The sequence below is a fragment of the Hibiscus syriacus genome, unplaced genomic scaffold, assembly GCF_006381635.1.
Source record: "Hibiscus syriacus cultivar Baekdansim isolate YM2019G1 unplaced genomic scaffold, ASM638163v2 tig00002237_pilon, whole genome shotgun sequence".
In the NCBI taxonomy this organism is placed as follows: domain Eukaryota; kingdom Viridiplantae; phylum Streptophyta; class Magnoliopsida; order Malvales; family Malvaceae; genus Hibiscus; species Hibiscus syriacus.
In genome coordinates, this window is record NW_024061918.1 from 4,260,579 (window position 1) to 4,332,667 (window position 72,089).

At 33.9% G+C, this 72,089-nt stretch overlaps 3 protein-coding genes, 2 long non-coding RNA genes and 1 pseudogene across 5 annotated transcripts; all 6 read left to right on the forward strand.

The window, feature by feature from the left end:
• The first annotated feature begins 13,709 nt into the window (after nucleotides 1–13,709).
• Nucleotides 13,710–42,968, forward strand: LOC120142295. The gene is made up of 4 exons (XR_005517832.1): nucleotides 13,710–13,720; nucleotides 23,899–23,918; nucleotides 24,900–24,904; nucleotides 42,759–42,968. It is a non-coding gene; the product is annotated as an uncharacterized LOC120142295 (long non-coding RNA).
• Nucleotides 25,821–27,653, forward strand: LOC120142274 (transcription factor TCP4-like). The gene is made up of 2 exons (XM_039157014.1): nucleotides 25,821–27,400; nucleotides 27,475–27,653. Exon 1 carries the CDS (start codon nucleotides 26,291–26,293, stop codon nucleotides 27,392–27,394), a length of 1,104 nt encoding a protein of 367 aa, XP_039012945.1. The 5' UTR covers nucleotides 25,821–26,290; the 3' UTR covers nucleotides 27,395–27,400; nucleotides 27,475–27,653.
• LOC120142303 lies at nucleotides 31,465–33,037 on the forward strand. Its single transcript, XR_005517834.1, has 3 exons — nucleotides 31,465–31,923; nucleotides 32,025–32,672; nucleotides 32,788–33,037. It is a non-coding gene; the product is annotated as an uncharacterized LOC120142303 (long non-coding RNA).
• LOC120142285 (bifunctional adenosine 5'-phosphosulfate phosphorylase/adenylylsulfatase HINT4-like) lies at nucleotides 33,413–35,241 on the forward strand. Its single transcript, XM_039157024.1, has 6 exons — nucleotides 33,413–33,547; nucleotides 33,677–33,723; nucleotides 33,804–33,880; nucleotides 33,980–34,046; nucleotides 34,733–34,810; nucleotides 34,923–35,241. Exons 1-6 carry the CDS (start codon nucleotides 33,488–33,490, stop codon nucleotides 35,002–35,004), a joined length of 411 nt encoding a protein of 136 aa, XP_039012955.1. The 5' UTR covers nucleotides 33,413–33,487; the 3' UTR covers nucleotides 35,005–35,241.
• Nucleotides 42,969–44,997: 2,029 nt separating the features above from the next.
• Nucleotides 44,998–50,819, forward strand: LOC120140137 (annotated as a pseudogene).
• A 918-nt stretch (nucleotides 50,820–51,737) lies between these two features.
• On the forward strand, nucleotides 51,738–53,710 carry LOC120139255 (ras-related protein RABA1f-like). Its single transcript, XM_039154551.1, has 2 exons — nucleotides 51,738–52,087; nucleotides 53,033–53,710. The coding sequence occupies exons 1-2, from the start codon at nucleotides 51,867–51,869 to the stop codon at nucleotides 53,463–53,465; spliced, it is 654 nt and encodes a 217-aa protein (XP_039010482.1). The 5' UTR covers nucleotides 51,738–51,866; the 3' UTR covers nucleotides 53,466–53,710.
• Nucleotides 53,711–72,089: the final 18,379 nt, after the last annotated feature.

Consider the following 72,089-nt stretch of genomic DNA (forward strand, 5'->3'; position numbering starts at 1 on the left):
AACTAGTTCATTTATTAAACTAACTCTTAATTGTTTCATGCATGTTTTCAATTAAAGATTGAATAAAGTTCACATTTGCTTCTAGGTGCATGAGAGAAGTTGAACGATTTCAACAGATGCAAGAATATTAGCCAGAATGTCTTCTAATTCTAGATGTGATACAAACATTTTTTGGTCCGAAAATAATTGGACATTATTCCTCTATCTCTTATCTTTCCAATGCCTTTTGAATCACCTCAATATGATATAGAGAGCTTGAGATATGATCGATTTATACAGTGCATGCTGGAATTTTCATTACGGGAATTTTATACAAGGATGATTTGGTTGAGTTTGAGCCAAGGAAGTGTCCTTTCATCTTCTACCAAGAGACAAGAAATTGATGGCCATATTAATTCACCAATTCAAGGCATTCAAGGTTGATGTTATCACCAATTGAAGGCCATTCATGTTCAAGCAAGGGGACATGCAATAATCATTATTCAAAACTTAGCATTCAAGGCCTTTATCATCTTTTGGAGGCTGATAATATTCTTCAAGGGAACAAGCAATGAAGGCTGATTTTATTTCATTTAATCACCAAATTAAGTGATAAAATAACCAAGGAATTTGAAGATACAAGCTGATTTGGACATGTAGGATGTCCACATTCATCATATGACTTCATTTAACCTCTTTTCTTCCAATTGCAAGTACAACAAGGCAGCCCAAGAGTCACCCCTCCTTTTTGGACAAATTTAAGGCTAGAATTATCTTAAATTGAAGCCTAATTCATCCATTTTCAATCTACATGGCCAGCCATCAAAGGATAAGAAGAATGACAAGTCATTTAATTGAATTCAATTGCATTTAGGTGATTGTTTTATTTTAATTGTAAAAACTCTTCATATGGTGCCTATCAAAACTATAAATAGGTGCCCCCAAGGCATTTGTACTTAGAAATTTTTTCATAATAAACTCTTTGAAAGGATGCTTTCATTTTAGTTCTTGGATTAGAACTCTATCGGTTTCTTGTTAGTCTTGAAGCCTTCCTCCATTTGATTTTATTATAACGTTGATTCCTAGCTCACCTATAGCTAGTGGGTCACATTGCATCCTCTTCTACCTCAATTTCATCGTATTATATTGTTGGTTCTTAGCTATATATAGCTAACGGGTCACAATCCATTTCCTTAGATTCTTCATACTACACACCAACTCCCTACTATCTTCACTAACCTTTTTCGTCCTTTATTTTCCTTAAGCACAAACATCAGTCTTCCTATGCTGCTAATCCATTTCAACATATCTTTCATCATTCCACTTCCATATTTTATTTATCCATTTCTATTTTATGTTGTTTGCGAATTTCAGATTACATTCAAAGTATTGTGGAGTTATTACTAGAATCATGATCGGGCACACTAGTATATGACTCGGAACATGTAATCAAGATCATATAATTTGGTATCAGAACTAGCTGATTCAGTAAGCGTATCGTGTCATTTTTATCTCTCCCGGGTTAGTAAAAAATAAAAAAAAATCATAAAAAATTGAAAAAAAAGAAAAGAATTTTTTTAAAGAAGGCGAGAACAATCTTTTTCATCTTTTAAAAAAACAATTAAGAAGGTTTCCTATTTGTTTCATTATTTCTTTCATTATCTTTACGATTTCATTACCTATTCTCATCTTCGTTCTTTCTTGTAGCCATTTCTTTCTTTACTCACATTATTCTCCAACCAAGCCGCAATTGTTTCAGCCGAAGTCTACGAGACGCCTTGTAAACCTCGAGGGAGTTCCACAAGAACTTTAAAAGAAAACAAGAGCGGTAAAAGGCAAGAGTGAACATCAAGGGTAAAATTCATCCCGAGTGAAACACGAGTGGAGTAACATTAATTTTTTGTTATTTGGATGTATTGGTGAGGTTTTGTGTTGGTGAGGTCTATTTTTGCATTTGTTTTATTACTAATAATGTCTCGTACTTCTAGAGACAATTCTCATATTTCAGGAGGTGACGATCAAAATGATGGTGGTGCACCAAACTTGCAAATGCAATCCATGACAAGAGATATAAGAAGAAGTTTGTTTCAAAAGCATCTCGACCCAATCTCAAAGAAATTGGAGCAAATGATAGAACGACCTTCTTGTTCAAAAACATGTCCAGCGAAGATCAAAACACAACTAAAAAGGAGAAACGAATCTCGATCATTTTCTAGTTCTACACCCAATTGTAGTAGAAGATCTTACAAGAATAACCCCAATTTTCTAACAAGAAGCAATGTCAAAAGTTCAACACGAAGTGAGCCAAGGAATTTTGCATATTTTAATCCAGAAAGTCTAGCTCGTCTTCAAAAGTGTTTTGACAATTTTTTCAAAGAAACACAATTGCAAGAACAACTAGAAAAAGGAAATATTTGTAACAAAGAAAGAGACATAAGAGTTGAAAAAGACATTGAGAGCGGAGAAAAAGAATTTTGTGATAAAGAGGGGAAAGAGGAGATTTTCGAAGAAAAAGAGAAAAATAGTGACATTGAAAAAGAAATTCAAAAAGAAGATAAGAGTGAAAATAATGAGTTTGAAAAATAAATTGTTTATGCAAAAGAGAGTCTATGTCAAATTTCATTTTGCACTAACAACCTTAACCATTCTTCTTCTATTCTTGAATTTTCATTGTTTCAGGATGATGAGAATATCACTTCAAGAGACATTTCAATCACATTGCCAATCCTAAAGATGATCGAACATCGTCCATGCTTTAATCATGTTTCAAAGGAGGATCCAATGAAGTTTTCTATCACCAAGGAACTAGTGCCCAATAAGATCATCAAGCATCCTCCATGGTTTGATTTTTCCATTTCTTTTATTATTGAATTATTTACTTCTAACTTTGATTTACTTTTCAGAGGGATGATTCAAAAACAAGGAACTGATGTTTTGAGTTGCGATGATAAGTTTCTTTGCAATCTTGAGATGAAATTGCCACTCTCCATTTTGCAAACAAATTATTTGAAGCAAAGGCTATCCACCTACCCAAGGGTCATCATATGGAAGGGAATGAATATTAAATTTGGCATGACTTACCTACTTGAAGGAATCCAAGAGAATTGTGCACATTCAAACCTAAACCATTTATTCAATGATGGTTTACATGAGCTTCATGCATTAACCAATTGGCATGATGGTTCCAAGGGAAACCATTAAGAAAGATCGCATGAACCAATGAATATTTCCATGAAGAACCTCAACCATCAACCACTATCACTGAATATTCTTGGGTTTGTTTTCCCTATCTCTTTAAATCTGATTTCCTTTTCTACTAATCTAGTTTTGATTGTAGGAAACGAAATGAGACATCCTTTTGAAAGAGAACAACACTGAAAGATGAGAGGATTTGAAGATAAACTTTATTTAATCAAAAGTCTTAACCTCTCAGGCCAAGGAGTGATTCAAAGGACAAGTTCCTTCATCAATGGAGGTGATATTTTGAATCAAGCCAAGGTTCAAAAGACAACTCTCGTTACCAAAGAATATGATGTTTCCAAAAGAGAGATCCAAAATACATGTCTATATTCGAATGGACCATATAAAAATAAGGTTTACAAGCGTGAAGATCTTGATCCCGGAGAATGGATTTTGTGTAAATCAAAAGTAAAGAAGTTCCCCACCCAAAGGAAATCAAAATTGTTTTCATTCATAGTAAGTGTCGATTTAGGGACAAATCGCTTTAAAGAGAGAGGGAATGATGTGATCCCAATCAACCCTAACTTTTGTTTTGATCTGATTAAATCATTGAAGTTCACTGAGGCTGATTCAAAGGGAGTTCTACCTTACTTCATCTTATACCTGCTCATTTATTCACTATATTTTATCATATGTTTGTATTTACCTCTTAGGATATGCTTATCATATGATATCATTCATTGCATGAATTTATTAGTTGCATGACATTCATTGCATTTAATAAGTTTGATGTTCATTTAAGCACACATTGCATTTAAATCAACTAGTTCATTTAGGGAAGTAGTTCATTTATGCATTTAGATTATTTAGTAAGCTACTTCATTTATGCATCTAGTTCATTTAATAAAGTTAGCTCATTAATTAAACTAGTTCATTCATCAAACTAGTTAATTTATTAAACTAACTCTTAATTGTTTCATTCATCTTTTCAATTAAAGATTGAATAAAGTTCACCTTTGTGTCTAGGTGCATGAGAGAAGTTAAACGGTTTGAACAGATGCAAGAATATCAGTCAGAATGTCTTATATGTGATACAGACGTTTTTGGTCTAGAAATCAATTGGAAATTATTCCTCTATCTCTTATATTTCCAACGCCTTTTGAATCACCTCAATACAATAACGAGAGCTTGAGATATGATCGATTTATTGAAGATAGTGCAGGCTGGAATTTTTATTTCGGGAATTTTATACAAGGATGATTTGGAAGAGTTTGAGCCAAGGAAGAGTCCTTTCACCTTCTACCAAGAGACAAGAAATTTATGGCTATATTAATTCACCAATTCAAGGCATTCAAGGTTAATATTATCACCCATTGAAGGCCATTTATGTTCAAGCAAGGGGACATGCAATAACCATCATTCAAAACTTAGCATTCAAGGCCTTTATCATCTTTTGCAGGCTGATCATATTCTTTAAGGGAACAAGCAATGAAGGGTGATTTTATTTCATTTAATCACCAAATTAAGTGACAAAATAAGCAAGGAATTTGAAGAGACAAGCTAATTTGGACATTTAGGATGTCCACATTCATCCTATGACTTCATTTAACCTCTTTTCTTCCATTTGCAAGTAAAACAAGGCAGCCCAAGAGTCACCCCTCCGTTTTGGATGAATTTAAGGCTAGAATTATCTTAAATTGAAGCTTAATTCATCCATTTTCAATCTACATGGTCAGCCATCAAAGGATAAGAAGAATGACAAGTCATTTAATTGAATTCAATTGCATTTAGGTGATTGTTTTATTTTAATTGTAAAAACTCTTCATATGGTGCCTATCAACACTATAAATAAGCGCCCCCATGGCATTTGTACTTAGAAATTTTTGCATAATAAACTCTTTGAAAGGATGCTTTCATTTTAGTTCTTGGATTAGAACTCTATCGGTTTCTTGTCAGTCTTAAAGCCTTCCTCCATTTAATTTTATTATAACGTTGATTCCTAGCTCACCTATAGCTAGTGGGTCACGTTCCATCCTTTTCCACCTCAATTCCATCATATTATATTGTTGGTTCTTAGCTATATATAGCTAACGGGTCACAATCCATTTCCTTAGATTCTTCATACTACACACCAACTCCCTACTATCTTCACCAACCTTTTTCGTCCTTTATTTTCCTTAAGCACAAGTATCAGTCTTCCTACGCTGCTAATCCATTTCAACATATCGTTCATCTTTCCACTTCCATATTTTATTTATCCATTTATATTTTACGTTGTTTGTGAATTTCAAATTACATTTAAAGTATTGTGGAGTTCTTACTAGACTCATGATCGGGCACACTCGTATATGAATCAGAACACGTAAACGAGATCATATCACTAGGTGGGATTGCCACCAACTGCTCATGGATATTTATATGAAGTCCCTCAAGGAACCTTTTGTACCTCAAGAACTCAGTAGAAACTTACTCTGAAGTGTAATGGCTCAACTGGAGGAAATCTCTCGCATACTCATACATTGAGCGGTCTCCCTAAACTAGCTAAGAGAATTACATCCTCAAACAATCTATGTGTGCCTCGTCGATATACATACCTTTAAACTCATCTAGGAATTTATCTTACATATACACTTTTGGTTATAGAACCATCTCTACAGTCGTCTACCAACCGATAGTATCACCCTTGAACAAAATAGTGATGCACTCTAACTTACCCTCTGGGTAAGGTAAAGTTGCCTCAAAGTCCTCGCGGTCTCCCTTAATCATTGATCGATCAAAATAGGATCATCATCGCCTGAACCATAGAAGTTAATTGTCTGATATCTCCTTAATCTCTCTATTGATTGATTTATCAACACTAACGTACTCTTGGTAGCAGGTTGCACAATATGCGTTCGAGGAATGGCGTCTATTATCTCCTTGAGAGTGGAAGTTAAAATTCTAAAGAAGTCACATCTGCGACTCTTGTTCCTAACAGGATCCCATGGTGACGCTATCGGGATATGAGGATTGGTTCTCCATCCTATCCTTGAGAACACACTTAGAACTTTTGACCATTCAAAAACTCTACAACACAGATTAAGAAAGGAAACACCATCAGGACTCCAAACTTATAAAAGTACCTTAAGCACTTATAGGACATGTATTAATTGACGCCTTACTAAAACTGAGCACTAGATCCTAGGACCAACATAACCTAACATCTGATACCACTAAATATAACACCCTAAACCCAAATGGGCCTAAAATGGCATATTGGTCTACCGAGATAACCACTAATTTTCAAAATATGTTCGTTTTCTTTTCAAACATGTTGAATGGTATCGTAAATAAAACATAAATAATTGATATGAAAAGATTTTATAAAATGGATGTCCATGACACATAATTTAAAATAAAATTATACATCTTGAGGTTTATAACTCAAATACATAAGGTTCTATATACACATGCCCACTAAAGCCACAATATAGTACTCTGTCGGAGATGCTAGAAGTCCTACTACGACGGTGCTCCATGAACAGCCCAAGCTACTGACTTGCTAATGAAAAATATCTGAAGGCTGAGCTTACAAAGCCAAGCAGTATAATCACTAATCTAGAGCATCATTAAGAGTTTCATAAACACAAGTATGCTAAAGACATGATACTAAGTAGTAGGTACACGTATGATCTAGATCAAGTGCTACCTATATAAGGGTGAACTATCTATTGTTGAAATAGGAGTCTCATACTTCTCTTAATCCTTTACTAAGGGCCTCTCCATGAATACACCTCTAAAGGGTGTCTAACCCTAATGACTATAACTGCTATGCATTATCTAAATGCGACATTAATACTAATATGAATTATCTTAATGCAAACCTGATTGTAATGTGTATTATATGAATGCAAACTTAACAAATATTTTGTCTCACAGAGCAATCAGACTCTAGTTACTGAGGAAACGCAGTGTCATATAGCTTAGATACAATTCTCAATAAGTTGTTAAAAGATCTCATGGTCCTCACATATCCATCAGGTAGATCATGAAAGGGGAATGTGGTGTCACATAGCATCGATAAAATTCCCACTCAACTAAATCATTACCTCAGTCCCACGTATCCTTCAAGTCAAGCTTTAAGATATCTTTTGTACCAGACTGATGCAACTATACATACTTGTCTAAGACAAAAGGGCCACACAAAACTGACATAACTAACCCACTCATCGCGAGTGTTTGGGCCTCGCGCCCTAGTTAGCCCTTGAAGTGCCTCACACACTGACAATACCCCAATAGGGAAACTAAAGTAACCTGGCTATACTCTAGCATAGTTGGACTCACTAAAGTGAAGTTATCCTCTCACTAACTGTTATCTCACTCATTCTCTCATCTAGAACGTTATGCGAAGGCTTATTAGTCTGTTACTGATGTTATTTATTAAGCTTTTGTATTATGTTCGTTCATTACTTAAGGGCATTTTAGTTATTCTCTACCTCTAGCAAAGTATCTACTTATTTTTTTAGTTTCACGATGATTTTTGTGTTTACTGTTCACCGACTGTATTATTTGTTAGCCCAATACCTGACTCACATTCAAATCTGAGTAGCAATATTCTAGTTGCTCTTGTCGTGTCTCCCTTCTATACACCTTCAATTGAAGGGATGACTTATAATTCATGGGTCCATTGACGTTCTCGAAGCCCACGCTTTTCTTTATTTCTGAAACTAAATTACTCATCGTATCACTTGTCGTTAAATCCCCTGTAACGATTCTCGTTCTAAACTATTTGTATACGTGTTCAACTAAAGATATTTTGACATATTTTGCTTAAAATGGTTATATATGTTTTAAGCAACTCCCACGAGTGTTTCTTGGTATGTTTGGTCATTTATATCACCCACAGATTAAGTCTTACTGTTACGTATCGTCTTTATCCCTGACAGGCCTTAAATAGGTCAAATCTGACCATCCAAAGTGAGTAGTATCAATACTCTACTTGCAGTGCCGATACCCTAGGATTAAGTATCGATACCCCTATGAGTATCGGTACCAAAACTGCATTCTATTACTGAAAAATAAGGCCAGTATCAATATTGTAAGGGAAATATCGATACTCTACCTGAAAGTATTGATACTCCCAGCCTAAAATCCCTAATTTCTCCCAAACCATCCAGTACTGATATTGTTCATCCAAGTATCAATACTCAAACTCGAAATGACTTGTTTAGGTTTAGAAAGCACCCAAAAATCATCACAAACGACTTGTTTTGGTTCTTAATCATGTATTAAAGCTTTAGAAAGTTATTTAAGGTTCTAATGTGTCATAAAAACACATTCGTTACACCTGAAACGTGATTTGATCATGAATTTAAAGATTAACCCTCAAATGCTCAAATATCTAAATCTTAGTAAATTCTTTATATTTATGAAAACTTAATATTCCAAAGGATTATAAATATACTACCTTAATGTTTAAATCTTGAAATAAAGCTCCTTGCTTAGCCATATCCATTCTCATTATGATTTGGATATAAGAAATAGCTCAAATAACTTACCATTGGTTTTGGCCTTTGAAGATGAGAAAGAAGAAGGAAAATGAAGAAATGGGGAGGAGAAAAAGATGAAAAAAATAAAAAGTGTTTATCTTTATAAAATAGGAGAATTATGCTTTTAGTTATTCTTTATCTTTTTATATTTCAAAAACCTCCTTTTTATGGCTAATTGGGCTCATATCCAACCCGCTTAAGCCCAACAACTTAAATTATAAATTTTGCGAGGTCCACTTACCTCTCGGGTAAACCTAAAACTACTAGCTTAGAATTTGGGGTGTTACACCAACAATTGGTATCATAAAGGGTTTTTATCAATGATTTAACAACCTTTATAAGGTCTTATAAAAGCTCTATGAAATTCCACAAATCAATCGATAAAGATGGCTTCAAATTTTGGCTCTTACAATGTTGAAGACTCTCAATCCATTATAAGACCACCATACTTCAATGGTGCAAATTATTCATACTGGAATAATAGGATGATGTTGTTCGTTCAAGCTACCGATTACTCAGTTTAGGATATCATCATTGATGGTTCACCTATTCCTCCATGAAGCAAGTTGGAATGGACCAACGAAGATAGGAAGCTAGCTCAACTCAATGCCAAAGCCATGCATATTCTCTTTTGTGCACTTACGCCCGATGAGTATAGTAGAGTGTCCTCATGCTCCAATGATAAAGAAATTTAGGACAAGCTTAAAGTCACTCTTGAAGGAACAATCCAAGTCAAGAAGTCCAAGATTGGCATTCTCAGTCTCAACTATGATATTTTCAAGACGAAGCCCGATAAAGACATAAAGTTGATGCTTGGTTGATTCTTTTCAATAATCATCGACTTAAAGAACTTTGGGAAGGTCTATCCCAATGAAGAAGTAGTGAGAAAGATGCTTGCCTCATTATCGACATCTTGGGAAGGAAAAGTTACCGCCATCGAAGAAGCCAAGGATTTAGAGTTGTATACCCTTGATGAGATCATTGGATCTTTGTTTACTTATGAGATAAGTCTTCAAAAAAAAGGATAGAGAAATAAGGAGAAGAAGAAAAATGATGTTTGCATTGCTCTCAAGTCCACCAATGAAGATAAAGATGATACAAGTAAAGAGGTGTATGAAGAAGATAAAGAGATGACCAAGCTTTTCAAGAAATTTAAGTGATTCATGTCATCCAAAGAAAAAGGGAAGAAACACGAATATAAGAAGGAGAATAATCATATTATATGCTACCATTTCCAAAAAACTATGGCACATCAAATATAATTGTCCTCACTTAAAGAAGAAAGGATATAGCAAGCCAAAGAAGAAGGCTTTTGTGGCTACATGGAGTAATAAAGACATCACTGATGATAAAGAGGATGAAGTAGCTAACCTTTGCCTCATGGCCATCTAAGAATATTATAAGGTATCCTCTAACTCATCTAATCCAAATTCATATTCATTTGATGAGTTGCAAGATGTTTATGATGAATTAGTGTTAGAATGTGAAGTCATGATTTCAAAACACAAAAAGATTCATTCAAAATTAAAAATTGAAAATGACTCGCTTTCTAAAGCTAATAGTGAACTTGAAAACAAAGTAAAAGATTTGCAAGAAAAATTAAATGATTTTGATCAAACGAATATAGACTTGCAAAACTTGCTTTTAAAAGTTCATGAAGATCATCAAAATAAAATTGATTTGACAAAATTATCAAAAATAAAAGGAAAAAATTATTCAAAATCAAATTTTGTCAAAAATGGCTTTTACAATAGACATATTTATTCCCCTAAATCTTATAAAGGAAAATTTGTTAAACGTATATGGGTCCCTAAAAGTCCCATTGCTACTAAATGCAAGGATATTTTATCTCTATGGATACCTAAGGGGACTAAATTGCTTGGAACTGACATTAATGGACCTAAAAAAATTTGGATACCAAAAGTTGCACAATTGTCTATTGTAGGTGTATTGAAACAAATGTGATCAATGTCAAGGTATTTAAAGGCTCTAGACACACTAAGAAAGAACACTTGAACAAAGGGCAACCTAACAAATCAACCGTAATTCAAGTGGTAAAATATTTCATTTTCATTTAATCTCATTCTTCTACATAATATTATTTGTTTTTGTTCTTGATTGTATATTCCCACAAATCAATCTTTGCGGTTTGTTTTGGACCTTGTTCGTTCTAACTAGCTAATTCCTTAAAAAGTCCATTATATACTATGTAGTAAAGTGCCTACGAAAATGCTTTAATTTAGTATCAAATTAAATTTTTAGTGCTAAAATAAGTTCCTAGTGCATTTTATAGTCTTCAAATCATTAGGTGCTTATTCCAAAAGCTTTTAAGGGTAAAAAAATGTCAAATTTGACATTTCAAAGCTTTTGGTATCGAGACCAACATGTTGGTATCGATAACGAAATTCTAGTAGCCAAAATGGTATCGATACCACTGTAGAGTATCAATATTGGGCAGGGAGTCTTGATATCGCCCATACTGGTATCAAGACTGGGGCCTTTATTCATGCTTAAATAGGTTATTTTTCCCAGAAATCTCATTTTTATCATACTCCTAAAACCCTAAAATAAACCCTCTCTTAAAAATCTCTCATTTTTACTCGATTCAACTACAAATTGGTGTCGAAATCCTCATTCCTTCATCATCCTTAGTGGATTTGCATTAACATCATCTCAATTTTCGTTAAATTAGAGTTAATTTTTAAATAAACTCATACTCTTATTCTTCAAAAAAAATTGTTCTTAAATGTTTTGAATCATGATTTTAATGTGTTTTATTTCTAAAATATTTTATATACATATTTCAACACTTTTACATTGATTATATATCATGGTTCTCAAATTTATTTTAAAAATGAGTATATAGGGTTTTGAAATTTTGGAAATTTATGCATTTTTTGAATAAAATTGGCTAGTGTTTATTTTGTGCTTAAATGTTATTTCATTGTTCATGTTTATTACTGATTTGGACATTTTTATGTGCTTTCTGTCAGGACAGTGACTTCTAGGAAAATGTGCTTAAAAGGACCAAAAACTGCATTTTTTTTGTTCTGGAATCAAGGCTGGAATAGTGGGCATAAAATAATGATGTGGTAGTGAGTCAGTAGCTTCTAGGAGACCCATTCAACATTATCCAGTCAAAACTAAAGATAGTCGATGGTCAAAATGTTTTTTCAATTAAATATTTGGGAGGAAGAATCAGAAAATTGATAGCAAATGAACTTCCTGGGGAACACAACTAGCATATTGTTGCTAAAGTGAGAATTGATATCGGAAACGGTTTGCATGGAAACAACTATCTGAGTCAGTTTTATGTGCTTAGAGGTTCTTGATCTACAACAATTAATGTTGATTAGATCAATTTCCAAATCTGAGATCTAAGAGTTGTACTTGGGTATTCGGTATACAAGTAGTCGCAAGGATCTATCCTTGTAGACAAAGTAACCGACGTGAATCCCGAATGGTATATCTATTTCGATGATCCAAAGAATGTGAGTCAAAGCGAATGCCTAAGGCTGATTTAATCCATTGAATTCTCAAGATTCTACCTTTATCAATTTTCTTTAAATCAATTTTTCTTATCATTTTTCTTCAACCAAAACCCCCACCCCTTTTATTTATTTTACTTAATTTCATGCCAAAGGTCAAAATCAAAAGCCAAGAATTTTATCGTCTTCCTTATTCTCTGTGGGATCGACCCTTACTTCTCCTATACTATATTTAATTTCCTTTATTTTATTCAAGAAGAAATTTATTTTGACATGCAAAACGACACCTATAAAAATTTGATAATATTGATTGGTTTATTGGGTTGCATTTTATATGTTTTTATTGTAGGTGGTTAATCCATTCATCAATTTTTACCTAGAATCCTTGTTTTAGGTTTGTCCTCCAAGTGTTCGATAAAATTCCCAAACGAATATTGTTTTTTGTCATATCCATTTTTTGGTCAAAAAATGCCTTCTAAAACGAACCTAAAGCATCTTAGGACTAGTGGGACTACCCACCAAGGTTAATCCTTTAATTCTGTAAGTTTTGAAAGTGCTTACTTTAGGGACCCTAATGCTCTTAGCCTATTCAATCACTTTTACAAAACTAAACCCATCCATTTTGAGTGTACCATTGACCCAAATTTTATTATGTCGTGGGTTTACCAATTCTCTATCTTTGAAATAATCTTTAAGTGGTTTTGGTTAGACTTATTTAGCATTCCTTCCAAGGTTCATCCAAATCTTATTCATGATTTCTTCTCTAATGTTATTCTTGGCCATGCCGAAGATAACGAGGATAGAGTTATTGGGATATAGTTGTATCTAATGGGAAAAACATTTACTCTTAGTCCCTTCTCCATTGCTACCCACTTAAATATCCATGACGATGATGGTCTTTTCAATGAAACTACATATGTTACAATGAAGAGGTTCCCCAGTGATATCCCTACCCATCTCGAATTTCCCGACCTTTTATTATTTCTCCTCATTACATGGTGATAAACCCATAAAAAGGCTATATTATGTGCCTTTTCACTTAAGCTAATGATTATCTTAAGGCTTATTTAGGTTCATATAGATGCATTTAGGATCATATCATTGCATATGGTGGAGTTGTTATGTTGAAGCATCTTATTTTGTCAACTAGTGTTGCTTAGTGGGGAAAGTTTTGGTTATTTATTGATGTGCAGATGATTGAAAGCATATGAGAGAAAAGATATTTGTTGTAGCATTATGGATTCATGAAGCATTAGAAAAATGATGCAATAGTCTGAGCGGTATTCCTGTGAACAGAAAATGACAAAAGAAAGGAATATATTTTTTTATGAAGGGTCAGCTGTCCATCCCACACGTGGTCCCCTCCAGCCAACTTCCATGTGAGGACTACACTCATCATTACATCCCCCTCACGTGAATGGAATGACACCTAGGGTACAATGGGAATTTGGCACAAAACCCTAGGTCATTCCCCTAGTATAAATAGATAATGATACCTTAGAATTAAAGGAGAGTGTTTTTGGGAAAAGGATGAGGTAGGCAAGAGTGAAATGCGGCTTCCAAAGCATCTATTTTATTCATTTTTCATCTTCATCGTGGTGTCCTCCATATCCAAACTTTAAAGGGGCAGCAAGCTAGGCCTTTGAGAGAAGCTAGCTTGCTAAGGTGGTTCACGGTGGCCCAAGGAGCCCACGACAGCGAGCGTGTTGGGAGTTTTCTCTATCCTTGTGTTTTCATTTCATTTCTATTTTATGGGTTGTTATGTAACAAATTATTTATTTGGATGATTTGTACCCTACCATGAACTAACCTTATTTTGTGTGGGTTAACTATGGATGATTAAGTTTTTGTTTAATGAATGGTTGATGCTTTTATGTTATTATTTGCTTTGCTAATTGTATTTATTAACTTAGGATTGTAAGAGCTTACGGGAGAAGTTATTTCTTAAGTTTGATGCTTAGTATAGAGAGAACCAAGTGAGATCTATGTGAGCAATGGGGCTTAACTGCTAACTAGGTCTTAATCCACCTTAGAGATAAGGAAATGATTTCAATGACTAAAAGGGGTAGTACTTAATCGATAAGAATTTGATGCAGTTCACGCTGAGAGCTATTGTCGTAGCATTTTCCTCTATCAAGTTCTTTACTATAGATAGCCTAAGAACACTTTTAGAAAACTCTGTCGAGCAAATAAGTCATAGAAGCTTAAACCATCTCTGAAGACAAGGCTTAGGATTCCTTAGTGACCCTACCAATTACCTAAATTGTATCTTGTTTGTGTGAGGTTGTTAGCTATCTTATTCATTCCCATATTCTTAAATTAATTTGCTTTAATATTTTTGAACTATTACTTTTTATTTTGCCTCAGTATTTTCATACTTTATATTTGCCATATTACCATCACATTTCTATACATATTATACATTCCATATTACCATCATATTTCCATACATCTTATACATTCCATTTTGCCACAACATTCCCAAGTGTTTACACCAATATACATATATATTTAGATTTAGTTAGTAACATGCTACAGTTTGCTTAAAAAATCCCTCAAATCCCTGTGGAGACGATACTCACTCACTACTATATTACTTGCATCAATTGTGTATACTTGCAAAGAATTGTGTGCTATAATTAGTACACTCACACACGCGACCACATGGTTTTTTCACTCTTTCGGTGGTAATGCTACCCATATGCGTTCTTGTGACTATTGATAGTTTTATCACATCAAGAACAATATTCATCCAAACTTTGCCGAGATTATATTCTTAGACCTCGTCGATATCATCTCTAATGGGGTAATTACTCTAAAACTCTTCCCTACAGTTGTATTCTTAGTTACATCATTAGGGAGAAACTTAGAGTGTCCACCGCTTTTAACCCTTCCATTCCTCTCGTTTGTGTCATTAATCTCAAATTGACCCATAAGGCCAATTGGGACTTCAATGAAAATACAGTGAATGGGGTCCTTATCATTGACAGATTGCGGACGATGATGAAGAAGAAGAAGAACATGAAATGAATGAGCCACTGATACCTCCACCTCAAGAGGAGATATCGATGAAGACCTTGTATGATTACATGGTTCAAGGCTTCGGGAATATAAATGCTCGCTTGGATGCGGTTAAGAATGACATTCGCTCGATACGTCATCACTTAACACCTCCCTCTCCTTCGCCACTGCATCCTGAAGAATAGACTTTCATTTGCCATTTTAGGAGATTTACATTTTGGTTGGGTTTATGCACTATATGAATTTTATTTTGGAAATTTATGTTTCTTCATGTTTGATATTTTATTATTTTGGTACTTTATGGATTAATGTTTGAACTATTGATGTTGATCTAAGGCTTATGAACATGTTTATGTATATTAAGCAAAATTTGACTTTTTCCTTGTATTGAATATTTGAGTTCCATATTACACTAACATATTTTCTCTTTTGAAGCTTAATGTTATAAAAAGAAGGGGAGAAATATTTATTAGTGAAAAAATTTCAATTTGCTAGCCAAAATTTGTTTTTCTAAGGGGGAGATTTTATTTTTCACAAAATATGACAAATCAGTTTTAAAGCAAATTTTCACAAAAGGTTTTGTTATATTAAAAAGGGGGAGATTGTTGAACTAACTTTTGATTCTGATATAACATGATTTTTAAATGGTTTAAGTTGTCAAAATTTGCATTTCACATTTTTATAAATAATTTGTCATAAACAATTTGAAAGCATTTTTAAGTGTGGAAAATAATCACAAGTGTTATTGAGTAAATTCACATTTTATAAATATTGTTTTAAAGCTCAAAACACTTGATTTTCAGCCAAAACCCCTCCCAGTCTCAAGACCAGTATGTCAGTATCGATACCAAAATTCCATAGGGCTTTTTGGTATCGATACCATGGCCTTGGTATCGAGATCGGTGGGTGAGTATCAATACTCACTTAAACAGTATCGATATTGGTGGTTCAACGGCTATAAATTTGATCGTTGGGAGGTTCAATCTTAACACCAACATCTGATATCGATACTAAATGTGTAGGTGATCATTAAATGCTTAAAAATAATGAATTTAACGGCTCTATTCAATCTCCAATGGCACCAAACGGCTAGATTGATGTTAAAAGACATAAAAGTGATCAAGATTCAAATGAAGAAATATAGGAAAATCAATTGAAAGATCAATCCAACATCAAAAGAGTTTTTAGAGCTAAATTGTCATATTTTTTGTAATACACTAGTGACCTTCTTGTTTATTCATGCTTAAGTATAATTTGGGAGTGTGCTTAATTAGTTGTTAACTCATTTTCCTTTGTGAGATTTTCTTTTGTTTACTAAATTTTTAATTCCTGTTGAGTGTAAGAAAGGTTTTGGGTTATAAATCTTGTGTGTCATTGTAAGGTTACACATTGTCCTTAATGGTTTGCAAATCTAGTGGATTTGAGAAATCCTTAGTGTGGAGGCTAAGGTAGTGGATGTAGACTTGGTTTAGAAGTCGAACCACTCTAAACAGATGAGCAAAATTTTTTTATTTTTTGATTGCTTCCACAAAACTTTTTAAAAGGCCAATTCACCCCCTCTTGGTGGTTTTCTGTTGCTCGATAAAGCCAACATATTAACTATGAGTTGATCTCGTGGGATGAGATGTTAGATCCTTTACAGAAAGTCTTAGGTTTGAATAACATTATAGATGTAACAAATAGTAAGAGATGGATTGAGGAGTTAAAGGGAATGTTTACACTTCCTTTTTAAATAGAAAGAAGCCAAGAGAAGGCTGAGATTGTTTGTATAGGCATGGGAGAAATAGCTACTTCTAGGAACTTTTAAATTTTTATATAACTTATATTTTTTATTAATAAATTATTTTGTCTTTCCTATAGTTTTATAAATTTACTCTTAAAATTTTATAAATCTATAGTTATAATCTATCAATATAATATAAAAATTATGTGTTCAGTCCTATCTACATATAACATTAATAAAAAAAACTACTATCTATTTCATTTTGTACCGGAATTGGTGGGCTCTATGACTTTTGCCATCCAATTATGAACCCCATAAAAGGGTGTTTGGGGGAAGGGAAAATTCGTGGTAAAGTTAGTGTTGTGTCTTCCAAGTGAAGCAATAAAGAAAGAAAAATAAAGTAAAAATAAAAGAAGTAAAGAGAAGGTGCGCAATAGGTCACTGTCAAAAGTTGTGATGGTGGCATACAATAAAAAGCATATATCCCCTTTTTCCTAAGTAATTACTAACAAAAGCGGCTGCAAAAAAAATTAGTTTAACTTTATTTTTGAAAAATATGATTAGAAAATATTCTTAGATTATTTTGTTTAAGATTTATATTTTTAATATTTTATTAAAAATATTTTTAGAAGATAAATAATTATTTCAAAAATATTAAAATTAAAATATATGTTTAAATAACCTTTATTTTTTAATATTACAATATATAAAATATATCAATTTAAATTATAAAAAAATATATAAGTTTTTATTAAAAAATAAATAAAATTTATAATGAGTGTACATATTTTATGAAAATATATAAATTTTAAAATATTTTTAACTCAATTTAAAATAATTGTAAAATAATATATAAATAATTTTAAAAATTTAAATAAAATAATGCTAAATAAAAAAGGTATCATTTGTCGGTATCAATTTCTGTACGCTCCTCATTCTCTGCGGCCGTTACATTCTCCCTTGGATGGTTTTTAATTTTTTTTTGTTCATGGCAGTGGTGGTGGTCCACCCTGTCATTTTTAGTTAGATTTTATCGTATTTATTATAAAAATACTTTTGGCACTTCTTCTAGTAAAGGGTATCATGACTACCGGTGTTTTTGGACTCTCGATGCAGATTTTTTATTGGTTTTCTTCTCGATTTTTCTGAATACATGGTTGTTGCTTTCTCGTGGCATGATTCATATGTTTGTTTGTACAAAACGGTTCGTTGATTATCTCATGTATGTGCCGGAAGGGATTGTTGTTAAGGGGAGATCGCTTTGTCTGTTGGTTTTTTTGGTTATTCTTCAAGTTTCTCTCCTCCATGTTTGTTGCCCGGAGCTGTTGGTGTGTTCAGTTTATGTACATCGTTACTTCACTTGTTAATGGTTTTGTTTATAGGCTATCTCTAAGCGATCATTGTTATATTTTATTTTGATATTCTCGACTGTATTTGTTCAGTCTGTAATTGGCAAGACGTTTGTTGATACGGCTTCCGATAAATTAAATATCCTTGTTATTTTAAAAAAAAATGGTTGAGAAAAAATTGGTTGAGAGTTTTTTTTAATGAAAACATGGGTGGAAAATAAATAATAATAAAATAAAATTTAAGTATCTCTTTTAATAAAAAAAATAGTTTAGGTATCTAAAATAAAATTATATATAGTTTATATACTTATTTATCATCTATGTCGTCAAACATTACATAAATGATACCAAATGCGTAATGTCTAAAAATATAGCTATCAAATTAGTAAAAAGAAAAAATAATAAGTATACCATTTTTAAAAGTAAAAAACTTAGATACCAATTATATAATGTTTAACAAAAGCTTTTAAATCATAAAAAACACTATTCATATACTATTTGACATTGTTTATGATACTAATAATGCACAAATATTGTTCATAAATAATGATTTTCAATACTTTTGATAATTTACCTCCTGAAACAGAAGACGAACATGTTTTTTCTTTGATCTTCCCAAGATGTTTTTTTACTTTGCGAAAGTTCTATAGGGGATGAATTTGGTATTTGGATATTATTTGTATCAATGCCCTGGTCAATTATGAATGTTTAAGAATGGATTCTCTATGGAATTTAGATTTGGATCCGGAATTTGTGTAAAGAGCTATTAAGCGATAAAGTTTGGTAAAGTATTCGGATAATCGGATCGAATTGGAAGTTTTCAAAAAATTTGAAGGATGGTAGTATGAGGTTAATATTATTATGTTTATAGTTTTAATTAGTAGAATTTGATGTGGATCAGTGGAATTAAGTGGATTTTCGATGTTAAAGTGAGATAGTTGAATTAAAGTGACTAAATTGGAATTTTGGAAAAGTACAAGGGAAAAGATGGAAATTAATAAATATGATTTTTTATTTTAGTTTGAAGATGTAAAAATGGTTATGAAAACATGGCAAGGAGGTAATTATCTTGAATCATTAAGGGTAGAAATGACTTTTGGACTAAAATAAATTTTAAATTCATTTTAATGGGTTTTAAAGATAATTTTAAGGAGATTTTTGTTTGGAAAAGTCAAGAACTCTCATCTTCATCCTCCTTGCTTCCATCAACCATAACCAAAGGTGAGCAAACTTTTTTTTTCATTTTTAAGCCATTTTAGTAGGTTTTTGGACTAAAGTGTGAAATAGAAAAATAACATACATCAAATTTTCTACAAGTTGGTATAAATATTTAATGTTTTCATGCATGAAGAATTGATTTCTTGAATATGGTGGATGAAGGGGAAGTTTAATTTTTAATGATTTAAAGTTGGATTATGATGTTAGAGATGTTGTAGAATCATTTCCTAGCATGAAACTTGATTGGAAACGCTTAGAATTCTTGTATGAAGAATTCGACCATGGTTGAAATTCTTGAGGAATTGTTGAATTTGATTAGTTTTTTATATGGAAATGATTGATATTACATGGAAATGATGCTAAGGGCTTGAAATCATGTTTGAATCAAAGTGAATTTTTTTCTAAAATTCCTTAGGTATAATCGGCCAAGGTGAAAGATATTAGGGGAAAATATACAAAAAATTTCCTAAGGGTTAGAATGGATATGAGAATGATTCTACATGCATTGGAAGTTGTTTGCACCAAATTGAAACTTCGTAAAGTTATAGGGACCTTTTTATAATATTTGAGAAATTATAGGAGTAAGATGAAAGTGGTTGAAAGTTGTACTGTGCTGAAATTTAATGTTTGAATATTGAATTGAATCAATTTGGAAAGTTATGTAAGTTTGAGGACCATTTGTAAGATTTTGGAAAAGTTGGTGATGAAATGGCAAGTATGCAACGATTATGTACTAGTTTGAAAGTATTGTGAAAATGATTGAATATGGTGATTGATATGTAATTTGAGTGGAATAGTAAAGGACCATTTTGGATGTTTTTAAAATGTTGAGATGATTTTTAAAGAAACTAATATTGGTGAATAAATGTGGAAGTATTGAAAAGTTAAGTGAATTATGGTCATAAATGAATTTTAGAGGGACTTGAAAGGTTAATTTGAAAAGGTTAAAGGTTGTTTCGATTAGATGGAAGAAAATTAGTATTGAATATGTATTATCGTATTTTAAGAATTTTTTTACGAAGACGAGCTTATTATGTTAGTTAAGGTACTAACATAAGTTTGAAATTTTATATGTCGAATAAATGATTTACAAGTAGATTTTGATCGAAATTGAGATCAAAGCAAGCAAAAAGGAAATGACAAAGTTTGAGAGTAGAAGCAATAATATAAATAAAGCACACTATTGAGGCATCAGGTGAGTGCATTTTTCCTATTTTATATACGATATGAGGACGGCTTGTAATGAGCTAACCTCGAATGTTTTCAAATAAAAACAATTTGAATTATTTTATGATATTTATATTGATTTATTAAATAGATTTTAAATAATTTTGGGTATGAATTTACTCAACTTTTTATATGAATTTTATTACATGATATTTGAATGTTTTGGTTATGAACAACGCAATACAAATTTTATTTATGAGATTTTGATATTTTTGACATGAATGGTTTTATATGAGAAATGATATACTTTATTACATGCTTTTAATTAATGATTTTGGGCATGAACTACCCAATGCATAGTTTATAAATTTTTTACTACATTCATATAAATATGATTTTAAATAAATGATAAATGGCAAATGATTTTAATAAAAGCCTAGTCTATGTGACTTGAGAGTTAGTGATATAATTGACATGCCATGTGGTGGAGTGTTATTGATCGATCATACAGAGGTACATTCGTGTACAACATAGTTACAGAATACATTTATGTATTCGGGATTCATAGGTACAGTGATGTTGTGTTCTACAGTACTTGTACATTCACAATGCACCTATAGTGCAATTACAGTTACAGGACACTAAATGTACCATACATATACATCAGTTTATACTGCACACAGCATAGAACACTCGTTTATTGACTCGTGTACCATATATTCTCATGAGTATACATTGGGCTATAAAATTATCTAAAAAGAAATAGTCCATGAAAAAGGAACAGTATAGGAAAAGAAACAATATAGGAATAAAGAACAATACAAGTTTGATTTTTATATTTTACAGTAAAGTTTTATTTGTAAAGTTTTATTTTATAAATGATTTTTATACAATATTTTATTTTTCTTATTATTGAAATGTTTATTTAGTTATCTTAAATGCCTCCCTAAGTGAAATTTTAGCTTGTGATTGTTTAACACATAGGTACAAGTACAAGCAAGCGAACAAAGTAGAGAACGTGTTAGCATCATTTCTGAGAAATCGAATCTACCTCCAAAATCAGTAAGGACATTGGACATCATAAAATGTTACTTTTTAATTATATAGTGGCATGTATATTATAGAGTTTTTATTTGATCTAATGTGGAATTAATGTAGGTTGCAAATGTTTTAAATATAGAAATTTAAAGTATAATAAGTAGTATAAATGAATAGTATTTTAATAAAACATGTTTTAAATATTAATATGTTGATTTTCAATTTAGGCAGTATTATTTATAATATAAAATAGTATTAAACTGCCTAGTTGTTTCCCAAAATAAAATTCGGTTTTGACATTAAATTAATTAATTATGATTTTACATGAATTAGATTTAAAATAAGGAAATATGATTTGGAAATTTAAAAGAAACAAAAAAAATCAGTTTTCAAATAGAAAATGTTTTTTTTTGATGTGACATCTCTGACTCGTATACAGGTTAAGGGTGTTACACCTTTGGTAGTACTAATACTACTTGTTGTTTTTCAAAGTGTTTAGATTCCAATAAGAAAAATTAGTACCGATATTCAAAAAGTATTGTTACTACTTTACACAGTAGTATCGATACCATGAAACCCTAGTATCAATACTAGTAAGCCTAACGGTCGATAACAGCTAGTTTATTTAAAGACTACAAACGAAGTACCGATACTCTTAGTCCGAGTACTGATATTTCATGTTTTGGGAGTTTTTTTAGAAACTTAATCCCCAAAGTCTTTAAAACATCTCTAATGGCTAGAAACGGCTACAAACTCATTTCAACATATAAAAACAAGTTGAGGACGCCTAAAGAAGGTTACAACACTTATCCAAGCAATCTAGATAAAGAGAAAAGCTCTTTCACTCTTTTTTCTTTCTTTTCTCTTGTAAATAGTGTTTTGTGAGTTTAATTTTTGTAAACACCTATCTTGTGAGATTTTTCTTTGTTAGGTATGACTCATATACCCGTTGGAGGAAAAATGTTGGAGCGGAGTTGTTTTGGTAATTGTATCAGGGTTGCTTTTATATTATGTAATTGTAACCTAATTGTTATTATTATTGTTAATAATAAGAAAACAGACGCTCATCGCTCCCGAGGATGTAGGCACCTTACTGAACCTCGTTAAATTTTGTGTTCTTTATTTTCTTTACTATTCGTTTATTTCCTCTGTTACCTAGCCTGATTTCCCAACATTCTTGTTACATATTTTACCTTTTGTAAAAGGGGAGTTGTTCTAGTTTAGCCATTGAAAAACCATAGAATTTGTAAATGTTACTCTTAAGCCTAGAATAGAAAGAATAAATTAGTGAATTTATTAGAAAATTCTTATTGCATGTCTAATGTAGTGGATGTAGACTTCATTGAGGAAGTTGAACCACTATAAATCATTATATCATTTTTTCCTAACATTTCTCCTCAATTCTCAAATTTTTCAAAATTTCAACTCACTCCCTCTTAACTATTTTTGTTTGATTCATAGAGCCTAAAATCCTAACAATTGGTATTAGAGCTTGAATCATTTGAAGGTCTTACAACCTCTTGAGTCCATCCTTGAATAAGCTCTAAAATTATCGTCGCAACCATGAAGATGACTTCTATATCCAGCTCATACTACCATGAGGACTCCTACTCCTTCACAAGGCCTCCTTGCTTCAATGGAGCAAATTATTACTATTAGAAAATAGGATGATATTGTTCATCCAAGTCACCAACCTTACGGTTTAAGATACCATTGTCGACGGTTCTCCTATCCCTCCAAGGAACCAATTGGAATGGACAAATGAAGATTGGAAAGTTGTCTAACTCAATGCCAAAGCCATGCACATCCTCTTTTGTACCCTTTGCCCGAATAAATATAGTAGAGTATCTGTATGCTCTAACACTAAGGAGATTTGGAACAAGTTAGAGGTGACTCATGAAGGAACTAGTGAAGTGAAAAAGTTAAAGATTGACATTCTCATTCTCAACTACAAGAATTTCAAGATAAATCTTGATGAAAGCATAAAAATGATGTCCAGTCGGTTCACTTTCATCATCAACTAGCTTAAAGGTTCTAGGAAGGTTTATTCCAATGAAGAAGTAGTGAGAAAGATAATGTCTTGGGAAGGAAAGGCTATTGACATCGAAAAAGCCAAAGATTTGGAGTTACTAACTCTTGATGAGCCCATTGATTCTCTCATCACCCATGAGATGCGACTCCAAAGGAAGAAAAAAGAAGATCAAGAGAAGAACAAAAAGAAGAATGAGTTAGGAATATCTTTCAAGTCCACCAATGAGAGTAATCAAGACTTAAGTGAAGAGGTGGATAAACATGAAGAGATAGTCAAGCTCTTTAAAGGATTTATAAGGTTCATGTTGAGGACACTTGAAGAAGGGTACAAAACCTATCCAAGCAATATAGATCAAGAAAAAAAATCACTCTTTATTCTTTCTTTTCTTTTATACATAGTGTTTGTGAGCTTAATTTTGTAAATACATACCTTGTGAGGCTTTTCTTGTTTACATCTTTTACCTTTTGTAAAAAGGGAGTGGTTTTAGTTTAGTCATTGAAAAACTAGGGAATTTGTAAATGTTACTCTTGAGCCTAGAAAAAGAAAGAAAAAATTAAGGAATTTGTTAGAAAATCCTTAGTGTTGAACCAAGGTAGTGGATGTAGACTTTATTGAGGAAGTTAAAGCACTATAAATCATTGTGCCACTTTTTCCTATCCTTTCTCCTCAATACCCAAATTTTTCAAAAGGTCAATTCACCCCCTCTTGGCTATTTTCGATAGACTCATATAGCCTAAAATCCTAACATTTTCTTTTAATAACCATATTTTTATGTAGAGTTTTAAAACGCATGTTACAAGTTTTAAAATTTTAGTTGCATAATGTATTTTAATGCTTGAGAAAAGATCTTCAAATGATTATATTTCATCCCCAACGGCTATAAATGACTACACACTCATTCCTTGTAATATAAGAACTTCAAGAACACTTTAAGAATGTGACGACACCTATCCAAGCTTAAGGATCAAGAGAAAAAAGCTTCAATATTCATTTTTAATTTTTTTTTCTTTTGTACATCGTGTATAGAGCTTTGTTGTATATCTTTTTATTTCATTCTTAAATATCCACCTAGAAAGATATCCATTATTTACAAATACCAAACCCTGTAAAAGAGAGTATTTATAGTTGTCTTAATAAAAATTAGAATAATTCTATCTCTGTCATTGTAAAAGATAGGGGAGGTTTCTGATAAAGACTTGAAAATATAGTTTTATAAAGTTTAAACATTTTCTTTGAAAGGTTCAATTCAAGTTAGTGCATTCAGAAATATTTAATCGTGAAAAACAAAGACAATAAATATAGACTTTGATTGAGAAATTTAAACAACTAAAATTCGGTTGTGTCAAAAGTTTTATTGTTTTGTTCAAACCTCTACCCAATTTTTTTTAAATGCTAATTCACCTCTATTAAGGGTTTTTCGGAGGAACGATTGAGCTAGCAAAATAAATTTTAATATTAATCTATAATTTTTTAGAATAATAATATCATTTTTTCACTCATAAAATTATACATGATAAATATATTAATACTAAAAATATAAAATAATTTTAACTAACTAAATTTATTAATATTTTATTAAATTAAACGCATATATTATTATTATTATTATATTTATAACTTTGAATAAAGTACAAAGAATAAAAATTGAGAATGATTCATATAAAAAGAAATTATTATTTTAGGGGTATTTTTACACAATGTGATGAAAAATTATATAATACCTTAGAATTTAGAAGTAATGACATTCAAAAATATATTAATATTAATATTATCTGGTAATAATATTGTTTTAAATTAAATGTGAAAATATAATTTTTAAAAAATTATTTCTCTTTAATAATAATTTTTTTCGTGTGTCAGACCTTTATTCAGTGATTTATTTATAATAATATTTTAATAGACTCTTGTCAAAAAAATATATTTTAACTGATTAAATAATATACGTTTTCTGAAAATGACCTATTTGTTCATACACATAAATAAATTGAGAGAGAGAGAGAATTTGTTCGGCAGCGAAATTTTTTTATTTCACTTTACTAATCCACTATAAAGAACATCAGCAGGTGCAGTGAATGAGATGAAACAGAGATCTTTAATCTCTTCTCTGATCAAAACTACTGTCAACTTTACCCACTGCCAGCATCATATCATCATCAATGGCTTCCTTTAAGCCAAGAAAAGTGTTCCTTTCCCCTACACTAAGCTCTATCTAAGACACCCTATACTGTTCTAACATAAACTTTCCCTCTCTTTCTTTCACTCTGGTTTTTTGCCGAGAAAATTCTTGTTGAGCAGAATTTTGCATCAAAGAAACCCATTTTCATAATTTGGTTACTGAATAAAATAGTACAAAGAAGAAGGTTCTATTAGTAAAATCTGAGTTTACATAGAGAGAAGAAAGATGATCGAAAGAGATGGGTTAGGCTGGGAATAACTGCTGTAACTTTGGACTATGGTGATTGAACTTTTGATTAAAATCTACAAGAAGAAAAGCTTAAGGATCTGAGCTTGGATCCTCCAAGGAATCGTCGTTATCAAGATCGAAATCAATTGAACATGCAAGAAGAATGGGAGAAAATCACCGCCAAGCTGCAACATCGTCAAGGTTGAGGATAAAGCACGTTGGAGGGGAGATCGTGGAGGTTGAAGGAGGTCACATTGTTCGATCAACCGGCAGGAAAGATCGTCACAGTAAGGTTTGCACAGCCAACGGTCCTCGAGACCGACGTGTACGTCTCTCGGCTCACACCGCCATCCAGTTTTACGACGTCCAAGACCGCCTTGGATACGACCGTCCCAGCAAAGCTGTAGATTGGCTTATTAAAAAAGCCAAATTCGCCATTGACGAGCTCGCTGAGCTTCCTCCATGGAACCCTTTGAATACAATGACTTCAACGAAGAAAACCAACAAACAAGAAGACCCGAACGCCTCAACAGCAGCAGCCGGTGATTTTCACATCGAAAACGAAGTGCAAAGTCTCGAGCAACGAGAGATTGGAGATAACTTGGATAACAATAATTCGGGTTTTCTTCCAGTTTCTTTCGTTTCTGATGAGCTTGCTGATACTATCACCATCAGTCATACTCAAGATCTACGGCTATCTCTTCAGGCATTTCCGGAGCCGATTCATTTGCATCACCACGGTGAACACCAAGCTGCTACAGCTACGGGACACAACAGTGAACCTGTTTTATTCTCGGGAACCACAGCATTAGCTGGTTTCGATGGGTTAAATGCTGGATGGGAGCACCACCATCAGCATCCGGCGGAGATTGGGAGGTTTCACAGATTGTTTTCCGCTGACAGTGGCGGCTGCAACGTCGGTGGATTTCTCTTTGGCACTCCATCACAACAGGTAGTGCCACCGGCTTATGGCCAAAACAACCACTTTTTTTCTCAGAGGGGACCCCTTCAGTCCAGTAAAACGCCCTGGGTTCGTGCTTGGATAGACCAACCAATTGATGAGCACCAGAATTATCATCACCAAATCCCACAAAACACTCATCATCAAGCTGCTTCATCAACCATTGGATTCACCACATCTGGTGTATTCTCCGGTTTTCACATTCCATCCCGAATTCAGGGCCAAGAAGAGGAGCATGACAGCATTGCCAACAAGCTGTCCTCTGCTTCCTCTGATTCTCTCCATCAATCGATCAATTTGGTTTAAAAAGAGGTTTACTTCTACTACTTTCTCATTTCTATTCCAACTTTTACTTCAAGTTGCACTTACATGTTGATTGTTGACAGTGGCTTGGGAAGATTTTGGTCACTTGGGATCATTGGCTTGTACCTTGGGGAAGAAGAAATCTAGGTGGATTTTCAGGTTATCGCATCCGCAGTTTGTTTAGTTTCTATATGTTGATTGTTTTTAGCTTTAATGTACATTTGATTGAGCTCTTAGAGCTTAAATATGGTTTCTTTTTTCCTCGGACATCAAATATGTTTTCATGTTACTGAACTTTTTGTTTCCAGTGTTTGTATTGTTTGCTGCTCTTTACTTGTGTTTCATTCAAGAAGCAGGCCTAGTTTGTTTTGATTCAGATTTGTGCTTTCTCCTCAATTAGGCCTATATTTCTCTGACTCGAATATTAGTATGTATCCAACACGAGTAAAGACTTTTTCATGTATTTGGAGGGTTATGAGAGGGTTATCCCTTGTACTCGTATCCTAAAATGTGTTGGACATGGTTGCTTCATATAAAATACGAAGCAACCTCAGTTACTAGAACCCTAAATCCTAAAGTCCAAATCAGCTAAATTTGGGAAAAGTCTAAATCCATGCATGGAGCTTATAGGGGGCATTGAAAGAGAAGTCATTTTCTGAGAACAGTAGAGATAACATGAGAGTGATAGCTTTAGATGCCATGGTTTGCAGTTGACTTAGCTTGAATCCAAAGATCCTGCAGTTTTTTACCATTTTCTAGCTCAGTTTGCCTCAGTCAAACTTTGGATGAGGAATAATCAAACAATCACCATTGCAGACATCTCAATTTGCCAAAATTAGCAGACAGTCTTATAGCACCTGAATAACTTCAGCTGCTTACATGCTTTTTTCATTATTAGTCAGGAGTGATTAGAAGGTAGTATTTGTTCGAAAGACTCTCAACCATTTAACAATGATGAAAGCTCAAACACCCCTAAAAATGGCGTCCTTGAACCAAGGACCTCTAGGGATAATAATCTTCCCTTAACGAATGAGGTCGCTTGGTTGGTGCTGCTTACATGCTTTACCATCAAACAATAGGGTTACATCTGAACCATGTCCTGGAGCTTATATTAGCATTGAAACCAGGTTGTTGAAGTTACTTAAAAACTGATGCACTTGTTCAATCAATGAAGATGTTATAGCAGACCAAATGGGGCTAAGATGAGTACATCTGCAGCAGGAACCATAAGAGGGAAAGGGGTTGAATACAAAGAATTACACAGTAAAGGACTAAGATGCCACCAAAATTTTGGTACTTTGCCCATCTGTAAATGGTCCCCTCACTGCTCTGTATTTCTTAGAGCCTAATATAAACAAATATGAATCCATAAAGGAATGCTTTGTGTTCTATTCATATTTGCATTATGGTTGTTGGTTATGTTGTTTCTGCTCTTCTTCTTTTTTGAATAAATCCATGTCCGACAAATATCCGAACATAGATAAGAACTCTTCGAATAGGTGAAAATATCTAAACGACTCGATATATATATATATATATATATATAAGTTCTGTTGTTTTTCTTGTTGTCATATAGTTGAGCTTACCTACGATGTATAATTGCAGTGTAATAATTAATGAATAATTGTGGGATGATTAATGCACGATAGAGAAATTAGTTGGAGAATTGAATGCCTTTCATGGTTACTGTTGTTTTGGTTATTTTGTGAATGAAGTTATATTCATTTCATGTAAGAAAGCAATCAGTTATATGACTTCATTTGTAAGAATGAAGCAAGAAGCCATGAATTTAATTTTAAACCTCCATTGCTTGGGCTGATCAGTGGAGCCTAATTTACCGTACAAGAACAGATGCATGATCAGGATATGATGGTCCAAATTTTATTAAAAAATCGAAATAAATTGAATTGAATTAAAATAGACTTATATTTTAGCTGGACTGGTATAGACCTACACCTGATCTTAGCTGCACTAAAAACAACCCAAAATTAATATTTTAAATTTGTTATGAACCGAATATGGATCTAATTTTAATCCGGTAATTAAGTTACAATTTGATAAATGATAAAATATTGTATGTTTTATTCTACTTTTGTATTATATTACTAATTAACAGCCACGTTTAGTAATAGTATGATAGCCCAATATCATCTTTCCTCATTTAAAAGGCTATCTCTATATTTTCTAACAATTTCTATTTTTAAAATATTTGATATGAAAGATTAAAGATACCCACTATAAAAAAATTTTAATCTATGTGATTAATTTTAATTGATATCATTTAGATGATAGACTATATTAAAAAAATCACTTTTTTATAAAAGTAAATTAACATGAAACAAGATAAATATCTACATTCAACTATTCCTACATGTCAAACTCATAAATTAAAAACAGATTTTAAAAGGACTTTTTTTAACGTAAAACTTATATTCCTTAGTCGGGATTTTAAAGGGGCTTTTAATAATACGGTAACATATGCATTTATTACATAAACCATTAGTTTTGATCTGTTTTAATATTTAAATTGTAACACATCAAAAAAATCTCTAATTAAATCTCAATTTAAAACCCTAGAAGCTGAGGATTTTTGTCTTAAATCCCTTAATCAATTTCAGTGACCTAATCAAAAAATTGGGAAGTTGAGATCATATTTCATAAACCCTATAAAAGTGGACGACTAACCTTGTAATTAACCCATTTTCATTTAAAACAAACCCCTTCCCAGCTTCCCTTCCCGGCTATATCTCTGTGTGCAGCCTCCTCCATTTTTTATTTTATTTCAAACCCGACTATATCCGGGGATGGGCATAATATCCGAACTCGATAAGTTCTAACTCGATCGGGTTTAGGTCAGGTCGAGTTGAATTTTATTTAAAAGAGATTCGGGTTTAGGTTGGAGTCGGATTTAAGGTTAAAAAACTCGAATACCCGACCAGACCCGAGTATATTTTCCCCCAATTCACTCTTAGTTGTCACTTTCCCTTCTTTCTACGTATAGAACTCACGAACGAACGAACAGTAAGCTCGCTTTTTTTTTTCTTTTAATTTTCGTGCAAAAATGAAAATTTTATGGAGTTTTAGTTCATCATGTCATCACCCATTTCATCGCCCACTAAAACTTAAATATTTCTTTTTCAGTTTATGCCTTCAAGAGTTCCATTTTTTAAACTTGTCTTCGCACAATCTGTGCTTTGTAAAAGTGAAGAGTCTCAACTTTATTGAGGTAAGTATTTTCTCTTTTTGTCTTTTTATTTTTTTGTTGATTTTATATATATGTGAAAATCATGTTTTTATTCAACTTCTTGTTAGATTTAGGGTTCTAATTTTAGAGAAAATTAGTAACTATCATTTAGTTGTTTTTTTGTTTAGGGTTTTAATTGTTGTTTTATCGATGCGGCCATGCCTTAAACGAGTACAATACTCCCAATTAAATTGAGTAAAGTGGTTTTACATATTTACTAGAAATTTAAATGAGATGAGAAAATTAGTAATTAGCATGAGATGAGAATGGCAACCATCCCATGCAATGCAAATTTTGAATAGAGATTTGGGTTTTACATCTTTACTGTAAATATTGGGTTTTAGAAATTTGATCATGTAGTCATGCCATGCAAATTTTGAAAAGAGATTCATACAAATTAGTAACTGGTGGACTTTTTTGCTCTTAGTAACTGTTGGTGATGAGTTTAGAAATTTGATCATGTATTTGAGATATTCTTCCCTTTTATCATTTATATTTGTTTGAACTTTAATGATCAATCTCTCGCAAATATTGGGTTTTAGAAATTTTTTACTTTTTTCGAATAAAATATAAAAAAAAAATTAATTTGGGTCGGGTTTTATATATATGGATTGGATCCGGTTGGGTGAATTTTTTTTTTTTGTTTTGAGTCGGATTAGAATAAGGATGGAGGTGTTAGAATTTTTGGGTCGGGTTGGATGGGTCGAAAATCCGACCCGACCCATGCCCATCCTAATTCTACCCATTGATCTTGCCAACGTGAAGGTTGGTCAATATTACGAGGTGGTTGTCACAACCCTACTTTTTATTTTATTTCTGTGTGTGCAGCCTCCTCCTACTTTTTATTTTATTTCAAACCTTAGCAGCAACCATTCTCCTCCATTACCGCCACCACTTGCTCGCTTCGCCGCCGTTCACCGCTCAGGTAGGTCTTCGGTCAGCGTCCCAAAAGCTTACACGCTGTGACCCGAACCCCCCCTCCGTGGTCGTGGTACTGGCCTGCACATTAAGACTGAAAACCGGTCTCTTTGTTTTACTCCGTCACTGCTCCGACCGTCGCAAGTGTCGGGGCTACTCGTAGGAAGCTCGATCTAGCCGGTGGTGCGCTCGGGTGACCCTTGTTGGCCGTGAGGGAGGCTAAAAACACCATTGTCGAATCTGTTTCGCGGGATGACTTCCGTTTGGTAGCGTGAGTTCACCGTGGCCGGCTGTGATGGTCATCGGTTCTTTGGGACTGCTGTCGGTGAAGTTTCGTTGCCGACAGCCCCTGTTATTCGAACCAAACCCGGTGCCAGTTCCCGATCAAATTGAAAATTATTTTAATCGCCTTTGAAATTATTATGTTAATCTGAATTGGGAATCTGAAATCAGACGTCGTAATTTTTGCAGGGGATATCGAGTCGGAATCAGGGTTACCGTCTCCTCCACCGTCACTCTTTAATTTCCACCGTCACTCTTCAATTTTGAATTGAACCATGTTACGAGTGTTGACTGTGAGTGGTGACAGCTATTTTTACTCGTCAGGTTTTGTCGGATATTTAGATTATTATTTAAATTATTAAATTATTTTGTAAGTTCTGATTCGGATCGATTCACTGTTCGAGCTAACCGAGGAAAAGGTTATTATCGTCCTTAATTGTTTGTCGAGGTTTGTCTCACTATTCGGTGTTATATTATTTTGTTTGAATGCTTAATGGCTTGTTTGGTTGGAAAATGTTTGAAAACAATTCTAACTATGAAATTGATTGAAATAAATGTGAAAATGCCACGTGATACATGTTTTACTGTAGGAATGGGAATATTGCTGTGCATACGTATTATGTAAGTATGTTGAATGATCGAAATTGAAAAATATGCTTCGGATTATTTGTTATGAAGTATTGTTATTTGAATCGGATCGGACATTGGATATGTATGTCATTTGAAGTCACTTTTGGATTCAGCCTTTTTAGCTGACCCACTTCATATGGTGTGGTTTGATTGTAGATAGTGTGATTATAGAAAATCAACTCGTTGGATGATGTGACGGGAGTACGGGTGGGTGTCATTTGCATATCATTCAAATATTTGATTATCACTGTTTGATCCGGTCTATCATTAATATTGGTTGATTTGGACTATGCTGTGACTCGTAGTTGTTTGCATTTTACAGACTCACTAAGGGTCCGTTTGTTTGGAGAAAACAATTTACAGAAACTGTTTTCCCCGTTTTCCCTTGTTGGGTTCATGTAAAAGTGGTTGGGCAAAGGAAAATATTTTTCCGTTCAAAAGAAAATGGCCCCCTTATCCAGTAAAACAACTTACGGTCTGTAAAAGGGTAAGTCATTTTCCGGCTTCACCTTCAAAGCTGATACCCAAAATTGTCTGATCAAACACCACCATCGACTGCTCACCGACGACGTTTATCGAGGCCAACGGTCATCTTCTCAGGTAACCAAAAATATTTATTACTCCTTTTGTAATTTCAGATTCTTCTGCTTCCCTGTTTTCGTCCCAACCGATTTTTTTGTCTAGCTTCTCGTCCCTCTCGTTTCACAGCCTTCTAAGACTCTCTGTCGATGTCTTTGGAGCCCTCTCCATCCCTTAGCAGAAAGCTTTCCCGATTAAGTTAGAAGCTAACTTTTCCTCGTTCGATTTCCTTTATACAAAATTTTCATGATTTGTTCTGTGTTTGTTTCGGAGAATTTGAGTTTCACTGGTTTGTTTGCTTAGATTTCTGAACTGGTTCGGATTAAATAAACACTCCCTATTGGACATAAATCGCAGGATAGGAGATCGTCTTGGAAAGGTGATTAGTGTTTTAGGGATTTAGAAGTCTCAACTTGGGGGTAAATGGCGAGAGCAATCTCACCATGCATCTTCTGTCAAATCGCTCGAAGTTCCAACTCCACTCCCCTCCCCTCCTTCATTCCGTTCGTTCCTTTTCTTTTTCCTCTTTATTCTGTCCTTTTGGTTACCAATTTAATTCCACGTTCGTCTTCTTTTCTATCAGCATTCAACCAGAAATACTTTATAAGTTCTAAATCTGTTACTGTTTTCAGGATGACAAGGTCGTTGCATTTCAAGATATCAAGCCTGCTGCTTTCAGGTTTCTATGAACTGATTGAAATGTGGTAATTTTCATGATAATTTTGAATAACTGGAAAATTATTGATTCGAGTTTTGTAGGCATTACTTGGTGATACCAGTGGAGCACATTCCAACTGTCAACGATCTTCAAAGAGGAAATGAACATTACACATTGGGTAAAGTTCCCTTTGTAGACTTTTTATTTACCCTTTCCTCTTTCATTTTTCATTATTTTCCTTAGCTAAGTTTTATTTGTTTATGCTGTTATTCTTCAGTAAGTCATATGTTAAATGTGGGGGAAACACTGTTACACAGAGATGCACCTCAGCCAAATGAATACAGGTATTGCTTCCCATAAAGTAAACAACTTTGCTAAATGGGTATCCTTTCATGTCCTAACTTATAGAATTGATCTATGTTGAGTAGACCTTATTGCTTTTTCATCACTTGACCGCAATGTTTGATTTATAGGTTCATTACTGTTTGTGTAAAAGCTCTTAGAAATGGACATATTTTGTATGAACTGTCCTTGTTTCATGCATTAGGACTTGGATTTCAATTACTCCTTCAAAGCCATGTAAATGCTTTCTGTTCTGGTTTTCATTTGTGTTAGATAATTTTTGCAATCAGTTTACTGTTGGAGAAATGTAGTATGTTCTTGAATTATATTTTGTTGCATGAGTTGGGTGGCAAAGGGGCAGAATGATACCATTTGTGAGGGCTGAGGGGAATGATGGGGGAGGACGTGGGTCTTACTTGATCTTTTGAATCTATTTAAAATTCATGATAAATAGTGTTCTCTCTTCAGTTACAAATCGGCTTGTGAAGCATAAACAAAATGTTGAATGAAAATAAAGTTGTAACATTTACCTAATGTGTGAATTCTTGAAAGAAGCAGGTTATGCCGTTATGGCCTCATAAGTTACCTTAATTGATTTTTTTTGTTTTGGGAAAAATAAAAAAAAAAATGTTTCTGATTGTGTTAATTTAAAGAAGTTTAATCGTCTGATCCTATTCGGTTTTGGCAGATTTGGTTTCCATCAGCCTCCGTTGAACAGTGTCGACCATCTCCACCTCCACTGTTTCGCTCTTCCTTTCATACCTAGGTGGGTTTCTTCGTCTTTCTTTATTAACTTATCAATTTATTTTACCTTGAAATTTCTGAAAAAGTTGCAAAAGCTATAAGTACTCATTCTAATTCTTAAAATATATTACCAGATGGAAACAATTAAAATATTTATCTTTGGGGCCACTTGGGTTTATAGAGGCTGAGAAGTTGTTGGAGAGGATAAAACCTTAGTCACCGATCCTTCCATAGGTGCAATTGAATCACAGATGGATTTCTCTCCCAGATTGAATCGCAGGATAGAAATTTTCAAGTTTTGCTTTCTGGGTTCTTGATTTTATCTCTACTATGTGTTTTTTTTTTCTTCCTGGTAATTTTTGTGGATTTAAAATTTTCAAGGCTGGGTAAATTATTGAAGCCACGTACATGTCTGTAATAGTTTTAGATTAGTAAGATTAGCTAATTTGAAGTTCTTTGTTCCTTTCTTCTAAATGTCATATAAGTAAGTGAGTTCAGACTATTTGTTCAGCACCCAGAAAGATTATTTCTTCAAATTTATGTTTAGAAATTACTCCGTTTATAAAAGGTCCGAGTCTAGTTTTTCTAAATGAAACACTTTACTATTTTTCTTGTAGCACGTGCTATCTCAATGGAGAAAGAACTGAACTTCTATAAATTTATTAATCGATAGGCCATTCTGTATCTTGCTGCGTTTTGCCCTCATAAGTGACAGAGTAAATTATATCATTCATCACTCACTCAACTATGTTCTTATTTCTATTTTGGTCACTAAAGCTTATTTTTAAATTTAATTACTTAACTTTCAAATTATTCTTAATTTAATCATTTTAACTTTCAAATTTAATTTTTGGGTAAACTACGCCAATGGTTACTCATGTTTGGGTTAGTATTCGTTTTTACCACTGATGTTTAAAATATCACAAACCGGTCACTAATATTATTGTTTGTTACAAAATTGTCACTCGATGTTAACAGTCGTTAATAGGCGTGATGGAAGACACAACTAGACCGTTATATGCTGACATGGATCATTGACCACCATAGCTAGACTATTTTGATCGGCTCTTCTTCTTCAACCTCATCTTCTTCCTCAAACCAACCCCATCTTCTTTCTTTCTCTTCACTTTTCTTTTCCATAGCTTCCCAATTAAACAAATTTACAATTAACCAACCCCATCTTCTTCCTCAACCCATCTTCTTCTTTCTTTCTCTTCACTTTTCTTCTCATTGATAATTTTACCCTAAAATTAATTATATATTTCATAGCCAAAAGTCTAGCGTAGCTCAGAGAAATGAGTATAGAATATTGCAGAAATATAGAAGTAATACAAGGTGGGGATGATGATGATGGTGATGAAATCAGTTTCCCCCAACTCAACATTTTGAAACCTGTATCTCTACCATAGTTGGAGAGCTTTTGCTCATCAGGGAATTATACCTTGGGGTTCCCATCCTTGCAACTGTAGTTGTGGGAGGTTGTCCAAAGATGAAGATGTTCTCTGGAGGACACTGAAACACTCCAATGTTGCACAAAGTGATGTCACGTGAGGGGGCAAAACGAAGGGCGTTGGAAGGCAGCCTTAATAGCACCATACAACGGATGTTCGAAGCCTATGTATATGACTATATGTAATTTTCCAAATTTCGTTATTGTTTAATTAGTTATTTGGTTTTACATTTCACTCTTGACTATGTTCTTGAACCAAAACCAAAGAATTGGAATGAAAAGAACCATAGAATGACATGGTAGAAGGATATGAGAATTCTGAGGATGATCAAAGTCATGCTTGAACTTCTAGTACCCAGGAAACCCTGAATTCATTCTCATATATTCTGCTTATCTTCTTTTCCATGACTAATATGGCTATCATAACAGAGTGTCAGGATAGAAGAATCTGAAAAATTCTGAAGAGGCGCAATTTGGTTATAACAATTCAAGAAAGGATAGTCAGCCAGTGGTATTATGGAATACTGTTGGCGTAAACAAGTTATCCTGCTAACTCAGATACCAAGACAGTGGTGCAACAAAAGTTTGTTTACACATCACGTTTTTATCCAAATTAGTTTATTGATTCTTTAACTATTTATTGTTCAAAGTCTTACCAAGTAAGAAATTATCCCATGATTTCTCGAATGACTCTTTCGATTGACTTTGGTTATTTATCTAGGAGTCTTTTATGGGCAAAGTCAGTAGGAGATTATGCATATCATTTTACAAAATTCATTTGCATCATTTGCCCTTTTTGTTCATTTACATGGTAGGACTTCCTTTTACAGGGAGTTATTGATGTTTTCTTCTTCTTTTTTCATGAGTATATGTGCTACTTGTAGACACCCGTTTTCTTATTATTTGTTTTTCTCCAAAAAAATATAACTAGCAAGAGTTCCTCTCCTAGGAGGACTCTTCCACCACCATATCTTTTAAAATAAAAACCAACATATCCCATGAAATCCAATATCCCACTACAACTCAACTTCCCCAAGAATCCCATACTATTTGGACTCTCACCATCATCTCTCATACATCCATTTTTAAACCCATCTTCACACCTTGTAAAGGAGAGGAAAAATTCTGAAAAGAAAAACAGTAAAAGAACATAGAATTTTGAGAAGATAAATCTGTGCAAAGAAAAAGAAAGAGCTCTATAGATCGAGGGAGGTACAACAAAAGCAAGTGGCGAATGAACTTTTAAGTCTTGAATGAGGTAGCGTTCAACATTGAATTTTCAGACTTGAAGAAGGTAACATAATCGAAATTATTTTCTTTGTATACCTGCACGCTTTTGGTTTAATGTTTTTCCATTTGTGGTTAATCTGCTTGACTAAACGTGGTTTTTTCAAGATTCCTATGCTGATCGATGTTTGAGTGGTGATATCAATAAAATTCATTCTGCCCTCAATTTCATGATTTTTTTAATATTTTTTTAATTTAATTTTGAAACATGTGGCTCGATGACTTATTTCCTTGGTTAGCCCACTGGACTAACGTGATTAATGTGTGAAATTGGTGGTTGCATTTTAGTGGATTAATTAAAGGTTTGTTTCAATTAATTAATTTGGTTTTGGCATGTGATTTGTAATTTTTGCCTTTTGATTCCCATGGCCGACTTGCTTGGAATAGATAAGCTAGTAATTGTTTATGAATTTCATACATGTCGTGAGCATGTTTTCAATTTATAGGTAAAAAGCTAATTAGTAGATTTTGGTTCACTTTGGCATTAGTTTACACAATTGAGTTGTAATAATGGAATTAATTTGATTAATTAGGGTGTTAACTACTTTTACGAGGATAGTAATCAACGGAATTAATTTTCATGTTTGATTAATAAATTGATTAGAATTCTTTAAACAATTTGTTATTCGATTAATTCATTTGTTAGGTTAGAAAATTAGTGTTATTGAACTCATATTATATATTAATTGGTTTTAATTGGCCTTTAATTTTGACACCTAGACACTCATATTAATTATTCTTATCCGTAATTGGACTATAGGGAAATAATTTGATGATTCAATAATTATCTCTCTTTTGGTCTTAATTAAGAATTTGAATAATAATTTTGATGCATGTTGTTGAAATTGGGTATGTTTGAATCAAATATTTTTGACTTTTTCGGTAGTAATTCCAATCAATCAGAGGTAAGTAATTCGAATAGAATATTTTAAATTTAAATTTAAATTTTTAATTTTCGCAATTGAAGACAATCGGCAGATTAATTAGTACCGAAAGGGCGGTTTAAGGGTGCTAATCATTCCTTGACCGTAATCGAATCCTGAGCCCGACACATTTCTGGTAAAAAAGCAGATTAGGTAAGATGGTGTCCGACCCACCTAAATTCGTTTTAAAATGGTCGGTGGCGACTCTAACCCAAATATTTCAAGTTGAAGCCCAATTTTGGGACCCAACCGAAAGACGACTGCGACACTGCTGTTAAAGCAACTCCTCCATTTCAAGAAGATGATTGCCCACTGACTTTAGCAAATATCATTTGAAATACATTATTGACCAAGAATTTCAAAGATTGGTGACAAAGGTGATGGCCTTTTAGTACATGGAACCCAAGTTATTGTTCAGTACACCAGCTTTTATTTACAGTATATCTCAATTTGAATACTTTCTATTGCTTCTTAAATGAAACACTCAACATTCTGAACTGAACAACAAGGAATTATAACTTTGAATTTGTATTAGTGAAGAGGAAGAAAGAAGAAGAAGATGGGTTGAGGAAAAAATGGGGTTGGTTAATTGTAAATTTATTTGATTGGGAAACTATGGAGAAGAAAAGTGAAGAGAAAGAAAGAAGAAGATGGGGTTGGGTTGAGGAAGAAGATGGGGTTGAAGAAGAAGAAGAGCCGATCAAAATGGTCCAACTGTGGCGGTCAACGATCCATGTCAGCATATAACGGTTCAGTTGTGTTTTCTGTCATGCCTATTAACGGTTGTTAACGTCGAGTGACCATTTTGTAACAAATGATAACGTTAGTGACCAGTTTGTCAATTTTTAAACATCAGTGGTGAAAACGAACACAACCCCAAACATGAGTGACCATTGGCATAGTTTATCCTTTAATTTTTTATTTTTAATTATATGTTAATAAAACCATAACGAAAAATGTCATGTCAAAAAAATTATTAATGAAATAAATTAGAGTGATTAAAATAGGAGCAATTTGAAAGTTGAGTAGTTAAATTAAAAAATTTTAACTTTTGTACCAATAAAGGAGTAAAAATATAGTTGAGTGATGAATGATATAATTTACTCATAAAAAGATACAATGGGATTAAGTTTTTAACGACGATGTATCAAAATGAAATAAAAACTAAATGTTAAGTATGATTTGGAAAACTTAAAAGTTTAGATACTAAAACTGATCAAAGATAATAGTTTAGGTGTTAAACGTTTAATTTACCCTCAATAATATTATAGGGATAAAACAAAACAGCAAATGAGGAAATACAAATTTAAAAGAAAAAAAGAGAAGGGTGGCGTGGGGAGGAAGAAAAAAACCCTAGCGTTGCTGCTGCCCGACTCTTTGGTTCTTCTTGGTCGTTTCCTTGGCGAGCCTTTGTTTTTGACTAGTAAGGACCTCTCTGTTGCTCTTAACCCTTAATTAAATATCAAATGGCTCCTAGACCCTAAAACTTTCTTTGACGCCATTGGGTAAACCAGATTTAGATTTCGTTTAACCACCGTGGGTCAAGCAAACTCTTATTACCAGCATTGATTGCTTCGTCATTCATTGGTTGTTGTGTTAGGGCATATGGGTTCTGAAGAACTATCACTCATTTGCTGTGTTGACATAGAAATAGGATAGATTTATTAGCCCCATTCTGTTTAATGCATAGAAATGGACATCTATTTCTGATTTCTGCATGTTGATTAATTTATAGATCAGATCAAAACATAATTTAGGGTATGTTTGTTTCAGATATTTCATTTTATGGAAAATGTTTTCCTTAATTCCGGTGTTTGGTTGGGAAAAGGAAAACACGGTCAATGGAAAACAAACTACAATCAAAGGAAAAAAGGAAATAAAACACGGGAAAACAACTTACCGTTTATTTCTTGGTAAGTAATTTTCCTAAACTCACCGGTTATTTTCATTTCCCCAAATCACTTCCTCCTCCGATTCTTTCCTTCCAATTTCCATCCTTTCCCTTATTTTCCTCTTGATTTTTGTTCTCCTTCATCCTGGGCTACCTGCCACTAGGTAAAATTTTCACTTCTTTTCCTGAATTAGTGATAGAATCTTCATAATTCCATGTGATTATTATTTTGAAAGGGAATTCATTGTTTTTGTTGAAATTTGTTTGATCCACATAATGGATTTCAACTGTCTACGGGCTTTTGTTCTTTGATCTTCGTGATAATGATCGAAAAGATTAACCTTGGCACAATCACGACCATTCGAAGTTTCTTTTTCCGTTTCCTCAACCCTTTTTTTTTAATTTGATCGAAAGGACTTAGATTCCGTTGGAATTTTTTGGATCTTTACACCTACCAAACGGGGCATGTTCACTCGTATGGTATTGTTCGATTTGCTAATTGGTTAACAATTTTGCAGATAGTGCGCTTTTCGATGCTTCCCAATATGAATTTTTTGGTCAAAATGCTATGGAAGAAGTGATGTTTGGAGGTCTGGAAGATGGTGAAGAAGAAGCCCCTATATTTGCATACATTGAAGATGACGAGTATTGTTTGTTTGATAAAGGAGAGGTGAGATTTCATTACTTTGGTTACTAATTGAGCTGCTAATCCTTGTTTTGTTTGCAGTGACACTTCTGCATTGCTTTTGTAGCTACTTCTATTTTCCCTTCCATTATATTACGACCCCTAAAACTTAATCTGTGTTCGGATTTATTCTGGCCCTAGACCTGTCAGCGGGTTTGCTAAATCAACACCTCAAGGGATATCTAAATGCATGAAGTTGTGCTCGTAAAAATAAAGTTGCAATGGAACATATGATTCCTGCCTATATATGTTTTGTTTATTTATAAACGTTGCAGTGTGATGAATGTCAATAATTAGCCTTTCCCAGTAGCAGTTGTTTATAAGATTTGATATGCATGTTACCTTAGATGATATTGGTCTTTCCATTTTCACTTTCATACCTTATATGAACTAGTGTGAAACCGGAGAGAGGGGAGTTTAGAATTGTTGTTTTCAACAAGATGATCTTTCCATTTTTTTCATCTAAAGACTGGTTTGAAGATGGTTGTTTTACCATGGTGTTGGCAGATTGAATATCTTAGCATGCATATATTCATGTACTTCTGTAAATGTGCTTATTTGTTTGTTTTCTGTTGTTCTATTGCTACCTATTTTCCTTTTGTCTTTTCATGGTGATTGGATTTTAATATATCTCTTTTTTCCTGTAGTTGAATAGGGTTGTCGTTGGACCAAGAAATCCCGGAGTTATTGGTGATAAATCTGGTTCTTTTTCAAGGGAAAGTAAGTAAAACTAAGCCATATTTTATGCTTGTATACTGTGGTTATGATATGTATTAGATGAGTGAAACCATGTGATATCAGTTGATATTTGTTAAAAACAAACACTTTTATTCTATTTTTTGCTTGAAGATCTTGGGATCAGTTTAGTGTATATGATAATAATTTTATGTATATGCTCAAAAATTTAAGAGAAAAAAAGACATAAATGTGTATTATTCTATTTTTTTTCAACTTTAATACAGGAATTGGATATATTTAAATTTGAATATGGATTTAGATTAAATAAAAAATGGCAAGAGTCCTGTCAGATTAAATGAGTGCACGAAATATGATATTTTTAATTAGAAAAACCCATTAACAGTCGAAGCAAACTCAACATTAGTTGAGCCTACGAAAAAAGAAAACATGACATTATATAAAAAATCATACAAATACAGCATGAATACATGAACATGTCAAAATCTATACATCATAAACTATCAACTAATGTAAATTATATTAGTTAAGGATCGAAAAGATTAACCTTGGTACAATCAAGGCCATTCGAAGTTCGGTCAATACTGTGAACCTAGGAAGCACGGGGACGCTATAGTTGTGCCGTTTCAAGTACCCGATACGTCCCCGATTTGGGGACGACACGGGGACGGTTGGGGTACGTTTCGGGAACGTGCCACAATGGCAGGTACGATTAAACGACGTTAGGGACGTTTTACTGAGACTTGGGGGACGTTTCGAGACACCAGACGTCAACCAAACACACCACATTCTGAAAACGCACCGCATACTCCACCACAATGAATCAAACTCCGAGATCCGTATTCGAATCACGAAAAGAAATGCTTAAAACATCACAGGAAAATAATCAACACTAGAGAGATTAGTGGTTTTCGGATTCTAGGAGATTTTCTTCGTCTGAAATAAGCACGGTTTCCCCGCGGAGGGAGCCGTTTTTCCAATGAAAGCTGAGAGAGAGAGAGAGAGAGAGAGCGAGAGAGAACGGATTGAGAAACAGAGAAAGGAAAAGGAAGGCTTAGAAAAGTGGAAAAGAAAAAGGATAGGATAATTTATACGTTTTATAGCCAAATTTTAATGCTTTAGATGAGCTTTAATATTATTCATTAAATAAAAAATAGTTTATTGAGTAAACTTTTTTTGTATAAAAAAAGGAAATAATTGAAGAGGAGTTGTGAAGGAAAGTGGTTGTTGTTCGGTGGTTTAACATAAACACCTAGCCGGCCAAATATGCTTTTTTCCCCATTATAAAGATTAAAAAGTTGGATTCGTAATGGACTTGACTGCATTAGATACTCCAAAGTTACCGTACGGGTAATAAATCATTCTTTCAACTTTAAAAATCTATAATTCAATTCTCCAAACATTAGATCTAATTGGTAAAGTTTTTTCCTCATCATCACCATTAAATTTGGTATTAAAAAGTCATTCAAATTTGATATAGAACATAATCCAATTTCATCATCTAATTGGATTAATAATGAAGTTAAACATCGGTATTTATTTATTTTTTATTTTTTATATTATACCTTTTTTATTTTCTATTTTTTATTTTTATGATGCTATTTTTTATGTCTTCATCTTCTTGTCTTTTAATATTTTAAATTTTAATACTTTTAAATTTAGTATATTTTCAATCTTATTTATAATTAATTTTGGTCGTTCTCATTGTTTAACTTTCTCGGGATTATTTGACATCGTCTCGATTGATCATGATGGCTTTTATTTGTTATATTGTTTGATTTTGACTCTCAAATTGAATTAAAATATGCGATTTGCATTCATAAATAGTTTTCTCACGACACTCAACTTTAATTTGCAATTATTGATGATCTTTCAATATATTGATCTATTGTTGTGGTTCATGTTTCACTGTAATGAGATCTATTACCATCTATATTTTGTTTGAATTTTTAGATAGATGTTTAACATTTTCTTTGTATGATTTTAATTTAAGTGACTAATTTTTTGTGTCAATGGTTATATGAATCTTAATTATATGATTAATTTGTGATTGTAAACTTTTATTATAATTTTAGATTTTTTTTAAAAAAACTAACAGTTTATATTTACATCAGAAAATGTGTATATTTATTTTATGAATAATTTAAAATTATTTGACTTTATTTATGATTTTTTATATATATTTATAATTTTAAAATTATTTTATATGTCGTACCTTAACCGTCCCCGTACCCTGTAATTTTAAAAATTGACGTTTTCCGTCTCTGTCCCTGTATCCGTATCAGTGCAACATAGCTGTGAACAGCAGTCTGCAATGACTACTGCTCCATTTGAGACGAGAATGTGGGATAATTGATATAAATGCATAGGGATACTTAGCCATTAACATAGCATAATCCGGAAAAGGTATTATATTAATTAAACCTACATATGATATTAATTATGTGTTAAAATTTAATTTTAAAAATGCTAATAGATAAAGTATAATGAATAGTTCAAATCTAAAATTGTGTATTTATAACACAATCAACATAATTAATATATTTTATACAAATTTAATTTCGTGTAATTATACAAATAAAACATTTCATTTCAAAATTTTATAAAATAACTTGAAAAAATTAAAATGTAAATAACAAGAAAAATATAAAAATATATACATTTAAAAAAAAAACAAATTTCGTAAATTGTTTTCAGAAAAACTAACCAAACAGTGTAAAACATTTTACAATGCAACATCCAAATAATGCAATTGGTTTTCTGAAATTGGTTTTTCAGAAAAACAATTACAGTTAAACAAACAGACTCTTAATATCTTTCAAAAATCCTAATTTAGTAACCCTAAATAAAGATAGGGCAAAATATTATTGAGGCCCAAGCCCATTTAAAACCCTGAAACTTAAGACCTCTTTCTGTTGCCATTAGATGCATCGTTGCTCCTAGTAAACGAGAACCACAGTCCCCTTACCCTCCTTAACGGCGTGCGCCTCCGTATCCACCACACCCATATCCTTCATAACTCCCATAACCACAGTCTCCACCACCACAGTCGTATCGACCGTTTCATCCTCCAAAGCCGCTGTCACTTCTGCTTTTGTGTGATTTGGATTCTTCGACGTTAATATTGATCCAAACGTAGTGTTGGAGTTATATTTATCTTTTTAAATTTTTTATGTTTGAAAGATCATCACGCATATTTATGTTTAGACATGTATTGATTAGCATCACAAAACCTCTAGAAATTTGTATTTCATATGTTTAAGGTGTAATGATGAGTTTAGCATATAATGAAACATTGCTTCTTTTAACCATTGCTAGAACAAAGCAACGCCAGAGAACAAAAATGGAGAAACTTGAAGCTAGTTCAGAAGAACCCAAGCCCTGTAAAAGGAAGCTAGACAAAAGGTTGAAGTTATCATTAGCAAAGCCTTCTTTTCTTTTAACACTGGGAAGAGTCCACATTCGATGGGAAAATCGGCAAAGGATGTGTTACCTCTTGGAGAAACTTGTAAAGAAACATAATTGGGCCGAGGCAAGTGGAGTATTAAGCTTGTTGCTTAAGGGTACTTCCAATGATTGTTCTGCTGATTTGAATCGCCTCAAGTACTCGGTATGGCTGACTTCTACCTTGCCTAGTCGGAGTTTTGCATGTGTATATTTAGTCGTGATGTTAAAGTTTGATCTTGGCTATTTTTTGAGAATTTTTATTTGTTTTTGTTTGATTGCTTCTTTTACTGCATGCTCTTTGTAGAAGTATAGGTAAAATGCATTGAAATTGAATGAGCAGGTAATGTAAGAGTTTTAATGTTAATTCATTTTTTAATGAAAAAAATACATGATAATGTGTTAGAGATATTTTCTAGCTCAAGTATTTTCATATGCCCCTGGTTTCGGTAGAATTTTCAATGTCTTAGTGGTTGATACTTGTTCTTAAATCTTAATATTTATTATTGGCTTCTTATGTTAACAATATCTACTTATAAGAGGACCTGAAGCACTACATGATCAGAGAATGTATGGTTCAGGGGGGATCTTTAACTTCAGTTAATAGCTACAGAATGTAGATGCGTTTATATTATTAGTATTATTAATGTCATCGTCATCATTGCCATTTTTATTAATTTTATGTTTTTTTATCCATGGAAACAGTAAAAAGTGCTACCAATACAACTGATTCCAATTCACATATAGAATGTTATTTGTACATTGTATGTATAATTTGCGTTTTGGATATCTAGTGGATGTAAAATTGTTGATGTGTGTAATGAATGTTTTAGGTTTCAATTAGGCTTCTTAAGCACATAGATGGGGATCATGTTGACTTAAGAAGGATCAGGGATATCTATGAGATTTGGATGAACAGGATTAGGACGAAGACTGTCAAAGTAGAGGTATAGTTCGGCACATTCACATATAGTTAGTTCGCAGACTATCTGTTTATTAACATAATCTTTTCTGGTGAATAGGAGCAAATCGCACTTCATTTGGAGTTCATTTTTTTCTGCCTTACACATGGGAATCTTGATTGGGCTCATCAAGCTGCTTTAAGGTATTCTTGTATACAAAGATGATCTAGGGTTGATGCATGTAGATGCAGTGTATTTCTTTGCTTACTATTATCTACTTGTCAATCATTTACATACATGTATTTGTTACAAATCAAGCGAGAATAGGAATCTAGTAACTACTTTGTTTCCAAATAAACTCCCTCTTACTTTCTGACTATCAATAAAGAGTTGGCTTGCAGTGTTGTAAGATTGCCATTAAACAAATCACTTTTTGTAGTTGAGGGGAGTGTGCTAGCCAATCAGGTTTAATATCTTTGCATGGTGTAGGATGAATTTTTACAACACTTGCAATTCTAAGGGTTATTAGGGTTTTTGGTAAATTAAGTATTTGTTTTAGGAAAGGGAAAAATCAGGTTTGGTTGGCTAGCTTATAGAAGTGTTATGATCCTTGGTTATTGATCGCATCATTAGGCGATTCACAACTGATTCACACTGAAATAGGGGGCCATCTCCCTCACACATGTTTCTTGCATGGCATATCCTGCAAGAGTTCGACTCGTCAAATGGAGTTAACACCTTTTTTTCATTACCATAAGCTTTGCTAATAAATTCATCTATAACAAGAATCCTGCAAGGAAGAATAACATTGCACAGCAGATAGATCTAGCAGCAAAGCGATTTTTTTTCTCAACTTGCACGGCAGTATCTGTGATATACTAGATTTAGTTTAAAGAACTGGTTCCGTGATAATATGATAGTATTTTCGGTTCTGCTACATGGCATTATGCATCTCTGTTTAGACATAACAATGGATGGCTATTGCAAAAGAATTCTCCTAGTTTTCCATATTAGCTTTGTTGATACATTTGCGTTCAAGTTTTGTAATGATAATTATATGAAGATCAAGGTGTATTGTCTTTGGAATTTAATACATGAATGAATTCAATGTTTGAGTGACTTTCATGAAATTTCCTTTCTCAGCTTAATGAAAGAACGTTACTTCAGTGGCCATCCAATGTCATATTTGGTCATGGGCTTGACATTCTGTCAGCTTTGGTATTCCAATCTCACTGAAGAGGTTAAGTTGAGGGATTCAGACTAGGATTACTTTCCTCAGCCATCAAGCACTGCAGGATCAAAATTAAGCAATGAAGTTGTTGACTCAGTAGGGAATTATGCAGCTTATACTCATGACACTATTACTTCCCGATATGATTCAGAGACATCTGTCATGAATGATAAAAGAAACACACTGGTGGCTGATAGGAACCTACACAGAGACGTTCCTGTGCCGAAACATGTTAACGTTCAGAGTGCTGTTCATGTCTTACAAGAGGTTGAGCCGCTAGGCTCCTACCAAAACTCTGCTGACAATCAAGCTGGTTTTTATAATGATAGTGGCTATACATTTGATCCTTCAGTTTTCTCTGCCTTAGGTAAACTCTGAATGTCTTATATGTTTCTTTTAGTTGTTATGATAGTGCGATTCTTTATTTTTGGTATTCTTATTTGGATTTTGTTGTGAGATATTGAGCAATGTGTTGCCTATGTTTGGACATCTTATGCATATTCTGAATCAACTAAAAGTCTTTAGTGCTTAATGGTGGATTGTTCTTCCTTCCCCCCCCCCCCCCTAATTGTGTAGCTGATCATAATTCAATTGTGAACTAAATCGGAAACATGCTAGAGATTGAAAAATGAGGGGGGGTTGGAATTGGACATACAGACTGGACACTAGGAATCAAAGGGAAAACATAGAGTATGAGTCGGACAAATGAAGATGCTGTAACATATCACAATAGAAACATTGATGCACGTCTATTATAGTAAAATGTTCATTTTGTGTTGTTATTTGTTACTATTTTGCACATTCATCCTTGTTACCTGGTATAAGGACACTCCAATTTTTTTGTACATGTGACAAAAGTTAGATGACTTAATTATTTGACGGGTCAAATAACATATTTGCAGTTATAAAGAATGTTTACGATGCATTATGTGATTTTCTTACAAATCAACCATCACAAATCTTTTGGCTTTGATTATTAATATTGTTTCATTGTTCTATCTGACACCTACATCATATTGAAGAGTATCATGTTTCTTGTTTCAGAGGGTCTAGAGTCTTGGTTGATGCCCTTAAATCAAATAACATATTTGCAGTTATAAAGAATGTTTACAATGCATTATGTGATTTTCTTACAAATCATCCATCACAAATCTTTTGGCTTTGATTATTAATATTGTTTCGTTGTTCTATCTGACACCTACATCATATTGAAGTGTATCATGTTTCTTGTTTCAGAGGGTCTAGAGTCTTGGTTGATGCCCTTAAAGTTGCTGTATTCTAGTGAGAACTTTGTCTATTTTCACAGGCAAATGCTTAATAATCATTATAATGATGCTGTGAAGTATCTTCGGCTTGCTGTACAATGTGAACCCCCATTGTCAGCTGCCTTACTTCCTTTGGTACAGGTAAATTTTATCTTGCCTTTTCTCTTTTTGATTTATTTGAAACATATACAATATAAGCTGGACCATAACTATTCTTATAGAGATCACATGTAATCTAATAAAGCAAAGCAGGAACCATATGAGTTTTAGAGAATCGTATTACCTTTAGAGGATCGTAGTGTAATTATTAGGTTTGTAAAGAGAGGTGTCAATTGGGAGGCTGATAGTTTGGCCAAGGCGGGTATAGGATAATTTGTTTGTGTTTATTGTTTGGTAATTTATTGTTGTTTACAGGGTTGTGATTAGGATAGTTGTTGATCTGGTTGTAATATCCTGGTGATGTATGTGGTGTAATTCCTTTATAGCAATAAAATTTGAGGCACTCTTTTCCTCCTTCCAATGTCCATTGTGTTACTTTGTAGCTTGATGGTCATGAAGGGCTTTTTTATTGAGGCCTCTCCTTTCTATCCAAAAAAAAAAAAATATTCTCATTGATTCAAACACGATTTTCTGTTTGTTTGCTTTCTTGTCAATTTTATGACAGTTATTGTTGATTGGAGGTCAAGTGAATGAGGCTCTAAGTGAAGTCAAAAAGTTCTGTAACACTTTGAACACTGCTTTTGCATTTAGGTACTAATCTTCCAAATAAGTTTATTTTCCCCCTTTTCCTGTTTTCCCCATCTTCCCCTGTTTGCTGAGAAGAGAATTAAAATGGAAAATGTAATTCCGAAGATACCATATTTGATTTTGGCTTAATTCAGTTAACTTGATAAAAACAGAATACGTAAAATATGAACAAGTAGTGGCTAGAGGATCGTAATGATTATAATTCATGTATTTGTTGTGACCGTTAATTCTGCCGATGACAATTGTTTAGAGATTATATCATATCCGAATGTGTTCGTTTCATATGCTCTACCTGGAACCTGTATTTTTTGGAATACTTTGTTAATTTCACAGTGAAAAATTAATTTAGCCTTCAGTATGCTAATAATAATATCTACTGTTGATCCTCTTGCTGGCTTTTCATAACACTGGTGTTGATTTTCTGCAGATTGACGGCTAGTCTTTTAGAATACTTTTATTCTAACAACTCTGTCATGCTCTCTACTTGTTTCGAGGAGGTTTTGAAGAAGGATCCGACATGCTGCCACTCATTGGGAAGGCTTGTCAGCATGCATCAAAATGGTATATTATCGATTATCTTGCCTAGATACTAGATAGACACAGTGTTCACTTTATTTAGCAGTTGTTTCTATGTGTAGACACAGTGTTCACTTTATTTAGCAGTTGTTTCTATGTGACCATTCTTATCGTGACGCGTGGCTACCATCCATGGCCTATTAATTCTCATCACCATCTTTTGTTCCGCTTTCACTGCCTTACTACTTGATCGTAGATTCTCATGCATATATAAGTTTGATTTCAATGATCTTTTCAGGTGATTATAGTCTGGATTCTCTTGTGGAGATGATTGCTTTGCACGTGGAAGCCAGAGTCCGATACATGGAGGGAGTTTGCTTCATGCTTCCTCAAACTATATCAGTACGAAGAGGATAGACTGGCCATATATCTTGATAGAGATGAAGGTGAACGAAAAGCAAATCTCTCTATTTATTACAAAAGGATGCCACGAATGTTTACCGAGGTAAACTCGAGAAAAGCTTGGAGATTACGCTGCAGGTGGTGGTTAAAACATCACTTTGGTAAGCAGATGCTTGCGTCTGAAATCACGTCAGGCGCGTTCCTATTTCCCATCATGGAACAATGTTAACCCAAACCATAATGCTTTACTATTTATCTGAGATCACATACGAATTCTAACCCCATGTGATTCAGATAACTGCTTGACATTATTGTTTTGTCGCACATTCCATCCGCCACAGATTACGATTTTGTCACGTGAGATCGATAAATTTGATGTTTGTGTTGTTGTGGAACAGGGATGTTGGAGCTTTCAACTTACAAAGCAGCTTGTGCAGCCCATTTGTATGGTGAAGAATGCCATTATGCTGTGAAGGTTTACGCTCGTTTACAAGAACTCCATGATAAGGATCTCTGCGAATTCTTAAAATTACATGTGGAGAATTCCATCAGATTAAATCTGAAATTGCAAGAAAAACGAAGGTTCGAATAATTGTACATTTTTTTGGAGCTAAAATTCATAGCAGAAATTAAAAAAAAAAAATTGAATCGATAATTGAATATCATGATTCAAATCGATTGTCAAAGAAGTCCCATTGCTGATTACCCGGCCAAGAATTTCAGTAGGCTACAATTAGATTACTATTTAGTTGATACAATTAATTTATTAATCTTAAATTTATTTATTTTTTTCAAATCGGGTATCTAAAATGTTGGTCGAGATTTTTCGAATCGAGTTTGATATTTCCTAAAGTTAATATAAAAATAAATATTAGTGAAAATAATATTTAGTAAAATTTTTAAAACTTGTGAACGAAATTAATTCTAAAGGTAAAGGTTAATGATCTCTCGATTATAGGATAATATTTCATTGAGTCTCTCGACTATTAATAGTTATTAAATGGTCCTGTAAGTGTTGTTTTGTTGTGTCCCCTATAATTAAAAGTTATAAAATAATCACTCAATTATTCATATGTTATAAATTCGTTTTTTTTTGGTTAAAAAATCGGTGGTTGTCCGAGTTATACATAAACATATTGATTGATATATGATAAAAATATGATCCCAAAATTGTATATGGTGGATCAATTCTCCATTTGTCGAGCCATTGCTTAAAAGCAACAATGATGACAATAAATATCATTAAAATGTGATTTTATCATAACTCAATGAGCAGATTAACTTCTAGCTTAGACGAACGTTAATTTTTGTGATAAAAAAGACGAGTTTGGAACATACAAATAGTCTGATGACTATTTTACCTTTAATTTAGATAATTAGAATTCAATTTGGTTTAATTATTTTTACTATTCTATTTAGGTTTGGATTGAATTTTTAAAACTTAAAATAATTGTAGTTTTTTCGTTCAAAATGGATCCGAACTATATTTTTATTCGTTTTTATCTAAACCCCATTTAAAAAGGTAAAACAAAAAAATTTCTATAATGCCACTAATCTCATCCATTTGATAAAAAATTTCCTCGTAAATTTCATATTTTTATTTAAAAAAAAGAGTAAAAATCCGACCCGGTAAGCCGAAATGGCAGCATATAGAGCGGATGACGACTACGATTATTTGTTTAAGGTGGTGTTGATCGGAGATTCGGGTGTCGGGAAATCGAATTTGTTGTCGAGGTTTACCAGAAACGAATTTAGCCTTGAATCAAAATCCACAATCGGAGTCGAATTTGCCACCCGAAGTATTCGGGTCGAGGATAAAATCGTTAAGGCCCAGATTTGGGACACCGCTGGACAAGAAAGGTACATCTCTGAAACTTTTCTGTATCATTACTCCTATTTCTCGTTTACTTTGCTTTGTTTTGGTTAAATTTGAGAGATTTGAGGAAAATGAGGTGTTCTCTTTGTTGATGCAACTGCATTGAATTGCTATAATGCTTGGAATTTTGGAATTTTTTGAGGCTGTTTGGTTGCTGAGTAAAATGTAGGAGAATTATACGTATAAGGTTTTTTTTAATTATGAAAATTTGATGTATGAGAGGCAAGTTGGTGGTTCTAGTTTAGTGTATTGGTTTGATGAAATGGGTACATGCGGATTTTATTTCTTTGTTGGGTTGTTTGGTAGCTGAGAAAATGTGGGAATAAGTTGCATCAAGATTTTTTTTTTGTCTTCAATTATAATGCATGCTGATAGTGATTGGACTTTGGTTTTTGGTGAAAAACATGCATTTTTTTCTATTGGTGTATTGATTGAAGGCTTGAGCATATTTGAAAGAAAATTTTCTTGGTTGGCATAATGCAAACTTGATTTTACAAATTAGCTTGTTGTAGGTTATATACAAAATTCCCAAATTCTACTTTTCTTAAAAGTCATACTTGAATCATAGTTTTCTTTTTACAAAAATTGATCATTGTGTTCTTCCTTTCGTTCTAATTTTAAAGTTCTTTATGTTATTCGGAAATTTCAGACGTTTCTCAATGTCTTTCAGTTGGGATACATGCCTATATCTGTAACCTTAAATGGATGGACTTTTATGAAAGCATCTATACAAGTGTTCTAGGACGTGTATACGTTGTCGATCATGCATGAGACTTGAAGAAAGCTTGTTTTGCAAAATCAGATACTTTGAAATCGATCCATTTATGCATAGATACGTGATGTTTCTGTGGATATCTGTGTTGAGAACATGTAGAGCATGAAATGGATATGTTTGTCATGACTTGATTTGTTGCTGCATTCTTTTCTAGGTACCGGGCGATTACAAGTGCATATTACCGAGGAGCTGTTGGTGCATTGCTCATCTATGATGTTACTCGTCACGTCACGTTTGAGAATGTCCAAAGATGGCTAAAGGAGCTTCGAGATCATACAGACTCTAGTATCGTGATTATGCTCGTTGGTAACAAGGCGGACCTGCAACACTTGTTTGCTGTTTCCACTGATGATGCTAAGGACTTTGCCGAGAGAGAACACACCTTCTTTATGAAGACATCTGCCCTTGATTCTACGAACGTTGAGGATGCATTCACTGAAGTACTAACTCAAATATATCATGTGGTCAGTCGAAAAGCACTCGAAGGAGGGGATGATTGTAGAGTATTGCCAAAGGGACAAACCATCAATGTTGGTGGATCGAGGGATGATGTCTCAGCCGTCAAGAAAGACGGCTGCTGTACTTGATATGTCATTTCATTAGGTATAAGACTTTCCTCACTACCTTGTGATCCTTGAGCTTCCTCGAGAATCGACGTCGTAGTTGAAGAAAATTGTCTCCCCGGATATCCTTCGTTCAATTGATCTCTGCTAGTTTTTCATGATTCTTTAGGGTGTTCATCTTCCTTTTGTAATGTTCCATTTCACAGCTTTGATAGTTTTTGTTGTACTCGATTTCTTTACAACACATAGTTTGTTCAGACAGGTATAGTTTCAGTAATTTTAAATGATTTTTATTAATTGTGGATATTTTTTTGGATAGTACTCAACTATCACTTTTGTTCTATTTTGATCAACTAAATATTTTTTCAAATCATATCTAATATTTCGTTTTAGTTACTCATCATTAAAAAATTAATAGAATTGTTGTGACATTTTATTTTTTTAAGTGATGATGTGATATTATTTTATGGTGACATGTTGTTAGTATCATTATTAATATTTTAATAATGGGTGATCAAAATAAATTCAAAACTAAATATTAAGTATAATTCTGAAAAAATAATTAGGTGATCAAAATGGAACAAAAGTATAATTAGGTGATCAAAATGAAAAAATCACGTATAACCAATATGGAGAGAGCAGACGAGAGAACGGATCAAGAGCATGATCAACTAATTAGGAGTATGAAAAATATCAAAGCATCAGAGGTAGTGGAGAGCAGTTTGGCAACTGGAATGGAAGTGGAGGATCTGGTGAATACCACAATCGGCAAGGAGGATTTGGCGAAGCCTTCCTATCGCAATATGATCTTGGGCAAGAGTCTGATTAATGGATTTCAAGAATCTGACGACTTCGGCCCCATTAAGAAGAATGATGGTCTAATAACGGTGGGGAGCAAGGATTCCTGGCCGTCATTGTCTACCTCGGATAAATTTCGCGTAAGTTTAGAGATTAAATGGACCAACTGCTTGATTCTGAAGCTCCTTGGGAAATTAATTGGATGAACGAATAAAGAAGATGTGGATGCCAAAAGCGGAATATGAGTTAATTGATGTTGGAGATGGTTACTTCTTAGTAAAGTTTTCTTTGGAAGATCTTAGGTTGTCCCTGGAAAAAGGGCCATGGATTATTTATGGCCACTACCTTACTGTCCGAAAGTGGTTTGCTGAGTTTCACCCGTCATCTACCACTATTGATTCCACTGAGTGTGGGTTCGTTTCCTCGGTCTTCCAATACAGTACTATAATGATCGTATGCTTTTTGCTATGGGAAATACCCTTGGGCGAGCTATGAAGGTTGATCGGAACACTAGCTACGCTTCTTAAGGCAGATTCGCTCGTGTTTGTGTAGAAGTCCACTTTGGCAAAGCTCTTGTGCCTATGATTGAAGTTGATGGGCGGTGGTACAAAGTTGAATATGAAGGTTTGCCGCTAATTTATTTTCACTGTGGAAGATTTGATCATAAGGACTGCTATATTCTACAAGCAACCATTGGAGAACACCAGGAAGCAGTGGCCAGAGTTTCAAATCGCGGTCGCGTTTTCGGTCATTTCGAGTTTACCGTGATTGTGGCCGTCACGGGCGCTATTGCGGGTGTAGCGGGTAACTCGGACCTCGGCAAAATCGCTATATCACGGACGAAATCGCGTTTTCGGAACGTTGTTTGAAACCCTGGCAGTGGCCATAGAGTCTTTCGGTGATCAATCGGAAAATGTTGAATAAAACAAGGAAAGCACCTCTAAGGAAATTGCAATCTCCGAGGAATCTGCATATGGTCCTTGGATGATTGCACAACGCCGGAAACCTAGTAAAAGTAGCAGGATTCAAGGAGAAACATCAGGTAAAGGGAATATTCACGATGGATCTAAATTTGGATCGAGATTTGCTCCTTTAAATACTCCTTCGGAAGATAGGAAGGCTGTCATGGAAAGCAATTCTCGTGCCCAATCTTCGAGCGCGAATCAAGGGGAGAGGCGTAGTTCCAAAGTAGCCCATGTGGCCAATGAAAAGAAACCAAGAGCTCAATCTGTCAAAGATTCTGGGGGATTATGAAAGAAAAGAAGGTGGTAAGTGAGGAGGCCCATGTCCCAGTTATGTTTTTACATAGAGGTAACCCTTTAGACCCACGTGCAAGTCATGCACGTGTTAATGAAGCCATGAGGGTCTGCATGAGAATTAAGGTGGACCGTGTAATTAGTATGGGTGAAACTAATAATTTGGCCAATCAATTTCTTCGGATCAGAGGACGTCCAAGCCTCCTGTGAGGTCGTTGATTCAGCTAAAACAGATGGTAGTAGAGGTTATGATTCTATTTCTCCGGAAGGCTCCTCACCAGACCGGGTGGGCATGGAACACGATGCAAATGTTCTCTCAAGTGAACATACTCGACTTGAGACCTCTCTAATCATTTGTAAATGAATATCGTTGTTTGGAACTGCCGAGGTGCTGGAAATAAAGCTTTCATTAGGAATGCACGAGATATGATTAAGACTCATAAACCAGATAGTTTTGCTGTTGTCGAACCACGCATCTCGGGTAGCACTGCGCGTCGAATGGTTAAAAACTCGGATTTTCGAATGTCCACTTTGTTGACCCTGTTGACTACTCTGGCGGTATTTGGATGGTTTGGGATGGAAAAGATACTGTGATTGGTGTTCTCTTCTCTTCCCAGCAAGTGGTTCACTGAATCGTGAAAAATGGTATTGCGGATCCGTTCGCTCTTACTGTGATTTATGCAAGTCTAACTTTAGAAGTTCGTAAACGGTTATGATCAAGCCTCGAAGACCTTGCTAGGTCTATGGATCTCCCATAATGTTGTCTTATATATGCATGAAAAATTTGGAGGTAGGCGACCCTCTACTGCTCGTTGCCGTGCATTTCATGATATGATTTTCGGTTGCAGGTTGCTTGACTTGGGTTTCCAGAGGCAACCGTTTACTTGGTAGAATATGAGACATGGTAAAGCAAAAATTGTCGCTAGGTTGGATAGGGCACTAGCTAAACACTAGCTGGCAATCTCATTTTCCTGAGGCTCTTGTCTCCCATCTCCTGCGCCTACATTCTGATCACTCTCCATTACTCCTCCAGCTGCAGCCGCGTTAGCTTGTGGCGAGGGAGAACAAGCCTTTTCGGTTTCAAGCCATGCGGCTATCGAAGGAGGGCTTCCAGGAAATGGTAGAGAAATTTTGGTCTTTTTCCAACATTGACTTTGTAGAAAACTCCCAACAACTAGCTGACAAACTGGTGGCCTGGAACCGGGAACATTTTGGCAACATATTTGGGAGGAAAAAATGTCTGCTTGCGAGGATTAGGGGCATCCAACGGCTCCCCATTCAGCTACGTTACCATCAACTTGACACTCTTGGACAAGAGCTAATTGCCGAATATAATAACCATCTTGAGATTGAAGAAATGTTCTGGTTCCAGAAATCGCGTGTGCAGTGGCTTTAGTATGGTGACAAAAACACACGGTTTTCATCTCTCTACGATTACTCGTCGAAGACATAATAAAATTGGTATGTTAACGTAATATGAATGGTGAATGGATTAGCGGTTTCGATATCTTACTCTCAATGGTCCGCGACTACTTCTGTAATTTATTCTCCATGGATGGTGCTTCAAGTGCTCAGACTCCGAACCTCAATTGCCCAAAGATCAGTGTAGAATCGAGCCAATAACTGGTTCAAACGGTGCTGGAGGATGAAGTTCGAACTGCTCTTTTTATGATGAAGCCGTGGAAGGCGCCCGGGGATGACTGTTTTCATGCGAGGTGTCAACACACCTTTTCGTCCTACTATGATTCAAACTCTTAAAAATAAGATAGAATTTTACTAGGATTTAAACTCCTAAAAATAAGATAGAGTTCTACTATGATTTAAACTCCTAAATATAGGATCCACAAGCACTATAAATAGTCATTGTAACTCACTATTGTAAGACACGATTTACAGACAAAATACAGAGGAAAACACGGAAAATACAAAGACAAAACTATTGTAAACGATTCGAAATAATAAATGTGAAAGTTTTTTTTATTTTTCATTTGTTTCTCTTTACTCTTCACTTGCATGCGTTGTTAATCGTGTTTTCTTTGGAGAACCCCAAAGACAAATGTTTTAGCCGATGATCCAGAGGGAGTATTTTTCGAAACTTTGATTTTAGATCTACGCTCTCTAGAGGCTATTTCGTAAAAACAAATTACATTTTTGGAATGAGAGTACGAAAATCTATCAAAAAATAAATTTTTATTTTTATTTTTACTGGTTTTAATCTTCAATGTTCTTTGACATTTACCCACTTAATTTACATTCCTTTCATTTTAATCCTTTAATTAGTTTATATATATATATACATACTGCTAATTTATTTTTAATTTATCAATTTTTTAATTTTTTCTATTATATACGTTATTACCCATATATATATTATTTTCTTTGTATTTATTATTACTATATTTATTATTATTTTTACTATTATATTTTCCTTTTATTCTATTTATTATATTATATATTTTTATATTTTATATTATTATATTTTTACTTTCTCTTTCTTTTTTATCTTGTATTATTACTTGTATTATTTTTATATTATTTTGTTTGTTATATATAGGCGTATGTTCTTTTTAAATATTTTAGTTTTTATACCTATTATTATATATTTGGTTTTTTTATTTTAAGTGCTATATTTTATAATATTATACATATTTTTTCTATTAATTTTCTATATTTTTTTATTATCCTTATATTATATTTATTTCTTTTTTATGATATTATTGTTGTTATATACATTTTACTATTATTATATATATATTCTATACAAGTTAATTATATCTACCTACTTTGTCCCTACCCCTCATCATTTTTTTCTTCCTGTCAATTATATTTCACCAAACCTTACTTTCTTTTCTTCCCTTTCGGTGTGATTGTTTTTTTTAACTACTTATTATCATTATTAGTATTGTTACTATATATATATATATATATTGTAATTATCTTTATTTGTTTTTTACCATTATATGTGTATATGTTCTTTCGTCATTTAATTTATTAATTTATATATATTTACTTTTTTATTTATTTTATATATATATTATTCGTACTTTGTTATTATTATTTTGTTTTATTTATTTTCTTTTTCTTTTTCTTTTTTTATATATTTTATTATTTGTTTTTTTTACTTATTATTTTATCTTTGCTTTCTTCATTTTATCATTTTACTTAATTTGTTTTCTTTTCATTTTAATTTAATTAATTAATTTCTTACCATTTTATCTAACATGACTTTTTTACTTTCTTAAGGGTACATTTTCAATCAATCAAATGTAAGTTTTGGATCGTTATTTTACCTTTCAATTTAAACTTTCAACTTTATTAATTAAAGACAACTGGAAATTACATAGTACCGAAAGGGCGGTTCAAGGGTGCTAATCCTTCCTTGACCGTAACCGACTCCCGGATCCGACATATCACTGGTAAGACCAGATCATAAGAATAAGGTATCCGATCAACCCACTTTTCGTAAAGTAAATGATCGGTGGCGACTCCCAATCCATTTTTCACGTCGAAGCCCAATTCCGGAGCACAACCGAAAGACGGTTACGACACCTTGGCGACTCCGCTTGGGACACAGGTAAGTGAGTCAGGCTAAGGTAATTTCCAGTTGTCTTTTTAATGAAAGGGTAAGTTTAAATTTTAAGGTAACATTTCGATCCTTATTACTTACTTTTGATTATATTTTCGAGTAAATAGTTGTACTGACTGTTTTTTAATGATTTCAGCCCTTAAGGATTTTTCATCCAAAGGCTCTATACCTGAGCTCCGAACCCGTTTTAAGTGGGGGTGAAAGCGACGCCTTCGTGTGAATTTATTCATCGTATGGGCCTAGCAAGTAACCTTCGGGATTCATATACCTTATGCCTTTGTGTGAATTTATTCTCCGTATGGGCATAAGGGAATGTTTCCTCTCGAGTTTAACTTAGTCCACACAAGCCTGTGATGGGTTTAGGACTAAGGGTCTGGTAAGCCCAAGGGGGCACACCGGCAAGGAGAACTCGAGTACCTTTTTTTAGAACCTAAACCCAGAGACTACAAGGAGTTAGGGCCCACCCCAAAACCTCATTTTAAACCCTAGGATGCCTAAATTATTTTCTGCTTTACTTTCTGTTCAAAACATGTGGACTAGAAATTTATGCGGTTAGGACTTGTTCAAAACCAACTTGCGGGATAGAGATCATGGGGGGTAGGAATAATAAGCATGTGGGTAGGACTTTTATTTTCATGATTGCTTTGATTATTATCTTTACCTTACTAACTCTTTTCATTTTTTTCCTCTTTTATTTTATTTCCATCATCTGCATCATTCAAAAGATGTGTTGATCCACCAAAAAAAATGTGTTCGTTAACCATAAATAATCTGTATTAATGGACAAAGATGTTGTAATACAGGAGATTAAAAACCCCGACGTACGACTATGGTCCGAGAAGACTCAGAAAGAAAAATGAGACAATCTTCAAGGAAGTTATGTGTCAGAGCTTGTTAGCTATGCCTCTATCAGCCTAAAATAGAACAATGTGCAAGAACTTCGAGAAATCTGGGACAGTTGGAAGAATGATCGAAAATAGAAATTCAGTCAGCGGTATGGTGACATTGCACTTTTGCTTCATGTTAAGACCGGTGAGCCCTTAATCAGAGCCTTGGTTCAATTTTGGAACCTGGGATACATTTGCTTCACTTTTAACCAAGAGGACATGGTACCTACCATCGAGGAGTATACTACACTATTGCACTGTGAAAGCATTAAACTGGAGCGAGCCTACATCAAACACATCAAGAGTCAGTCTTTCAAGAACAGACTGGCCACGATTGTAGGGGTTGATGAAAAATGGGTGACTGACCGACTCCGAAACAAAGGTAACGAGCAAGGAATTGAGTGGATCCACATAAGGAAACTAATGAATGACCACCCTGATGAATGGAAGACTATAGACCTTTTTTGAACTAGGTCTGTATGGCTTGATCATATTTCCGAAGATTTTGGGATGCATTGACGCAGTCGTGGTGGAACTGATTGAGCAACTTCCGAAACGAGTCAACCCAGCACCAACCATCTTAGCCAAGACCTTTCGGTCTTTCAACCATTACCGAAGAGCTGGCAGAGGTAGATTCATTGGATGTGTTCAGCTCCTTCAAGTCTGGATTCACAGCCACTTCTGGAAAACTAATGGGGTTGCCTACCGCCGATTTAGCACTACGTATTCACCTTTGAGAGAGTTCATCACCATGAAATGGCTTGAAGGCGCTTCGAAGGAAAAATGGATGAAGGTCTTCACACATCTTCAGGACCGGGATATTACTTGGAGAGCCCTCTGGTTGTTCCTCAGTGACGTTCTTTTCCGATTTGGGGATTTTGACACTATGACCTTACTTGGACTTTGGGGTGCAGTTGGGTATGCTCTGTTGTTGACACTTAGCCAGTATGGGGCACACCAGTTTGTCCCAACAACATACGGATTATCTACATCAGAGTTTGTGTATCACGGTGACAGTTATAAAAAGAAGATCAAAGAGATAGCCGAGTCATGGAAGAAAGTATCCTGGATAGATGTTGTGGCTACTAGAGATATGCTCACTCCTAATTATGTGGAATGACGAAGATTGAGAAAGAATGATAACATCCCGGTGCCAGACTGTGAGGACACACGAACCATGAAGGAGCATCTCAGGCATGTCCCTTCTGAACTTGAGATAGCTAAGGCGGATTTTGAAGCTGTGAAAAATGAGTTAAAGCAGAAGGTCAGAGAACTTGAAGCCGAGCACTATCAGTGGATGCTAGATGTCGACTCTTAGAAAGATCGAGCATATAAACTGGAAAGAGAGCAGAAAAGAGACCGTTTTGAGCTCAAAGATTTGAGAAAGGGGTATCAAGATGCTGTCAAGGATAACTCCAAGTTGAAAGTGTCCTCTGAGTACTGGAAAGATGAAGCCCATAGCCTGAAAAGAAAATTCGAGGGGCCTGATGAGAGAACTTGGAAGGAACAGATGAAGACTGCCCAAAGGCGCTTAGCAGACAGTCAGCATCAAAAACCTACGCCTGAGAATCCAAATGGCTGATCTAGAGAAACAACATGAGAGAGATGGTAAAACAATAGCTGAGTTAGAAGCTATTGTAGATGGATTCAAAAAGCAAGCGAGTGAGCTTCAGATAATAACCTTCGACGGGGGTTTGCAGTGGCGTTTCCGTTGGGAGCAAGCACAACAAAGGGTGAAGGCCAGAGACGCAGTCATCCGAGACTTCCTGGATCAAGTACAGAAGGCAACTCGCCATCTACATGGCCTGACAAGGGAAGCTGGAGTGGTTCGACAAGGCTTACAACCAGTGGCAGATGAAAACAGAAGACTTGTCAACCTGCTGGAAGTTGTTCGGGGTCTAGAGGATTGTCCGAATATACCTTTGATTGTTTTTATGTCTCTTACAAGATAAAACATTTTTGTCAAAATAAGGATTATTTATAATAATGGACATTTTTCTGGATCAATGCCTCGAACATTTCATGCATTTTTTTTCATTTTGCGTTGTGCATCTACATTTCATTTTTTTTTCATAAACATGAAATTTCTTCATGGAGGATTCGATGAAGTGGTTTTAACCACATGACACCAAATGGAAGCAAGATTGTAACATCAAAAGGAAAAATTAAAAACAATACAATGAGAGCCTGATCAGCTGATTATAGGACAAAGCATGCCAGGATGATCTAAGAAAAGAATCCCCATATCCTAAGAGCTACGATGTTGAAGATGTTAGCTGTTACCACATAAAAAGCCCCAAACATTCCTCTGAAAACTGTAAGACGCTTGCCGAAGAAGGGGGCATGGCATATACCATTTGCACTTAGAGGATTGTTTTGTTTGAACACGTCTTTGATCTTTCATATTTGCTTAATATTTTAAATGATTGAATTTATGATGCTTTCTAAGGTGGAGCAATTGAACAAATTTTAATCTTTAGTTCTTCGAATATTAAATGAATTAATGATTCTTTTAATTCTTCAAGAATTATAGATTTTTGACATATGGAAAGATTAGACCTTTCTTACCCTGTCTCAAACCCCAGAATAAAATACCTTGATTCTTTGCCCAAAACAACTCGTGGTCATTACCAAAAGACGAAATTTTGACATTACCTCCTTTTGAAATTCTTGAACAATTGGCTTTATCTTTTTGATACACTCATACCGTTCTTTAAGTCAATAAGATCATACCACTGTCTTTTTTAGACTCAAAAATAACCTTTCTTACCATTAAAATCCAAGGCATTGAGTTGTTCATTTTAACATGAGTATTCTTCTAAAGAACCAACTTGGGGTATCTCGCAGGGAGCCTGAACATTGAGACATCTGGGAAAAAGAAGAATTCATTCGAAATAATTCTATCATACATTAATTACACTGTTTTCATGTGAATATAATTAATCTTGAAAATCTATCCCCCTAGGGATACCTCTTCTGTGAAGATTTACATGTATGAAATGATGAACGGCTTTCTTTCTTTATCCCTTCACAACAGGAGAAAAAATATATCCCTTGTGTTCCCTTTTGAATCTGTAGTATTTTTCTTCTGATTCAACCCTAACCAAGGATCACCCTCCACAATGAGGGGCAAGGTGGAAGAAATATGCTCACATGAGCGAAGACATTGATTCAGATGAGATACCAAAAGATGAACCAAATACCAAGTGCGAAGATTCAATCAGAACAAAAAGGGCAAAAACAAAAAAGAAAAGAAGCAAAAAAAAAAAAAGAAAAAAAAAGAAAGAACAAAAATCAAAAAGAAAAATGGACAAAAAAGCACATGCAAAGATTCCCTAAAGAAAAATGGTACATCAAGCTTCAAACTATGAGATTGATCAAGCACAATCATTCCCGAATCACTGAATCACTTCACTCGAAGATCATAGAGCATCAAGAGAGAGAAACATTTTGAGCAAGATTGAAGGCATCAGAATGAATTGATCCTTGGTTCAACACCCTAAAACACTTGTTTGGGCCTATTTATCATTTTCTTTCATAACCATGAACCTTGGCCTACATTACGTGCCTTAAAAGTCCCTTATAATCATACATGGATTTCTAAACAAAAGAGAATATCTTCATATTTCATCCCGTCCATCAGGATTAATCTTTGTTTGCAAAAAACAATATAATTAATGCATGGTAGAGAAAAATAACAAAGGGGGGTTCAAGACGTAAATCCTGAATAACGTCTTGTAACCAAAAGAGGATTCGAGTTGAAAACCTGAAAAGGCAGCTCGAATATAAAAATTGTGCAACTAAGGCGATCACACAAATTCCTTGATACGACATCACACAACCCGAGTGTGACCACGAAGGTTGGGAGTCAGAGAACACTTCCAGTAGAGGAGCATGCAAGCTACCCCATCAAACCGTTGAGCATCAAATGCCAAACCTTTGACCAAACATAATAACCTGAGATTCTTTTTTATCCTTTCCTTACTTAACCACTTCCCAAAAATAGCTTTGATCTTGGCACTTGTCAAATAGCTATAATTCATTAAAGGATTAACAATATAATTAATTCTTTGATATCCGATGAACTCTAGTTTATGATTCATCTCAATTGTAAAACCGTGAAAGTGACAATATTTTCAAAACTTTGGATCAAACATTATTCAAAACTCTTTTAATTGATATTTTCATAACTTTGAAAATAAAAGAGAAAGAAAAACATTTTTTTTTCAAACAAGACAGTCTCTCTAGAGTGAATCTTGGTAAATGACATGTGACTTTTAGACACAAAACTCATGCTCAAAATCAATGTTGAAGCAAGAAATGAGGAACATTTGGGGCATCTTTGAAGATTCAACATCAAATATTGGTGCATTTTTGGATATTGGGGCATCATTTGGGGATTCAACATCCTAATGCAAATTATCAGACCTTTTTCAGGAGATAAAATATAACCAATTCATGTTACATGCATCTTATGCATACATTTTAGAGCATCATATTTATCATTTTCCACATACATAATTTTTTGCAGCTTTTAGAGTCAAGTTTCGACTTCAAGACGAAGGATACTCGATTCAAAAGCACCTTTAAAGATTCATGTTGGTTGCTTAACTCAGCAGCAAGAATCTACACTTCGACCAACTCGACAGATTGAAAGTTTCTCTCGAACTCACAATTTGCTCGAGAGTAGATTTCAACTTCACAACGAAGGATATCTAGCTCGAAGCCAAATATCCACGATTTCAAATCCACGACGGAGGATATCGTGCCACTCAAGACAACACAAGTTCAACTTCACGACGAAGGGACCGCTGGTTGTCAATAAACAACTTTCCAATTTCAGAGCCAATTTCAACTTCACAGCGAATGATATTGGACTCCAGACAACGCAAGTTCAAATTCACGACGAAGGGACCGCTGGTTGTCAACAAACAACTTCTCAATTTCAGAGCCAATTTCAACTTCACAACGAAGGATATTGGACTCCAGACAACGCAAGTTCAACTTCACGACGAAGGGACCGCTGGTTGTCAATAAACAACTTCCCAATTTCAGAGCCAATTTCAACTTTACAGCGAAGAATATTGGACTCCAGACAACGCAAGTTCAACTTCACAACGAAGGGACCACTGGTTGTCAACAAACAACTTCTCAATTTCAGAGCCAATTTCAACTTCACAACGAAGGATATTGGACTCCAGACAACGCAAGTTCAACTTCACGACGAAGGGACCGCTGGTTGTCAACAAACAACTTCTCAATTTCAGAGCCAATTTCAACTTCACAACGAAGGATATTGGACTCCAGACAACGCAAGTTCAACTTCACGATGAAGGGACCGCTGGTTGTCAACAAACAATTTCCCAATTTCAGAGTCAATTTCAACTTCACAGCGAAGAATATTGGACTCAAGACAACGCAAGTTCAACTTCACGACGAAGGGACCGTTGTTTGTCAATAAATAACTTCCCAATTTCAGAGCCAATTTCAACTTCACAGCGAAGGATATTGGACTCCAGACAACACAAGTTCAACTTCACGACGAAGGGACCGCTGGTTGTCAACAAACAACTTCTCAAATTTAGAGCCAATTTCAACTTCACAACGAAGGATATTGGACTCCAGACAACGCAAGTTCAACTTCACGACGAAGGGACCGCTGGTTGTCAATAAACAATTTCCCAATTTCAGAGCCAATTTCAACTTCACAGCGTAGGATATTGGACTCAAGACAACGCAAGTTCAACTTCACGACGAAGGGACCGCTGGTTGTCAATAAACAACTTCCCAATTTCAGAGCCAATTTCAACTTCTCAGCGAAGGATCTTGAACCCAAGGCAACACAAGCTCAACTTCACGACGAAGAGGCGGCTGATTGTCAACAAAATTTCATTCAGAGTCAATTTCAACTTCACAGCAAAGGATATTGGACTCGAGACAACACAAGTTTAACTTCACAACGAAGGGACGACTGGTTGTTAACAAACAATTTCCCGGTTTCAGAGCCAATTTCAACTTCACGACGGAGGATATTGGACTCAGAACAATGCTACTTACTTGGATTTCAACTTCACGACGAAGGATATCCAAATTCAGGTTCAACTTCACGACGAAGGGGCCACCTACGGTTTCAACTTCACGACGAAGGGAATCGTGCACACAAGCATCATCCATCTTTAAATTGGATTTCAACTTCACGACGAAGGATATCCAACTCAAAGAAGAAGTATCTGTTAACAAAGACCTTCGAGTTCGACTACGCTCAGCTCCAAGGCACATCATTTACAGCATAACCCAAGGCTAGAAGGGTTATCTGCTATCAAAATTGTCGAGTTCGATTCCATTCAGCTCGATAACACATCAATCGCACTACTTTCCGGTTGCAGTCGAGGTTTTCAAGTTGAGAAGAGGACCTGGGTTAACCGTGCTTTAGTGACAAGTAACCATTTTCAAGCAAAAGCTATCTGTCAATGAAGATTTCTGAGTTCAATTCCGATCCATGGTCTTTAAACCGAGAAAAAGACCGAAGGGCAACGAGAAGCCACGTGCTGATTCAAATTCCGAGCTACGGCTTTAATTTCATATCATTTCAAGATGAACTCGGCTTCACGACGGAGGAGTCATCCGTAACTCAATTCGACAGTGAGTTATTGAAACATTAGAGTCAATTTTCAACTCCACCGAACGAAAAGTGTGTCTTTTAATCTTTGCCCTATCCCCGTTACATGACTATGGGCAAAGAGGGGCAGTTGTCAACACACCTTTTCATCCTACTAGGATTCAAACTCCTAAAAATAGGATAGAATTTTGCTAGGATTTAAACTCCTAAAAATAGGATAGAGTTGTACTATGATTTAAACTCCTAAAGATAGGATCCACAAGCACTATAAATAGTCATTGTAACTCACTATTGTAAGACACGATTTACAGAAAAAATACAGAGGAAAACACGGAAAATACAAAGGCAAAGCTATTGTAAACGATTCGAAGTAATAAATGTGAAAGCTTTTTTTATCTTTCGTTTGTTTCTCTTTACTCTTCACTTGCATGCGTTGTTAATCGTGTTTTCTTTGGAGAACCCCAAAGACAAATATTTTAGCCGATGACCCAGAGGGAGTTTTTTTTCGAAACTTTGATTTCAGATCTACGCTCCCTAGAGGATATTTCGCAAAAACAAATTACATTTTTGGAATGAGAGTACGAAAATCTATCAAAAAATGAAAACTTTTTTATTTTTGCTGGTTTTAATCTTCAATGTTCTTTGACATTTACCCACTTAATTTACATTCCTTTCATTTTAATCCCTTAATTAGCTTTTATATATATATAAACATACTTGCTAATTTTATTTTTAATTTATCACTTTTTTAATTTTTCTCTATTTATATACGTTATTACCCATATATATATTTATTTTCTTTGCATTTTTATTATTACTATTATATTTATTATTATTTTACTATTATATTTTCCTTTTATTCTACTTATTTATATATATATGTATATTTTTTATATTTTATTATTATTATATTTTTTACTTTCTCTTTCTTTTTATTATTGTATTATTACTTGTATTATTTTTATATTATTTATTTTGTTATATATATATATATATATATATGCGTATGTTCTTTTTAAATATTTTAGTTTTTATACCTATTATTAATATATATTTGTTTTTTTTTTATTTTAAGTGTTATATTTTATAATATTATACATATATTTTTCTATTAATTTTCTATATTTTTTTATTATCATTATATTATATTTATTTTCTTTTCTTTTTATTGATATTATTGTTGTTATATATACATTTTACTGTTATTATATATATATATATATTCTACACAAGTTAATTATATCTACCTACTGTGTCCCCACCCCTCATCATTTTTTTCTTCCTGTCAATTATACTTCACCAAACCTTACTTTTTTTTTCTTTCCTTTTCGGTGTGATTGTTTTTTTTAACTACTTATTATCATTATAAGTATTGTTACTATATATATATATATATATTGTAATTATCTTTATTTGTTTTTTTTATCATTATATGTGTATATGTTCTTTTCATCATTTAATTTATTAATTTATATATATTTACTTTTTTATTTATTATATATATATATATATATTATTCGTACTTTGTTATTATTATTTTATTTTATTTATTTATTTATTTATTTTTTCTTTTTCTTTTATATATATATTTTATTATTTATTTTTTTACTTATTATTTTATCTTTGCTTTCTTTATTTTATCATTTTACTTAATTTGTTTTCTTTTCATTTTAATTTAATTAATTAATTTCTTACCATTTTATCTAACATGGCTTTTTTACTTTCTTAAGGGTACATTTTCAATCAATCAAATGTAAGTTTTGGATCGTTATTTTACCTTTCAATTTAAACTTTCAACTTTCTTAATTAAAGACAACTGGAAATTACATAGTACCGAAAGGGCGGTTCAAGGGTGCTAATCCTTCCTTGACCGTAACCAACTCCCGAATCCGACATATCACTGGTAAGACGCAGATCAGGTAAGAAATAAGGTATCCGATCAACCCACTTTTCGTAAAGTAAATGATCGATGGCGACTCCCAATCCATTTTTCACGTCGAAGCCCAATTCCAGAGCACAACCAAAAGACGGTTACGACACGAGGGTCTATCAGAAAATGTGGTGCACTTTTCGAGCCTCTCTTACCATGATTGTTAACTCGTCTTTGGAGACGGGCACGTTCCCTAGCGAGTTAAACAGAACCTTGATTGCTTTGATTCCTAAAGTGGCCACCCCGGATGCGGTTAAACAATTTCGGCCAATCAGCCTTTGTACTGTAGCGTACAAACTCATAACCAAGGTCCTGGTTAACTGGTTGTTACCCCTCTTGGATAAGCTTGTTAGTCCACTCCAAGCGAACTTCATCCTGGGAAGGCAAGCAGGAGATAATATACTTTTAGCTCATGAGGTGATACATAAAATAAGGCAAGGCAAAATGGGTTAGTTGTAGTGAAGATCGATCTTGAAAAGGCGTATGATAAATATGTTCGGACTTTCTTGAAGAAACGCTTGTTCATTTTTGGATCCCTGAAGAAATGGATAGATCTCCTGCTATTCTGTGTTCGAAGCTCTAAGCTCTCGATACTATGGAATGGAGAAAAAATAGATTTTTTTTTTCAGTCTATCCAGAGGGTTACGTCAAGGGGACCTATTTCTCCATACTTATTTGTTCTATATATGGAGTGGCTTGGACGTCTCATTCATGCAGTTGTTGTTGGGACCTTCGGTACACCCCATGGCACAACGGAAAAAATAATTTTAACAGTATCACCAGTGAGCCAAACAATAGTCGAAATCAGGAGGAAGAGATGTGTGATTTACCTTGGGTTCTTGGAAAAACAACAATGCATCAATCCAGTCACGAACGATTCGAATCCTAAACCTCCACGAAATCATCTCGACCTCTTTGTAGTTCACCCAATTGATAGCAAATATTTTTCTTCTCGAAAAATGTTTTAAGAAATTTCGTCTAGAAGATCAAGTGCAACTGTTAGACTTTTTTTTATCTTTATATATGAGTTACCTTAACCTTTAGGGTTTTTAATTCTAAATTAATTAAATTCTAATTTATTTATTTCGAATTAAAATATTCCAAATTAAATAACCATTAATTAAATATGTTCGGACTTTCTTGAAGAAACACTTGTTCATTTTTGGATCCCTGAAGAAATGGATAGATCTCCTGCTATTATGTGTTCGAAGCTCTAAGCTCTCGATACTATGGAATGGAGAAAAAATAGATTTTTTTTTTCAGTCCATCCAGAGGGTTACGTCAAGGGGACCTATTTCTCCATACTTATTTGTTCTATGTATGGAGTGGCTTGGACATCTGATTCATGCAGTTGTTGTTGGGACCTTCGGTACACCCCATGGCACAACGGAAAAAATAATTTTAACGGTATCACCAGTGAGCCAAACAATAGTCGAAATCAGGAGGAAGAGATGCGTGATTTACCTTGGGTTCTTGGAAAAACAACAATGCATCAATCCAGTCACGAACGATTCGAATCCTAAGCCTCCACGAAATCATCTCGACCTCTTCGTAGTTCACCCAATTGATAGCAAATATTTTTCTTCTCGAAAATTGTTTTAAGAAATTTCGTCTAGAAGATCAAGTGCGACTGTTAGACTTTTTTTATCTTTATATATGAGTTACCCTAACCTTTAGGGTTTTTAATTCTAAATTAATTAAATTCTAATTTATTTATTTCGAATTAAAATATTCCAAATTAAATAACCATTAATTCTAACCATATTTACATTCTTTTAATCAATGTTTTCTTATATTCGAGATAATCAATATGTATATATAGTAATTTTAATTATATTCTTCAATCGTGTACAATAAATTGTACAATTAATATCCGTTTAATATTTGCTCATTTCAACCCTAGGGTGTAGTCCTGCAGGCTCTTGTAATATTAGTAGTAATTATTAGAACCATTTTAAAATTACAAAAAATGAGTGACATCTAGCAATATATCATTGTCACCTATGTTACAGGAAGTCATGATTCGACATAACATCTTCTTGACTAAATCTTTCATGCATTCTATCATTTTTTTTTCTTTTATAACTAGAATAGGCACAAGTCTTAGAATAGGCACAAGTCTTAGAATAGTCACACTTGTATAGGCATATATTGTTTCTTGATATCTAGAGTAGACTATAATAAACGAATAATTTGTGATATCTCATATCAACTTATTTGAGCATATCCTTGCATTTTTATTCTCACTCAATCAAGTGGTATGTGATATATTTCCTATTATGTAGGAATGACAAATCCTATCTTGATCATTCATATCCCACAACAAATATCGTGATATGTTCAATATCGGTCTTTATAGTGCAATCAATTATGAATAATGTTTAATTGTATCAAAACACACAACAATAAATGTTGAAATAGTAATGATATCAAGTCTGAGGATCATACATATAATTATCACCATGAGAAAAGTTGTGACCGTCACATAATAATCCAAGAAACATTCTCATAGCGGGTCAATCCAATATATTTTTCTCTAACAATACACTCATGTATCGATCTTTGACATCTCTATGCCAATGACAACTCATTGTCATCAATCAACTTCATGTTAGCCTTAAACGTATTATTATTGTTCATGTCCAAAATAAGACTTGACTAAAAATCTTTAATAATAATCATATTATTATATGGACTTTATTATCTTTCCGTTTATATAATACACAGAAATACAACTGAAAATAATAGTGACAATGACTTTATTCAATAAAAATGGTAATGAAAAAATATAATTACAATCATCTCATGATTAGTCTTTGGGTATACTCCAACAGCTGTTAACAATAATTTATGGAAGCCAACCAAGCTTGGGAGAGATGGTCCTCGAATCGCCCATCTCTTCTTTATTGATGATTTGTTCCTTTTCGAGAGAGCCAATGAGAGTCAGGCGACTATTTTCAAAGAGACACTTGATCAGTTTTGTTGGCGTCCGGGGCCAAAGTAAGTTTTGAGATGTCAAAATTCTATATATCACCGTCAATTGGTTCTGGAATGAGGCGTCTTTTTGGCTCCCTACTTCATACTTGGGCAAATACCTTGGAGTTTCATTGATCCACGGGAGGGTCTCCAAGTCAACTTATGGGGAGATAATAGACAAAGTTAAGATGCGTCTGAACAGTTGGAAAACTAGTCTTCTATCTCCGGTGCGAAGATCAATTCTCATTGGTTCCGTTACATCCGCTATTCCAACTTACACTATGATGACATCAAAATTACCCGCTAGTATCGTTAACGAGATTGACATAATGAACCGTCATTTTTTGTGGGGTGGCAATGCCGAAAAGCATGTAACCCACCTTGTTGCTTGGGATAAGTTTGTAAGCCAAAGAAATTTGGTGGGCTTGGCTTACGCACAATGGCAAAACATAATTTGGTTTTTCTCCATAATACTACTTGGCGATTTATTACTCAATATGAAAATTTGTGGGTTAAAGCTTTTAAAGCTATTTATGGGGTTCAAGATGATCCATTTTTTTACAGTAAACCAGGTTCATCGTGCATACTCCTGGTCT

What these genes read in the sequence shown, in the direction of transcription:
- LOC120142274 (XM_039157014.1), top strand. Translation starts at nt 26,291, where the DNA reads ATGGGAGAAAATCACCGCCAAGCTGCAACATCGTCAAGGTTGAGGATA.
- LOC120142285 (XM_039157024.1), top strand. Translation starts at nt 33,488, where the DNA reads ATGCATCTTCTGTCAAATCGCTCGAAGTTCCAACTCCACTCCCCTCCC. An exon ending in CCTCAGCCAAATGAATACAG is followed by an intron (nt 34,047 to 34,732) that starts GTATTGCTTCCC and finishes CGGTTTTGGCAG; the next exon opens with ATTTGGTTTCCATCAGCCTC. An exon ending in GCTCTTCCTTTCATACCTAG is followed by an intron (nt 34,811 to 34,922) that starts GTGGGTTTCTTC and finishes ATATATTACCAG; the next exon opens with ATGGAAACAATTAAAATATT.
- LOC120139255 (XM_039154551.1), top strand. Translation starts at nt 51,867, where the DNA reads ATGGCAGCATATAGAGCGGATGACGACTACGATTATTTGTTTAAGGTG. An exon ending in GACACCGCTGGACAAGAAAG is followed by an intron (nt 52,088 to 53,032) that starts GTACATCTCTGA and finishes ATTCTTTTCTAG; the next exon opens with GTACCGGGCGATTACAAGTG.